Source organism: Dryobates pubescens, chromosome 9, assembly GCF_014839835.1.
Source record: "Dryobates pubescens isolate bDryPub1 chromosome 9, bDryPub1.pri, whole genome shotgun sequence".
Classification (NCBI taxonomy): domain Eukaryota; kingdom Metazoa; phylum Chordata; class Aves; order Piciformes; family Picidae; genus Dryobates; species Dryobates pubescens.
Window position 1 is genome coordinate 19295955 of NC_071620.1, and position 71928 is coordinate 19367882.

At 40.5% G+C, this 71928-nt stretch overlaps 1 protein-coding gene across 2 annotated transcripts; it reads right to left on the bottom strand.

Annotated features, from left to right (window-relative positions):
- Positions 1 to 34880: 34880 nt before the first annotated feature.
- TMX3 (thioredoxin related transmembrane protein 3) lies at positions 34881 to 60669 on the bottom strand. Of its 2 annotated transcripts, XM_054164095.1 has the most exons (16): positions 60552 to 60669; positions 60249 to 60303; positions 55367 to 55406; positions 53877 to 54000; positions 52270 to 52315; positions 52008 to 52088; positions 50463 to 50562; positions 50133 to 50210; positions 47439 to 47505; positions 46988 to 47086; positions 44707 to 44764; positions 43849 to 43902; positions 43510 to 43566; positions 40870 to 40999; positions 39067 to 39135; positions 34881 to 37412 (listed from the first exon to the last, which is right to left on the bottom strand). In XM_054164095.1, exons 1-16 carry the CDS (start codon positions 60601 to 60603, stop codon positions 37146 to 37148), a joined length of 1377 nt encoding a protein of 458 aa, XP_054020070.1. In that variant the 5' UTR covers positions 60604 to 60669; the 3' UTR covers positions 34881 to 37145. The 2 variants fall into 2 exon arrangements, with proteins under 2 accessions (XP_054020070.1, XP_054020069.1); XM_054164094.1 differs by lacking the exon at positions 34881 to 37412 and having other exon boundaries at positions 39112 to 39227; positions 60552 to 60649.
- Positions 60670 to 71928: the final 11259 nt, after the last annotated feature.

The following is a 71928-nucleotide window of genomic DNA, read 5'->3' on the forward strand; positions in this document are numbered from 1 at the left end:
ACTGTAGTTTACATCCATTGCTCCTTGTCCTATCACAGGGCACAAATGAGCAGAGGCTGTCCCTTCCTTCCCAACACCCTCCCTCAGTCTTCTTCTCTCCAGACTAAAAAGACTCAGGTCTCTCAGCCTTTCCTTCTAAGGCAGTGCTCCAGTCCCTTCATTATCCTTGTAGCCCTCCGTTGGACTCTCTCAAGTTGATCCCTATCCCTCTTGAACTGGGGAGCCCAAAACTCAATGCAATATTCCATGTGGGGCCTCACCAGGGCAGAGTAGAGAGGGAGGAGAACCTCCTTCGATCTGCTGGACACACTCTTCTTAATTCAGCTGTCAGTATTTAACACTGCATTCATTTCATCTCTCACCACTGTCAGGAATCCTCCTGAAAACAAAACTATCTCCTGAAAGGAACAATTGATGTTCTTACCTTCCCTTGGACCTAAGGTGACATTCACACTGTCTTTCCAAAACTGATCCATTGGGCAGCCACTGTAGGTGATGATTTGTGCGCACAAATGAAAGTTCAGGGTCTTGTTTTCATTACGCAGATTTTCAAGTTGCCAGTGCAGCTGGACATCTTCACCATACATCGGGCAGTTAGCCATCTTTAACCTCATGTTAACACCAGAGTCACTCAAAAATGGGTTTTTCAGAGATGATAACTCTCTCTCAATATGGCAGTTGGAAGCATTGCAGTAGCCTGGGTGGATTCTTCTGTACGCTCGATAATAGGCTTCTTTGTTTTTCACAGAGCCTGTTGAAGAAGGTGACATGAGAATGAATCAACTGGTGCAAGAAGTCACATCTATCCAAATAACAAAGATAATGAAATATCATCCTCCTTATTCCTGAAACCTAATATAGTCCATTGGTGTAGAACAAATCCACCAGATAGTGACACAAGATATGATGGATCAAATATGTAGAAGAAAATAAATATCTCAATAAACACTCAAAATTATTTGACTTCTATTAGTTACATTTAAAAATGGTCATGTAAATCTCAAAATGTATAATTAGTGCAAAACTCAAGGTATAGCTTTCTATAACAGTTAGGGTGAATAGGAAATGCTACCATGGTTCTCAAAAGGTAAAATCCATCCTTCAAAAAAAACCCCAACTGTCAGTTGATTTCTTTTGTGTTCCCTTTTTACAATCAGTATTCTACAGAGGTCCCATGCCTGTCAGTGACTTAAAAAGAGGCATTTGGACAGTGCACTTAATGTGTTTTGACTTTTAGTCAGATTTGAAGTGGTCAGGCATTTGGACTAGAGGATAATTGTGATCATTCTTCAGTCCTTTAGGCAACTTTGCTGGTTGAACTCTTTCTTACTAGTGGAAGACGAAGGCCAGTAATCAGTATCATAGATTCACAGAATGGTTTGGATTGGAAGGGACCTTAAAGATCATCTAGTTCCAGCATGCTGACATGATCAGGGACACCTTCCACTAGACCAGGTTAGTCAAGACCTCATCCAACCTGTCTCTGAATACCTCCAGGAAGGGGCTATCCATGGCCTCCCTGGGCAACCTGTTTCTGTGTCTCACCACTCACACTGTAAAGAATGTCTTCCTAATCTCCAGTCTAAATCTGCCCTTCTCAAGCTTCAATCCATTCCCTCTCATCCTATCACCACAAGTTCTTGTAAATTTCACTTCCCAGCTTTCTTGTAGCCCCCTTCCAGATCCTGGAAAGCTGCTCTAAGGTCTCCCAGAGCCTTCTGTTCTCCAGGCTGAACAGCCTCAAATTTGGTAGCCTGTCCCCATAGAGGAGGTGGTTCCAGGCCTCTAATCATCTTCATGCCCTCATCTGGACCCACTTCAGCAATTCAGTGTCCTTCTTATGCACAGTACTGGGCTCAGTATTGGAGTATTAATGTGTTTTGACTTTTAGTCAGATCTGAAGTGGTCAGGCAGCTGGACTAGATGATCATTGTAGGTCCTTTCATACTGAAATATCCTATCCTATCCTATCCTATCCTATCCTATCCTATCCTATCCTATCCTATCCTATCCTATCCTATCCTATCCCATCCCATCCCATCCCATCTTATCTGGAAATAATTATTGTGTGTTTTGTTTGCATCATCTAAATATGCATAGAAGTTTAAGAATCAAGATCTGGGAACAGAAGGGTATTTTCTGCTTTCTCATAAAGACAATTCCAAATTATTCTACTCATTTTAACGTGGGACAGATTACATTGATAATTTTCTATCATTAGCATTTAAAATGTTCTTAAATCCAGGTAATGCCTTGTCATCTTACCTAGTTCATACTTGTAAGCCCCAGTGATATCTTCATATTGCTCACTGCCAACACTCTTGGTGATTAGATGTTGTCCACATGGCCAAGCATCACAGAAGAATTTTGTCCTATTGGCGTTGTTTTGGGCAAGCCAGCCAACATAGTTGGAATTCACACGAGAAAACATATGATGACCATCATAGTCCAAGTCCAGTTCCCCTTCTCTGATGCTTCGAACCCATGTAGGGCCACTGCAAGCTAAACCTAAAACAATCGGTTGTGAAATGAGTAGTAGAGAAACTCAACGACAAGCTGAGGAAAACAATTGCAGTTAGAGCAAACAGTTACCTCTGCCTGTTTCCAAAGGTGTTGGATCCAGACTCTGCCAGTCACCACAGCACTGATTTAAGTCTCTGCGAGCCATCCAAGATTCAGTCCAGCAGTGGTATCTCCTGTAGAATTAAAGACATCTCTTGGATCATCAAGTTCAATGTCTTACAATGGAGGAAAAATATGTCAGAGAGAACCTTTCAACCAGTGGAAGGTCTCCTATGAATTAACACTGTTAATGATGTCTGGGGAGAGGAGTTCTTTGTTTTGCTTGATATCACTCAGACTGGACGTTTGTTCTAGAATCCTTCAGACCTAGTTGCAAAACATTCTTCTCATAGCCCTTTATTTTCCAGTTGATAACATGCCAACACAGTTCTTTTGTGTAAGTAGTTTCGTTTCCTAACATTTTCCTCCTGGTTCTTTATAAACATATTAAAAAAAAAGAAAAAAGTCTTTTTTAATGGCTTAACAGAGAATAACCCTTTGTCTTTTGTGCTAAAATAAGATCTTCATTCCCTTAGCACTTCAGTTTCACCACATCTTTTTACATGTGAAAGGGCAGAAAAGATCTCACAGATGAAACTTGGATACAAACACATTTCTGCTGCAGTGAAGCTATGGACATACAAGCCAAGGGTGAAAACACCAGAGTCTGCTGTTATGAGTGATGATATCACAGTTATATGAAGGTGAATTGAAAGGTTTACAAGAATGGAGCAATCCCTGATAAGGAATCTCAGGAAGACAACACAATTATCAACCAAGTGATTATGACGGAAGATAATAGTCCTAATTTGTGATAAATTATCTCTTGTATTTCCCGATCTACCGAATGTTTTTCCAACTGCTAAGATTGATGGCCTTATTCTCACAAGTGTTTAGTTGATATTTTTTCTTTATTTTTATTTAAATATAGGTTGAGTAGACAGCCTCTTCAGTAATTTCAAGTTTTTGAAATGTATTATCAGGAAACTTCATTGTTAGGCCTTGCCACAACAAAGAAAGAGATATACTGGTATTTTGGGGTGCATTAAGAAGAGTACATCCAGCAGATAGAGGGAGGTTCTCCTCCCCCTCTACTCTGCTCTGGTGAGGCCCCACCTGGAATATTGCATCCAGTTTGGGGCTCCCCAGTTCAAGAAGGATGGGGATCAACTTGAGAGAGTTCAATGGAGGGCTACAGGGATGATGAAGGGACTGGAGCACTGCCTTAGGAGGAAAGGCTGAGACACCTGAGTCTTTTTAGTCTGGAGAGGAGAAGAGTGAAAGGGGATCTTACCAATGTCTATAAATATCTGAGGGCTGGGTGTCAGGAAGGAAGGGACAGGGACAGCCTTTGCTCATTTGTGTCCTGTGATAGGACAAGGGGCAATGGATAGAAACTACAACATAGGAAGTTTCACCTCAATATGAAGAAGAACATCTTTACTGTAAGGGTCACAGGGCAGCAGAGCAGGCGCCCCAGAGAGGTGGTGGAGTTTTCTTCTCTGGAGACTTTCATGCCCTGTCTGGACATGTTCCTGTGAGACCTGCACTACATTCCTGTTCTAGGAAAGGTTGGACTCAAAGATCTCCAGAGGTCCTTTCCAACCCCTAACATCCTGTGATACTGGTCTGCAAGATTCACACTATCATTTAATTTTTGACAAAACCAAGAGTTTGTTTGCTTCTTACTTACCATAGCTTGTCTTTACCACACAGGTTTTTCCCAGTAGAGTCAAAAATCTCATTGACACCAAGGGGGTTCTCAATTGAGCTTGGAAAACAGAAGTTTGTGACCACACGGCTTGGAATTCCCAAACACCTCATCACTGTAAGGGAAAAAAGTAAAATTAATGAGTCATTGCAAATGGTAGCTAACCAAGAAAACATTTCACTTCTTTCATAAGTAATTATTCTGTAGTCCACATTGCAGGTAGGTAAACACAATATATAGGAGGCGTCAAGCATCAGGACTGGACTGGTCACTAAACAAATAACAGAAGTCTCTAATATTTGGGATGCAGTGATTCTGTCTTCAAAACTTTCTAGTGGTTGAAAAGTAGTTTAAAAAGAACTTAATAGAAAGGACTGGCCTGTAACTCTTCCAGCTTTAAATACTGCAAACCTGGCTCAGAAACAATGAAACTGATCCTACATTAATAAAACACTGTAATTTTGGGGTTTCTTTTGTAAATGGAGTATAGTACAATCAGATTCATCTATGGAATATCACTTTAATTTTCAGCAGTGTAGAAGCAGGTTAGGAAATTAATGGTATAAAGCTGGAACACAGAATTTTTTGCCTCTAGTATTTAGTTCATTGTTTGCAGTGAAAGAAGGTAGCCTGTTGATTTTGTAGTTTGGAGAAGACATTTCTAGAGGTCTTCTTCCTGTTCATAACAGCATTTTGTCTTCTCCTTCAGACCTCACCCAAAGGATAAACTTTTGGTCCACAATGCTCACCTTGCTCTGTGTTTTGATAAAAGCTGCAGTATTGATAGCTGCAAGGTATAAAGGTCACAGAGAAGACAGTAGTGCCTTTCTTCTTGCTTTTCACACTGCATAGGAAAGCATTAGGCTGATAATAAACACTGTGTTAACAGCCATTCCATATTACAACTAGGGAAAAATATTCCATTTCTTTTCTAGTAAAATGCTTATGAATAATATTCTTCCAGTAGTTTTTACGGTCAGAGGGTTTTGAGCCAAGATTTCTATCTTCGTTTCTTTGGTTTAGTGGAAGGTGTCCCTGCTCACTGCAGGGGGAGTGGACAGGATGATCTTTGAGAGTCCCTTCCAACCCAATGCCATCTGTAAATCTATAACTAGGTAAGGACACACTGAAATATCGTACCTGTGCACATTACTGAAGCAAGAGACCCACAGTACCCATATCTGACTGGTCTGCATCTGCCATTGTACCACTGCTGAAGAATAGGGACACTTCCATTCCAGGAAAACGGTTTTGTTCCTTTCAGATAATCGTTGTTTTCCGGAATCTTCATGATGCTGTTGGTGGTATGGCTGCTTATCTAGAATGAGAAAAGAGAACACCAACATTTTCAAATAGATGATCACATCTTCACATCCTAGGTACATCCCAAGATCACCAGAGATTAGTGCTACAAATTAGTTGTTCCTGTGAATTTGAGCGCAGGATGAATTTTCCCTCTGTTAGATTATAGCATAATTTATTCTTCTATGCTATAATGAAGTGTCACCTGATCTATTCAGAGGTGACACACCACTGGAGATCTTACCATGTGATTTACCACCATGCTGACATGCACAGGATCATTGCGCCAACAACGGTCACGGTCAGAGCCGTGATGGTAATTTGCACCCATGTCTAGGATCTTCAAGCAGATATCCAGAATCCCATCTTCAAACTAAGGAAGGAGAAGTTAACACAGGCATCAGGAATTTCTCACATTAATAAAGTTCCTATCTTGTCAATAATATTTTTTTTTTCACATGTATGAGCTGGCTCTCGTCTCCTCTAACCTTTCTCTGATCTCCTAGCAGTCTGCATGGTTTTGTCTATCTGTCTGAAGAGAAAAATCTAAGGGCAAAAGATGTCATTTTTTCTTATGTTTGACCAATGGAACAATTTTCTTTCAGAACATTCTGCAGTTTCCTTAATTTTACTACAGAAAACTTCCAGTTGGTTGGGCTAGGGTGAGATTTGCACTTTGCTTTTGTTACAGGTTAAGGGACTAGTGTCCTAATTGTAAATAAGTTCTTCCAGAGAATTCCAGTCTAGTGGGATGGACTATCTCAAAGGGGCTGAACAGAATATAAAAGATAAATTTGTTCCATTTCATTGGTTCTGCAAATCTCTATATAGTTTGGGAGCATAGCTTGTTCTTTCTCTTCTCCTGTTTTTCCCTCTTTGCTTCCCTTTTGAACTTTGTTTTCACTTCTCTCCACCAATCGTCGTTTTGGCTATTGGTAAGAGCACTGGCTAGGAGGAGAAGGAGATAACTTAGCTGGTACACAGCCCTCTGGGCTTTGTCCAGTGGTATATGGGCTGCATTTGTGTACAAGGGGGGCTCTGTACAGGGGGATAGCTGAGCTATTGTCTAGTTGTATATGTACATATGTATTTGTATATATTTATTACCTTTTGTATTTAGTGTACTTTTGTATTTAATCTGCTTTATAAATGTTATTTTCATTTATATTCCAAAATTTGGAGTATGTGTGGTTATTTAGCTTTCTGCATGCATAGCCTGAACTGGTCCTAAAAACATTTTACCCTCCATAACATAGCATGCACTACTGAAAAGAAGAAGAAAGGAAAAAACCAACCAAACAATCAAAACCCCATTTCATTTATCCATTTATGGATAACATAAACCCCTGAACAAGTGTCCAAAAAGTACCTGTCCAAAATGCCACGGTCGAGAAGTAATATGCTTGTGAACTCCTTCATAGAGTATCCCATGTTCATTAAGAACATATTCTTCTCTATGAGCCTGGTTGTCCATATAGACAGGATCATCTGGAAAAGAAGCACAGCTATCAGTCAGGTAGTATGTACATTTATAGAAGTTCTGCTATCTTCCGTTTTCCTGGATGCCTTTTTCTAACCATTTTTGATTTAGATTATTAAACATGTAGTTTTTCCATTTGAGGGTGTGGGCTCTTTAAATGTCCACAGACGATTCCTTTCTACTTACAGCTAGATAAGATCTTTAATAAGTCTCTCCCTGACGTAGTACACCTGAATTACAGAGCTTGCAATTTATCCTCACACTAAGCTGTTCTAGGAGTCAAACACTGTGCACTTAAAGGTGCATATCTGATTCTGATGAAATCAAAAGCACAGACAGTGTGAATATTTGCCATGTCATGATTTTGGCAAGGTCCTACAGACTCCAGAATTGCTTGCTACCACAACATGATCTACAGAATTCCATTTGCATTTGCACTATGTTATTTCATGGTGATATCACAGAATGGTTGATGTTGGAAGGAACTTCTGGAGGTTGTCTGTTTCAACACCCCTGGTCTAGCAGAGACATCTGAAGTCAATTGCCCAAGACCATGACAGGATAGCTTTTGAATAACTCCAAGTATGGAGACTCCACAACTTCTTGAGACAACCTGTAGCAGTGCTCTGTCACCCTCGCAGTACAAATGTGCTTCTGACGTTCAGAGGGTGTGTCCTTTATTTAAGTTTTTACCAGCTGCTTCTTGTCCTGTCATGACATTGTAAAACTGAGGGGAAAAAAAAAAAAACAAACTACATCTCTACTACCATTAATAAAGCAAATGGAAACTCTAGCTTGAGTCAGGTTTGAACTTGAAGGAAAAAAACCAAACTAACAAAACATAAGCCCTTCCTGTTTCTCATTATTTCTGTGACTCTATTCCCTACTTACCAGTTAAGTAATATATACATTCAACAGTTTTACTCACCACTAGTATTTTTCTTCAAACTATCTGATTATCACTAGAGTTCTTACCTGCACACCAGGGGTTAAACAGGACATAAAAGTCTCCCAGACATCTCTGATATGTGTGACCACAAGATGTGATTTGCATATTGAGAATGTAACGGCCAATGCAGGCATTGGAGGGAGGAAACACACTGATATTGATGCATTTTGGCTGATGAACTTTGTAGGAAGCACTCCAGCAGGTTTGATCTAGACATCTGCCCATTGGGAAGGTACATTTTGTCTCATTTGATTCACAGGATCGGAGACCTTTTCAGGAAAATAAACACAACTTCCATCAAACTAAGCAAAGCACATGTAAAAGGCAAGTCATTTGCTTAGCTATCATTTGCAAGGCAAAGCCTGCAAGGGTGGATTTCTTTCTCACTTGTCATTTCTGCAGCAGAGTAAGAAAACTTTATGCATCAGCAGAACGCCCTCAGTTAGGGGGAGGTGTTCTCCTCACACAGAAGGTGAATGAGTAGATACTATTTGTCACTGAAGCCTATGGGAAATACTGCTAACCCATAATGGACTGGGAAAGACCACAGAGTCTGGGAGTGACTACCTGTCTCCACGGTGAAAGCAGCCTGGTCCACAGAGTCATCCCAATCCCGATTTTGGAAGTGAGCATAAAAGCTGAAGGCTTGTCCTCTCCTTATTATCTGCCTGTCAGTCCCGAAGAAATGAGTATTATGGATCTGGCAGTTGGAAGGACAGTTCAGGTCAACTTCTCCCAGCTCAACAACTGCAGGATGGAGAAAACAACACAAAGGAGAATTAGGTAATGGAGTTCCCATCATTGGCTGAGGTCAGGATTACATGAAAGAGGAGATAAAAGTGAGAGAGAGAGAAGTGTCTCCAAAAAATCATCCAAGATTTCATTCAAAAATTCAGCAATGATGAGATTGAGACCCACATCAATAAAAATACCTGACAAGTTTCCACTTGCAGGTAGAAAGTTGTATAACACACTGATTTTTATAGCTGTGCTACAAGTTGCACATCTTTATTTATCATTCCTCGCTTTGTAAATACCTGATGCCAAGGGATGATATTAGAGTCTTTACTTAAAAAAAATTATTATGTGTTGTAATAGTCTCTGCATGCTACAAAAATGCTGCCTACAGTTACCTGCCAGCCACAGATGGGAGGTTTTGCACATAGCTATCAGGTGAGATTTGGGTTTTTAAACAGGTAATAAAATAATGAAGAAAATGAAAGAAAAGTAGATGTTGGAAAGCTTAAGTGGCACTCCAAATAAGACACAGAAAAAAAACCAAATAAATATCCCCCCCCCAATTTAATAATATAGGACGAGGGGCAATGGCTTCAAACTAGAAAACAGGAGACTTAGTTTGGATGTTTTGCACCATGAGGGTAGTGGAACACTGGAACAGGTTGCCTAGGGAGGGAGTTGAGTCCCTATCCTGGGAGATATTCAAGGTGAGACTTTACAGGGCTCTGGGCAACCTGATCCAGTGGTCATCCCTGCCCGTGGCGGGGGGAGGGGGGTTGGAACTGGATGATATTTGAGGTCCCTTCCAACCCTGACAATTCTGTGATTCTGTGATCTATTTGAGGATGCCCCTGCTCACTGCAGTGGGGGTTGGATTAGATGCCCTTTGGAGCTCCCTTCCAGACCATTCTATGACTCTGAGATTCTATAATTGCTGCTAAATATGCATGCAAATGCATCAGTCTGCAATTCACAAAGTCATAAAAGATTTGCAGACCTCTTTGAGGAACTTAATGGAGAAGGAAATATTCACAAATTCTGAAGTTTTAAAAAGTTCTGACAATAAATCCCAAGTGCTGTGATTTGCTTGACAAAAATCTTACTTGGTGCTCCCTAAGGCATCCTATCTGGCTGTCAGTCACTTCATAGGGGTAATTGTGATGCTGGTGCCAGAAGGATGGTTTGTACTTCTTTGCATACAACTTTTTTTTTATTTTCCAAAGTGTTTCACTCTAACTGATGACAATGTGAGCCACAGATTCTCAGCAGTTTGGGGAACTGGGCTTACTGAACTACAAAGCCTTGTATGTAATTTGAATTACAAAGGGTTAAGTTTGATCCTGCTGAACCGACAGAACAACCAAAGAACTCAACTTCTCTAACTATATTAGCACTAATACAGAGTTGGTATTTAGAGGAAAGTAATTTTTCCCACCAAAGATGTATCCAATTAAAAGGAGACTCATATATAAACCCATGGGACTGGGACAATTTAACACAAACTAGTGGAATTTCCCAAGATCATATCCTGAAGTAAATCTTAATTAGAATCATAGAATTGTCAGGGTTGGAAGAGACCTCAAGGATCATCTAGTTCCAACCCCCCATGCCATGGGCAGGGACACCTCACACTAGATCTGGTTGCTCAGAGCCACATCTAGACTGGCCTCAAAAATTTCCAGGGATGGGGATTCCACCACCTACCTGGGCAACTTGTTCCAGTGTCTCACCTCCCCCATGGTGAAGAACTTCTTCCTAACATCCAATCCGAATCTACACACTTCTAGTTTTGTCCCATTCCCCTTAGTCCTGTCACTTATCTGACACCCTAAAAATTCCCTCACCAGCTTTCTTGTAGGGCCCCTTAAGATACTAGAAGGCCACAATAAGGTCTCCTCGGTGCCTTCTCTTCTCTAGACTGAAGAGCCCCAACTCTCTCAGTCTACCTCCATAGGATAGGTTCTCCAGTCCTCTGATCTTTCTAATTGACATGAATTGGGAGGGTGAGTATGGAGGGAAAAGAAAACACAAACTAGCTTTTTCTGATTTGTTTCCTTAACCCAAAATAATCTACTTTGACATCTAACCAGTGAAATTTGGTAACGAATTGATCATTGAGCTCTGCAGCAAAGATCAGCAGATAAATGCATGCTTAAGTGTTATCTGTGTTAAAAATATGCAACACTATCAACAGGGACCAAAAATATCTGACAAGGCATTACATCATTATTGCTCAAGAATGCATTACACCTGCTGATAAGAACAAGTAACAGAACTGAACTGAAAATTCCATGTGCTAGTGACAGTTGTCAACCATAAGGCAAAGTGTTCTGGTTGAGCAGAAAGGATTAGAAGTGCTTACAGCACACATGACAAATTCCTGTGGTCAAGAAGGCTGAAAGCAGCTGATAAATCCTCGCCCGTCTTCTGGAGGCGTTTATGAAGCAAGACAACCACGCTTCATCCACTCAATCCAGCTGAACCAGAACATCAGGAAGTTGAGATGTTACATGTTTCCCAGGAAAGTTCTCTAAAGTCAGCCCACAGTTGGCTTATCAGAATTAATTATCACAACTGGATGGCAAAGCTAACAATTGCCTTCTCAAGCAAAGGGAGCTCAGGAAAAAAAACCTAAAAGCGAATCAGTTTCACATCTCTTACTGTTTTTCAGGTGGAAACTCCACCTTCAGTACCACTCATTGGGGTTTATCTATCAGTTCTCAATCAGCCTTCATTCCAGAGAGACTAATTCAGGTATCCATTGTGAAACAATTGCTTTTAGAATGAGAGTACTGACAACTAGTATGTTATAGTTTATACTGGAAATAAAATGTATCCATTTCAATGCATTTTTCTTATTCTCAACACTGGCTGTTGTTTCACCCATTCTTCTCTGGAGCTCTCTTTTTCCTTTATAAAAAGAAAGGTTTTTTTTTCAAAAGTTACATTTTCCTTTCTCACAAAGTCCATAAATAAAATCTAGAAGTAATCCTTAAACTCCATTCCACACAGCAATACCTAAAATTTTATGTAGTTTCTACAACCATTTAACTTCCACTTTCAGTACAGAATAAAGTTTCAAGACACTCACCTTCCATTTTTCTTCTACATGTACTGGTATCTGTAGCACAGTAGTGGTAGAGGTACCTGCTCCTCAGCCAGATGCTCTGCAAGGTCTGGCTGATCTCCTCTGCGATCCAACCTAATTTCCTCTCAGTAACATTTATATTCAGAACTAAAAGGCTGTCACACATATTGCATCAACAAAATACCAGTTTACAAAGAGGCCCCACCCATGTGTCTACTGATGCTCATAAATGATTCATTTGAACTTCCAGCGTTATTAAGGAGAGTCCTGCGGCTGAAGGGAGGGAGAGATCTTGGTACTTCACCTGTAGCATAGTACTCCCAATGTCCCACAACTTGCCATGTCTCAAAATTCTTTTAGGACCAGCATGATTCTAAACACATTTGAGTGTAAGCCATTATTCTCAGCCATTTAAAGCTCCCATAAATCCAAGAACCTACTGTTCCCTTCTGGCTAGACATCTTCAATCACCTACGAGAAAACAATGAGAGGCACCAGACTTAAAGTGAGTTTAGCCTCCTGGAATATGATCAAAAGTGGAAGTTTTATTTGTAATCTAAGGAAGAACCCCAGCTTTTATAAAGTCTTTATACCATTCCCTTCATGTGGAGGTCAGAGCTAAATGAATCATAGAATCACAGAATGCTCTGGGTTGGGAGGGACCACCAAAACTCTTCTAGTTCAACCCCCTCTTGCAGTAAGCAGGGGCACACTCAACTAGATCAGGTTGAATAGTTACAAACCCTCCCAGCTAAACATCAAAATAAACAGAGGACATGCATTAAATGTTTGAGTTGGGTTTTTTTAAACTGACAGCAAAATTTAATCTAAAAATCACACATAATTTATTTATACTTTGTGTATATAGCATACATTCAGTTTTGCAGCTTATGTTCACTTCACATTCCTTTTCATTAAACTAGGAAAATAATATGAGATTTTTCCAGTAAATTATAGGAACATAAGACATTTAAATATTTTAACACAAAACTGTACTATTTTATGTTCCACAAACAAAACAACCACAACAGTATTCTCTCTGTACAGACAGTGACGAGGACATTGGCCCCCAAATAGGAGAGACAGACAAACTTCCTCTGCCAAAAACCAGAATGAACATTTGCAACAGTTGCCTCCTATCCTTTTTACACCTCTGTGCTTTAGTCCATAAAATGTCCTTTGAATCCCTCCAAGTTATTCTATTTTGGATTAAAACCAACAACAAACCAAACAAATAAACCACCACTACAAACTAAAATTTAATCCAACAACAAAAAGGAAACCAATACCAAGAAGAATCATTCACTGACATAGAAAAAACACAATAATTGAAATTAAATAGTTTGCATAACTGCCTGGATTCTAGACAGTTCTTTAAGAAATCATAAAATGAAACAGGTTAACTACTAGTGAAATAACTTAGTAAGCATAACTTAACAGCTCAGGTATTGTGAAATAACTCCCCAGAAATGAAGGCAAAAAAAAATCAGCATGTCAACAACAGGCTGGGAAGAGAGTGGTTCAAATAGTTACATGTGATGCATAAGAAAGTGAACATAATATTCAATCTATTCATAGGTGAAATCTGCAAATATTTGGCTTGTCGGTAGGCAAACATGGAAAAATAAATCTGTGAATCCTACATATTTAATTTATGTCTCAGATATCTGAAAACTCCTTCATTTTTTATACACTTGTCATTTGACTGCTAAACTTCAGCTCCTTGGGGGGAAAAAAAAAAAAGAGAGAGAGAGAAAAATATTATTTTTTCCATAAGAAATAATTTAGCAGCCATAAACACAAAATCAACTTTAAATCAACTTGCAAGAGGGGAATGGTAGAAGTCTAATCACCCATCAGAGCCCTGCCTACAAATGTATGCCCACACTAGTGTCCAGAAAACAGAACAGGAAAGCACCAAAGTTGGTCACAGTGTCCAGGAATTCATCTCAAATACTTCTAGTTCAATCATCTGCCTGAAATATTTGGGTAAATGAAAGCCAGTGACAAATAAAAGAAAAGGAATAAACATCAGTAAGTGGCTGCACCTTGTGGGTTCAAAGAGACTTAATTAAGAGTCTAAAATAATAAAGGCCTGAATCAGGAGCGGAACACTTTCTGCATGGATGTGAGTCACTGACTTTAGTCAGTATGCTTGCTTAGATCCTTGAAACTGCTTTGGTGCCTATCTGTCTCTGCAGGATCACTATACAGATGCCCAGCCCCAAAGCAAAGCCTCCCAGACAGCCAAGTTCCTGCCTATCAGTGTTTGCGAAGCTATCCGATTGCTGCTGCCAGCTCACAGCTATCAGACAGGTTGGTCCTCTCACTCAGGCTGAAGTCCCAACTGCCTAGAGTAAGAATCTGTAAGAAGGTAGAAAATCATAGTGTATGAGCTCCCTAGGTGCACTCACTCTATTCTTACCCCTCTTGCCTTCCAAGCCCTGCATCTTACTCAGGTAGTCCATGCAACAAGGCCACCACCCTGAAGAAAGAGGCAGGAGAAACAGCACAAACAGGAAACAGAGATACATTTCAAAGAAACGTTCTTGCCTCTCAGCTTATGACCTTTCTAAACAATTGATATGTCCAGATGGCTGGCCTCTGAGGCAGGTTGCTGCCCTCTGTCCAGAGAGCCTCCTGGAGAGAAAGAGTTCTCCTCCCTGCCTGACAGCAAGGCACGCCAAGCTAAGGCTGATGGTGCCTTGGTTGCAGTTGAGGCTGCAATTCCCCTCTGCCTCCAGCTTTTTCCTCTCCACATGACCACAGTAATCCAACATTCCCTGAAACCTATAAAGAAGCTGCTATGCCTGATGCAGGTCTGGAAATTCTGCAGGATAACACATTTTGGATGTGGCTCTTGGTGCCATGGTTTAGTAGTCATGAGGTTTTGGGTGACAGGTTGGACTTGATGATCTTTGAGGTCTTTTCCAACCTTGTTGATTCTATCATTTATCAAGATTTATGCACTTCCAAACTTTAGGTTATTGTGTTTCTATAAGGACCTTGGCACTTACTGCACAAGCATCTATGCAATAACAATCAAGAGAGTTGTTTCTTTTGGTTTGCTTTGTTTTTTTTTAATTTCTGGAGTAATTGTTACTTACAATACTTTTTACAATGCTTTAAGAAAAAACATATTGTTTGCCTCACAATAGCCTGCAATATGATGAGCATTGACAAAGTCAAGTGGTGTGCCTGCTAAGGCTCTGAAATCTTCATGGCTTTCAAGTGCCCATTATGCTGCTAGGAAAGGGCAAGGACTGAAGAACAGGGCATTGCAATCACAGAAAGAACACCTGTGGATGGCACTGATGCAGTTCCACAGCATCACTAATATATGCAGGGACAATAGAGAAGTCCCAGTAATCATGTATCTGAGGAATGCTTTCAAAAACAAAATAAAAAGGAACACAAAATGACAGCTCAAAAGGGAATAAAGGAAAGAATCAGAAAATAAGCTACTTGAGATTGACGTGTTTTGGTGAAAGTGTCATCTGGTGGAAAGCTGAAGTAACTACAGTGCTTAAAACCAAGCATGTGTCAATAGGCAGCCCTAAAATTCACTTTTTTGCACTTGGTTGTAGAATGCTGTACCTGGAATTCACCTTCTTAATGAACTCACAGTTTTGTACACATAGCAATGAGGGATGGAGAAAAAGGGACCTATCAGGTTGGGCTATTTGAAGGGGCATCACTATCTGCTCTCAAGTGTTGAGGAATACTCATGTCTAACATGGAAAGGCATGGAAAGGAAGGGAGAAGAAACAAATTGGATGCCATAGGTTATCACTAAAATAAGCACAAATAGTGCTAGGATGAGAGGGAGTGGATTGAAGCTTGTGGAGGGCAGATTTAGACTGGAGATTAGAAAGAAATTCTTTAGAGTGAGGGTGGGGAGACATTGAACAGGTTGCCCAGGGAGGTCATGGATGCCCCCTCCCTGGAGGTGTTCAAGGCCAGGTCAGATGAGGCCTTGAGCAACCTGGGCTAGTGGAAGGTGTCCCTGCCCATGGCAAGAGGGTTGGAACTGGATCATCTTTGTGGTCCCTTCCAACCCAAACCACTCTATGGATCCATGAGTCTATGAATCCACACTTGACATTCGGAAGCTTCATATTACAAGGGCAATAAGTTGTCAAACTAACATGAACTCTGTCACAGAACACACCCAGAAGTTTCTTTAAATTCATAGAATAATTGGCAATGAGGGTGCCTTTCATTAAAGAACCTGAAAGCACTGGCAGCTACTCTGCTGAGGGCAAGCAAGTATTACAACATCTTATTTGCAGGTGAATTAAGACAAAGAAATGCCTCAAATGAAATCCTAAACAAGGGGCCTGTGTGTTTAGAGCAGAAATGGAGGTGGAGGAAATTAGTAGCATTAAATAATTATAGGTGATTTCAGACAAGGAAACCACCAGTCCATACAAAGAAACCAAAAAACTTCTTTCAAGGCAGCTGCCATCCAGGTTGAGTCCACAGGGCTCTCTTTAAAGGTGTCCTGATGCAGCTGCTTGCCCTCCTGTCTCTTAGCCTTTTACTGGGTTTCCATTATCTCTGGAGAACACTTCTTTGCTCCATTTACTAGGTTGGTTTTTTTTCCCAATATCCACAGGGCTAAGGAGACAGGCACACACCTACAATGTTTCAGTACAGGCAGGCTGTAGAAAGGTCAAACAATTACAGGATACGTACCTCATATGAGCCAGCAACAGCATTTGTGCTTAAGGCACCTTGTCATCATATTTAGGAGAGAACCCAACCAAAATGCTAACCTGAGTCATGCTGTAGGCCTTACTTCTGTACTTCACCTTTTGCTAAACAGCACTTCCACAGCATTTTTTAATTGGGTTTTTTTTTCATCTACCTTAATAACAGTAGCAACAGTGACCAGCTTAGAATAAAATAGAACATAATAGAACAAAACTACAAACACTGCATAAATTGCAATTAATAAGTTTCAATAAAATGAAAATGTTTGTTTGTCCACAAAGAACCCAAACCACCACAACCACCAATAACCCAAACCAACTTCTTTTTACAAAGTGAAGCTCGAATTTATAGCTAAGTAATTTGCCAGGTAACCTACTCTGAGCACACTAAGTTCACTTTCAAATGAGCTTGTTTACAACTGCATTAGAAAAAAATGGAAGTGGAGTGAACTGGCAGTACTGTAAATTCAAACCTCAGCTCACTAACCAATGACTTTCCCACACAGAGAAACAGCAGGCCTGTGATTATAACCCACCAGCCTAACTGCCCAAGCAGTGGAGTGGACGCCATGGATCTTTCACTTGGACAGGCAATGCTAATTGGAAAAGGTTCAGTCTGAGCACTGTGAGTTGAAAGACTAAAACAAGGAGGGGCAAAGGAAACTTGGCTCCTATCCTATCCTATCCTATCCTATCCTATCCTATCCTATCCTATCCTATCCTATCCTATCCTATCCTATCCCTTAAGTCAAAGCTTCAAAATTTAATTAACTTTTCTTGACATTAAAAAGAAATAACAGTCTATTTTATCCTCTAATTATTTTTTGTAGGTGTTCATTTAAAATTTCCATTCCATCCTATCCTATCCTATCCTATCCTATCCTATCCTATCCTATCCTATCCTATCCTATCCTATCCTATCCTATCCTATCCTATCCTATCCTATCCCTTAAGTCAAAGCTTCAAAATTTAATTAACTTTTCTTGACATTAAAAAGAAATAACAGTCTATTTTATCCTCTAATTATTTTTTGTAGGTGTTCATTTAAAATTTCCATTCCATCCTATCCTATCCTATCCTATCCTATCCTATCCTATCCTATCCTATCCATTAATTTAAAGCTTCAACTTTTAATGAACCTTTCTTGATGTTTAAAGAAAATAATAATCCATTTTCTCCTCTTATTTTTTTTTTATGTGTGTTCAATTAAAATTTCTTCATAAAAGGGTAGAGCTCAACATCTTGAAGCGCAGGTCTAAAATGCAGATCTCCATCCCAGGAAAAAAGCAAGAGTCTCAAGTACTAGCATTTACAACATAAAGAGCTCTTGCTTTTACCTCGGAATGATCTAATGTTAAAAACAGAAAGGAAGAAATATTCTGTGTCTGATAAACTGAGTTCAACACCTGCCTGAGGTAACCTTTTCAAGATTTCTAAACTTTCCCATGCATTGCTTATTGGAAGGTGAGAAACAAATATATGTAATTATGATCTGGTTTTATTTTAAGGAAGAAAAGACTGGTAAATTAACAGACTCCTGAAAAATTCTTGGCCATTTTAGATCTCTCTAGTGGCTTTCTTGCACATATACAAGAAGGTAGTATTGTGTATGAAGAGTAAGAAAGGTTCCATGCATCAGGAATGCTAACTCAAATTTTTATTCTGTTACATGTCTATATCTGTATATATATAGATATATATCAGAGCATGTTTTCTTCAACAAGAAATAGTACAGTAACTTGTTTGTAGGCTCCAATCTTCTGTTTTGGGGGAGAAGAAATTAATATTTTCCAACTAATTTGCAAACTTTTACTTTTTATTTTTAATTCTCAGGCCTGGAAGTTGGAGATTGCCCTGCTCATTCAGGAATGATTAGGCAAGCAGGTTTGTGCAGGCAACTGAGCACATTTGCTGAAAGCCAAGCAGTGACATTGATCTCTTGGCATTTGCCTCAGATCTCAGAGCCTTCCCAATAGTAAGAGATTAGCAATTGATTTTAGTGAGACAAGGAGCAATACTGTCAGCAGTACAAATACAGTACAAGACATGGAATGAAAAGTGTCAGAGAGGGACAGAGAGCTAGAAGCACTGCTTTAGATGGAGGCAGGCTACTGTTCCCCAATGTTGGAAGTACCTTCATGGGTTGGTTTTAGCTCTATAACAGGCTCCATTCTACTTCCGACTGCTCATCCAACTCAAACTCTGCCCCTTCAAGAGATTTTTACTTCCAGTTCATTACTGTATCATAAGGGACAGGCAGCTCAACTCAAACACTAATGGCAATGTATGAATGGAGATCAAAACTTTAGCCAGGACTTGGCATGAAGGGAGCTGATATCTCTCAGTATGAAGCAGTAAACACTTCCAGTTCCTGTACAAGCATGGTGTACAAACACAACCTTAGGATGACACAGCAAATGCTTGCAACTCTTTTACAAACACAACTGTACAGACACAAGTATATATGTCAACAACTTTCTTTGAGGGCCCTTGTCTCCATTTACTGGAAGTTCCCAAGTCAGTAAGCTTTCTTGACTTCAATGAAGACTCTTGACTCATTTTGCATTCTTAGCTCTGCCTTTTGGCAAGATGATTCTTGGTGTGTCATTTAGCACTTTTAATATATAGTGGCCAGGCTCAGATTTTTAATAAGACCATTTCATACTATTTTATCTTTTCTACAACAGTTTCTGATATACACTTCAGGTTATATATGTTAAGCACTAAGCAAATGAGCCATTAACATATTCAATAAGAGCTATGTAAGTGCTACCACCTTAAAAATGAAAAGGAACTACCTTAGATTCAATGCACAGCTTGTATTCCATAAGCAGTAGACATCATTAAGCTGTAGTATAAATGTTTTGGCAAAAGATTGTGTAATTATCCTTATTCAGCATCAGTTTACACTATCAAGAGATATTAAAGAGTTCAAAAGATGATAGCTGGTTTGGGTGGGTGGGTGGGTTTAATAAGTATGTTGATACAATGTCATTATGCCCACCAAAATGAATTTAAGTTAGTTAATGATCTAAGTTAAGACAATCACAAGGTGCTAGTTTCATCTAGACTTCCCTTGTTTTGTCCTGAAAACTGGCATGAACAACTTTTATTCACAACTCCTAATGGAGAAGGACCTTGGAGTCCTAGTAGACTTTAAGTTGTCCATGGGACAGGAATATATCCTTTTGGCTAAGAGGACCAATGGGCTCCTGGGGTGCATCAGGAAAAGTGTGTCCAGGCTTTTGGTGCGTTGGTGAGACCACACCTGCAATACTGTGTCAAATTATGGGCTCCCCACTTCAAAAGAGACAAGGATCTGCTGGGGAGAGCTGTGAGGACCACGAAGGGACTTGAACATCTTGGCTATGAAGAAAGACTGAGAGACATGGGGCTGCTTAGTCTGGAGAAGGCTGAAAGGGGAACTTATCAATATCTATATATATCTGAGGGGTAGGTGTCAAGATGAAGATGCCAGGCTCTTTGTGGTGGTGCCCAGTGATAGGACAAGGATCAGGTACAAGCTAGAACACAGAAACTTCCACCTCAACATAAAGAAACTTCTTTTCTTTGAGGGTGACAGAGCCCTGGAGCAGGCTGCCCAGAGACATGGAGTCTCCTCTGGAGACTTTCAAAACCCTCCTGGATGTGACCCTGTGTGGCCAGCCCTAAGTGATCCTCCTTTGGCAGGATGATCTCTGGAGGTCTGGTTGGACTGGATGATCTCTGGAGGTCAGTTCCAACCCCTAATAATCTAAGATTCCTTCATATATTTTAGAAGAAGGAGAAAGAAAAAAAAAAAGGAAAAAAAAAAAAAAGGACAGAAGTGAATATGCCTGTTTTAACACCAAGATGACCAGCAATTCAGATGTGATTGGCTAAGTGCTGTTTCCAGTTATACATCAGCAACTTTTTCATGTAACACACCTTAAAAAAAGTTTGTGATGTTCAATTTTTCACCTATTGAATTATTTTCAGTAGAAAATCCAGAATGAGATTCTGCTTTCAGTTACTTCAATGGTAATTCCAGCTGATAGACAATCCAGCTCACACCTTTCATCTTGGTATTTCACTATCACAACTGTGAAAAAGATTTCATTAAGCCTTAAAAAAGTTGGAATGACAACCTAATTGCATCATGAAAATAAGCAAGGAGACATCTACACACCCAGGTGTCATGTATTTCAAGCAGCACCTTCCAGTTTTTCTAGTCAGCTTTTAAATAGGACTGTATTTTAAGGGCATACTAAAATGCTTTGGGCTACTTTACTACATACCAGCATGGATTCTCTGCATGCTGAAGTTCCAGTAGGCACAACCTTGGTTGGCTGCCTTATAAACTAATCCAGCTGTCTTAAGTAATGCCTTTGCCTAATCCTGCTTTCAATTATGTTTTACAACTTTTCTTTTAACAAAGAAACTGAATGCTCACAAGATCTCTTGCAAATAATTTTGCTATCACAGAGTGTTAGGGGTTGGTAGAGCCCTCAAAGTCTAACCCCCCTGCCAGAGCAGGATCACCTTGGGCAGGTCACACAGAAACATGTCCTGGTGGATTTTGAATGTTTCCAGAGAAGGAGATTCCCCAAACTCTCTGGACAGCCTGCTTCAGGGCTCTGGCACCCTTACAGTGAAAAATTTTTTGCTTATGTTCCCATGGAACCTCCTCTGCTCCAGCTTGTACCTATTGCCCCTTGTCCTATCATTGGATATCACTGAGCAGAGCCTGGCTCCATCCTCATGACACTCATCCTTCACATCTTTGTAAACATGAATGAGGTCACCTCTCAGGCTCCTCTTCTCCAAGCTAAAGAGCCCCAGCTTCCTCAGCCTCTCCTCATAAGGGAGATGTTGCACTCCATTAATCATCTTTGTGGCTCTGCACTGGACTCTTTCAAGCAGTTCTCTAAGGTTCTTCTTGAACTGAGGGTCCCAGAACTGGACACAATATTCCAGACGTGGACTCACCAGGGCTTAGAGATGAATAAAAATGTCATATCTATTCTTTGCTGATTTCAAACAGCACACATTAGAGAGTGCCAGCCTAACATCCTGTACAATAAACTGAAATGAGTTCTTTTTCATAAGCACACATCCAGCTGAGCAATAATTACAGTGATCTTTCCATAGAATAGTTATTAAGGATATGAGCCTGGATGTCTTGTATGCTTATGGAAACTTTTTTTTTTTCTTTACAGCTAATGATCATCCAAATAGCAAAACATTAAAAGGGAAACGGCAAAGGGTGTGGATAGTGTCTGTCATCAGTCTTGTGCACCAGCCCTAAACCCTGTCCTCTTCCCTCGGAAGAGAAAGCACGATGATGCAAATGTTACAATTCTTCCTGCTTCTTTGGAGAAGAAAAAAATAATCAACTTTTTATTTATTATTGTCAATAAAAGACAAATCTCCCACATTTTTCTCCCTTTAGGGATCTGGGAAAACACCTTGATTATCCTTAACACATGGGGCAAAAGGGGTCTAAAACCATCGCATACGAAAACTATCTGTGCATCTGTGATTATGACAACAATCTGAATCAACACCTAAGAGCACAGATATGAAAGCTCCTCTCTGTTTGAAACCTAAAATCATCACCACCAGCTTTCCTTTTTCTAATTGTCCCTTCCTTGGAAGTGTTCAATGCCAGGCTGGATGAGGCCTTGAGCAACCTGATCTAGTGGAAGGTGTCTCTGCCCATGGCAGGGGGGCTGCAACCGGATGATATTTAGGGTACCTTCAAACCTAAACAAATCTATGAATCTGTGAATTAAGTTTTAATATTCACACAAGTGGCAACTGATTGCCAAGAGGAATGAAAAGACCTCCAGGGCTCAATCACTGTTCCATTGCACCGGAAAAGAGGAATTATTCCTGCTACCCACATTGGTAACAAGAACCTAACAAACAAGAATCTGCAACTATGTTCTAATGCCTCAATATCAAATCAACAGTTAAGCAAAGCAATTACTGTCATTTCTTGATATTAATTTTATTGGTTTTGAGTGAACACTACAAGGGTAAGTGGCACCTTCTTGGCAGTTTCTTACACACCAAGCTGTTATATGACAAATGCACTAAGAACTTGTGGTTTGGGACTCAGGAGAGCCAGCTTCCAGAGATACAGGAAAAGCTACTTCAAATCAAACAGTGGCAGCGTACCTTTAACTCTTATCTCTTAAATCTTCTGTGATCTAATCCTAAAGCCCTTATAGCAAAGCTTTTCCCTCTCCACCAATGAGGTAGAAAATCGTAGCTTTAATTTATGCAACTACTCTCTTATTTTTTCCCTCTTTTTTATTTTACCTCAAGTAGCAAGTTCCTCCTCTGTTGCTTTTGAACTTGTTCAGCAGAATATCACAGTATCACCATGGTTGGAAGAGACCTCAAAGATCATAAAGTCCAACCTGTCACCACAGACCTCATGACTACACCATGGCACCAAGTGCCACATCCAATCCCCTCTTGAACACCTCCAGGGATGGTGACTCCACCACCTCCCTGGGCAGCCCATTCCAATGGTAAACGACTCTCTCACTGAAGAACTTTCTCCTCACCTCGAGCCTAAACTTCCCCTGGCACAGCTTGAGACTGTGTCCTCTTCTTCTGGTGCTGGTTGCTTGAGAGAAGAGACCAACTCCCTCCAGGATACAACCACCCTTCAGGTAGTTGTAGAGAGCAATGAGGTCTCCCCTGAGCCTCTTCTTCTCCAGGCTAAACAATCTCATCTCCCTCAGCCTTTCCTTGTAGGCCTTGTGCTCAAGGAAATATAATTTTTTAGAACACAGGACAAGTTAGAACTGGAAGAAGGCTTGCTAAAAATTCCAGCAAAACCAGGACTGAGAGACTCTAAATTAAAAAATATTTCCCTCTTTTCCAAATATCATTTCTTCTGTACTTTTTTTTCAGAATGAGCAAATGTCACCAAATCTATTCCTAATTTATTCCCTTTCCAAGAATTTGTTTTCCTACCTTCAACCAACACTACATTTCAGGTTTTGCGTTTGTTAGCCAATATACTGCATACAAACCACAGGCATGTTGAGACACAAAGCAACACATTTCATTCCACAAACCTCACCGTGATCAAGCAGGTTCATAGATAATCCTGAAGCATGTTATTGCCCACTTTGAAAACATTCTAGGACTCATGCTTGGGATAGAAAAAGCTTAAAACTGATAATATTCCACATGAATATAATTTAAATAAATCCCCAGCAATATGAAGACAGGGTGAAAGAGCTGGGGTTGTTCAGCCTGGTGAATAGAAGGCTCCAGGGAGACCTTATAGTGGCCTTCCAATACTTGAAAGGGGCCTAAAAGAAAGCTGGGGAGGGACTGTTTACAAAGGTCTGCAGCATTAGGACAAGAGACAATGGTTTCAAACTATGGAAAAGTAGCTTTGGACTGGATATTAGGAAGAAGTGTTTTTACTATGAGGGTGGTGGAACATTAGAACAGGTTGCCCAGGGAGGTGGCTGAGGCCCTATCCCTGGAGAAATTCAATGTCAGGTTTGATGGGGCTCTGAGCAACTTCATCTAGTTGGGACATCCCTGACTAGTGTAGGGAGGTTGCATTAGGTGACCTCTAGAGGCCTCTTCCAACTCAGTTTATTCTAGGATTATAAAACATAGGACACAAGATTAGAACACTGAAGTGTTAGGGCCTTACGCAAGCTGTACAAACATTTCAGTTGTAACCTGCATTAAGCATGACAAGGAAGCTAATAACGCACAGCTCATGGTTTAATCCCAACAGAATAACCAGAGATCCTTTTCTTTTTACCATGTTTGATGTTTGCCATACCAAACTGTAATTACAGGGATATTCCCATTCAGCTGTGCGTAACTAAGAGCAAACACTTTCAAAAGCCTCCTGCCCAGAGAGAACAGGCCTAGCAGCACCTCAGAGAGTAGGGCTATCTAACTTTTGTCATTTACCAGGGCCAAAACAAATCACTGTTGCAGAACAGGTTACTCATTTCTGCTGAAATTCCAACGCCTTCATTATGGCATCAAAGAGCTTGCAATCTAGCAAAACATCAGGGCTGATCTGGATCACAGAACAGGTCTGTGATTATGACACAGTTTTTCATTAGCCATTTTTACCTTTATGGAAGAAATATTTACCATAATTTACATAGTATATATTCTTCTAGGAGAGGTATGCACTTTACCAGTCTTTTATAATATTAAACGTTATGTCTGACTCTCCTGTCACTCTTTTCCCTCTTCTGTGTAAAAAGAGTTGCAATGTATTTACCACATTGAAACACGGACATTTATTATTTTAATTAAGTTAATCCAAAACACCCTTTAAATTCTGCCTATATCCCTCACCAAAATATATTTTTCCAATTATTTTCTTTATTTTTTTTCTTTTTTTTTTTTTCTCCTGTCACGAAAGACTGAGAGAACTAGGACCCACTGGAGAGTCAAACAGAGAGGGTCTTGAACATCTCTGCAATGAAGAAAGACTGAGAGACCTGGGGCTGTTTAGACTGGAGAAGAGAAAGCTGAGAGAGGATCCCATAGAATGTCTAAATATCTGAGGGGTGGTTGTCAAGATGAAGGTGCCAGGCTCTGTTTGGTGGTGCCCATAAGAACTTGTTCCTAACATCCAATCTAAATCTACTCTTTTCTAATTTCAAACCATTGCCCCTTGTCCTATCACTGCAGGCCTTTGGGAAGAGTCCCTCGGCAGCCTTCTTCTGGCCCCTTTCAGGTACTGGAAGGCTGCTATTAGGTCTCTCCAGAATGTTTTCTTTTCCAGGCTGGGTTTGTGGCCTCTGTCCTAAAGGCAAAGAACTTTTTACAGTGTGGGTGGTGAGACACTGGAACAGGTTACCTAGGGAGGTTGTGGATGCCCCCTCCCTCGAGGTGTTCAAGGCTAGGCTGGATAAGGCCTTGAGCAACCTGGGCTAGTGGAGGGAATCCCTGCCCATGGCAGGGTGGTTGGAACTAGATTCTCTTCAAGGTTCTTTCCAATCCAAGCCATTCTATGAATCTATGAAACAGAGTATCCCACTATGGAGAAAAATAGCATATTCATGTATGGACCACAATAGCAAATACAAATGCAAATGCATGGAGTTACAGTAGTTGAACAGTGCAGAAAAAAAAATAGGAGTGGTTTGGTGTTTCTTTATTTTGGTTTAGAAATTGCATCATCCTCAACATTCTGCAAACCCACTTGGAATAGCACAGCTGAGTAATTTTCACGGAAATTTACCATTTGAGGTGTATGCATTCTTTACCTGTGTACAGAAAGGTACAAAAGACAGCTCAAGATGCTAATCAGAGCATTCACAGATAATGTGCTGTGGAATGGGAACTAATTCATAGATTCACAGAATGGTTTGGGTTGGAAGGGACCTCAAAGGCCTTGGGCAGGGATGCCTTCCACTAGCCCAGGTTGCTCAAGGCCTCATCCAACCTGGCCTTGAACACCTCCAGGGAGGGGGCATACACAACCCCCTTGGGCAACCTGTTCGTCCCAGTGTCTCCCCACCCTCACACTAAAGAATTTCTTCCAAATGTCTAAAATAATTTCAGAAAACATAAAAATCAAACAAATGGTTTGCAGAAGGTAACTTTGCTCTACAACTAACATTACAGCTTTAACTTAAAACACAGGCTGCAAGAAACTATTTCAGAGCTCAGACTAATCATAGAATCACAGAATTGTCAAGGTTGAAAGAGATCTCAAGGATCATCTAGCTCCAGCCCCCCTGCCATGGGCAGGAACACTTTCCACTAGATCAGGTTGCTCAGAGCCACATCCAGCCTGGACTTAGCAACCTGTTCCAGTGTCTCACCACCCTCGTGGTGAAGAATTTCTTCATAACATCCAATCTGAATCTATCCACTTCTAGTTTTGCTTCACACCCCTCAGTCATTTCACTACCTGTGCAGCAATATAGTCAATGTTTTGAGTGGTAATGGTTTATAACCAACAATCTTCCTCTCAAATACGTATGGTAGAATTTTAAACTCTGTTGACCATTTATTTTGCAATATAAAGCATTAAAATCCACTTCTGGCTTTTATTAGTTGGCTGCAACTAATGAGACACAAAGCACTTTCTGAGTGGTAGGGATCATGGGAAGAACATTTGCAAAGAGAAAACATTAAAGGAAAACATTAATTTTTGGAAATGCTGTGGAAAAAAACTCTGCTTTTTTTTTTTTTTTTACCCTTCTCCAGTGAATTGTTTCTAAATATATAATTATATTTCAGAGACTTCCAGAGGCCTTGCACTAGGAGGACTGGATTAGGTTGCTAATTATTACGATCCCTCATTAACACACAGAGTTGGTTAGATTCGGAGACTTGGCATTTACTAAAATTACTATATTAACAGAAAGGCACTGCTGGAAAATTAAGACTTGAAATGCCAATTAAATTCCATGGCCTGTTTTCACAAGCAACTGTCCAGAACTGTGTTACATTTTTTTTTGGTTGAAAAATGCAGTGCTAACAACAGAGACATTCTTTCCATTTTCTGTGCAACAGACCACCCATGGTATTCTAAATCTAATTTTCAGGGAAGACAATCTATATTTTCCTCTATTACCTGCCCCAGTAATTGAGTCACATGCTGGTAAAAAAATTGAATTACATAAATGATTGACAGTTAATCTTTTTTCTCTTTTTATTCATCAGGGTAATATTTTCCCCTGAATCTCAGAAGACTTAAAGAATAGATAATTAAAGAATGCTTCAATATTACCCTCGTGTGGACATATGAAGCTGAAAAGACATAGGTATTAATTTAAATAAGCATATTATCATTGTTGCCTGTTCAGGGATATTGTGCATGCTCTCTCCCTGAGAGAGAGGTGTTCAAGGCCAGGCTGGATAAGGCCTTGAGCAACCTGGGCTAGTGGAAAGTGTCCCTGACCATGGCAGGGGGTTGGAACTAGATGATCTTCAAGGTCCCTTCCAACTCAAACCATTCTATGAATCTATGAATAAAGGTATGAAATTTTATTACTGATAAATTTAGTTTGAAGTTTTATATTTTGTCTCTCATTGACATTGTCAGTTTTAGAGACAGTTCAGTTTTTTCTATACACTGTCCACATTTAAAGACGATTCATAGTGACCATGCAGATACATGGAGAGTCTTTTTTACAAAGGCTTGTAGTAATAGGGCAAGAGAGAATGGATTGAAGCTTAAGGAAGGAAGATTTAGACTGGAGATGAGGAAGAAATCTTTTACAGTGAGGTTGGTGACACACTAGAACAGGTCTAATTTGGACTAATCAGGAATTATTCTCATGATTAATACAGAAGCACTAGGCATGGACATTAGGAAAAAATTCTTTGTTATAAGGGTGATGGAACACTGGAACAGAACGCCCAGCTGGGTGGTGGAGACCCCATCTCTGGAGACACTCGAAGTCAGGCTTGATGGTGCTCTGAGCAAACTGATCTGGTTAAGATGCCTGTGCATACTGCAGGGGAGCTGAACGGGGTGATCCTTCCAACCCAATGCATTCTATGATTCTATGTCTAAACCAAGAAAAACTGAGACATTTTCATTAGGAGTAATACCCACAGAGGTTATCAGTTGCACAGGACCCAGTAGTTTTCCTTCTATGTTGACATTTACTTTAACAAACAAGGGGAAGAAGTAAGATGTCTTCATGAACAAGTCTTGGTTGGATGAGAATCAGAGGGCGATTATGACACTGAAGAAAAACAAGAAGCATTTGTTATGTTCAGTTAAAACAATTTTGCCAAGAGAATAAACATATTGTCTTTGACAGTAAGCATTGTTTCCCATAGGCATTATGCTATTGCATTAAAATGACTCACTTCTAGGTCACATTATTATCTGCTTTCTCTAGATTTCACTCAAAAATTATAAAACCAGAGAGGGGGAGAAAAATATCATTGTTGTTTTTAATTCAATCTGAAAAATATTTGCTTTGCAGCTGTATCTTAATTAACTAGATAAAAATTGCTGATCCAAAGATTTATTCCATGAACAGCAGATAAATTTGTATCTACAGTGTTTTAATCGCATAAATTACTAATTGGCTATAGGGAAAGAAACAATTTGCAAACCCATGTTTAGCATCCGAGGTCAAGACAAAATTAATCAGCAAATGTTTATCTGTAGGGTGTTCATTGAAAGAAAGCCTGAAATTCTTCATTAACTGTAGTGAAAGCTTAGGAGAGGCAAATCTAACATTCTCTTTTCTAAATGGAGCAGTGAAATGCAACAACTCCTAAAAGGAAGGCTCAAAGGTGGTTTTCACTGCATATAAATCTGTGACATCTCAAATCTTTCACTCACCTGTTTCAAGCTTTCCTAAGGAGATGCTCATTAGAACCCTGAATAAAATTTTTCACCATGATAACAATTAGACATTGGAATCATCTCCCAATGGAAGCAGTGGATTCCCCTATACTGGTCAGGATTAAGACAGCTTGACTGGATGCTGAACCAGCTCATTTCAAGTATTGGACAAGATGATTCTTGGTGTCCCTCCCAACCTGGCATTTTGTGATTCCATGGGAAACAAAACAATAATGGGCAAGTAATCAGCTAGTGACTGTCACTAGTCCTCAGCCACTGCTGGTAAAAGGTGCCTTTTGCTGTTCTGTAAAGTTACTAGGAACATAATACACCTAGTATTTGGTAGTGCAACCTCTGTTTCTCCAATGTTAACAACCACAAAGTAATCCACTAACTTGGGAAAAGTGCTTCCAAAACTAAGCATAGTAGACATTTGAGATTTTTATTTGACCTCCTCTTGCAACAGTTCTTACATCTGTCCACCTAATAAAGATCCCTGTTTGTTCTTTACTATTCTCTTGTGAGACCTGAGGACACAGAGCAAGTCCAGAGGAGAGCCACAAAGATGATCCAAGGACTGGGCACCTCTGCTGTGAAGATAGGTTGAGGGAAATGAGGTTGTCTATCCTGAAAAAGAGAAGACTCTGGGGGAACCTTAAGCTGCCTTCCAATACCTGAAGGGAGCCTACAATAAAGCTGGGGAGGGACTTTTCATAAGGGTGTCTGGCAACAGGGCAAGGAGGAATGGTTTGAAGCTGAGGGAGAGCAAGGTTAGACTAGATCTTAGGAAGAAGTTCTTCAGTATGAGGGTGTCAGACTCTAGAATGAGTTGTACACAGAGGTTGTGGATGCCCCCTTCCTGGAGGTGTTCAAGACCAGAATGGATGATGCCTTGAGCAACCAAGTCTAGTTGAGAGGTGTCCCTGCCCATGGCAGTGAGGTTGGAGTAGATGATCTCTGAGGTCCCTTCCAACCTAAGCCATTCTAGGATTCTCATATGGCAAATGTTACTCCAAAACTTGCAATTGCTACATGCTAGACAGATTGGCCTGATATTAATTATCTTTCTCTATATGCGAATCAAATTTCTCTCCTAAAATACAAATCTGAAAACCTTGTCTCTTGTTCTAATGCAGCTCCTGTTTTTCTTAGTTACCTGCACAAATGAAAAGGTTTGCTGAGTGTGGACTCAGACTTCAAGCATTCTGTGGTTTTAAGTGCACACACAGAACAGTAACGTAGAATTTCTCTACAAATGTACAACCCAGTGAGTCACTGTCATAGTGACAGTGGCTGCCCACAGTTACCCTCTGAGAAGTGCATCTTTCCCACTCTTACCTAGTTACATCCTGTGCAAAATGCCTTTTGCCTAACATCACAAGACTTAAGCATTTTCCTCTTCCATTTCAACTGTCTCCTGTCAAGATGAGGTTGATACATAACAATCATTACTGCACTTCTGAAAAAGGGGATAATGAGATAGCAACCTGCAGCTTCTTCACTGTAAGAGCTCAGCCAAACCACCTTTGCTTTCTAGAGAAAGCAAGTAAAAGATTAAATAAATACCCAAGTCCAAGGCCAGGCTGGATGATGCCTTGAGCAGCCTGGTCTAGTGGAAAGTGTCGCTGCCCATGGCAGAAGGGGAGAACTAGATGATCTATAATGTCCCTTCCAACCAAAATCATTATATGATTCTATGATTTTAAGTCAGCCCAGCCATCTGGAGGGATGATCTTTAAGGTTCCTTCTAACCCCAAACCATTCTATGATCCTGAGTCAGCATAGCCATCAGTAGAGTTGGAACTAGATTATCTCTAAGGTCCTTTCCAACCCCAACCACTCTATGATTCTAAGTCAACATAACAATCTTGTCATGAAATGAGCTTTAAAAGTTTCCCACTCTGCTGCTGCCTCCAGACCCTTGTTGTCCTCTCGTCCCCTGGCATGCTGTCCTCTCCAGCTGAATTCTCCTTTATCCACTCTAGAGCACTGCTTTCCAATAGCTTGTTTTCCATAATTTGAAGGCCAGCATACAAAGGCATGAGGACAGAAACTCCTTGAGCCAGCACTGTCATTAAAGTTGCAATGTAATGAAACCATGTCCTAAGTAACTTGCCTAAAACTGCCCTCCACGTCAAAGGAAGATGGCCAGAAACTGAACTTAATGCTCCGTACCGTGCCTACACTCTAATTTAAACATGACAGGGCAAGTTCACTGCTCAAGGACCAACAGGAACAGACCAATTTACATCTATGATCACGAGCTCACTGTCCTCAAAATGCAGTGGCCTTGTCCTAGCTTCAAACCAGTTGCATGAGCAGAGGAAATACCCCACAGGCTGTTGTGTTTGCTCACCTCTGTACCTCATGACTTCTTCCTCACCTTATGATACATCATCATAGTGATGCAACGATGACTTTTTGAAGTGTTTACTGAACCCTTTCCCCTGTGTCTTCAGATGATCATTAAAACCATCCACAGCAGCACATATTCTGCATGTGAAAGCTGCTCAAGTTTTAGTACTTCAAATTTTCAGGGTCATGATCACCAGGGCCAACTTCCAGCTCTTCCTGAAAGCCACCAGGGCTAATCCATGTACGTGCAACAGAGGCTACCATAGCTACTGCTCACAAAGACACTGCCCTGTGCAATTGAGCTTCTGCTTCTGGGAAGCAATGTGAGAAGATAAATTGATGTTAGAGCACAGCCATGCCAGTTCACACTGAGGCTCTGAACTAAGGCTTAAGAACTTCCAGTACTATGGCCATTAAACCACATCCCAAAGTGCCATGTCCACACATTTCTTGGTCACCTTCAAGGATGGTGACTCCACCATCTCTCTAGGCAGCCTGTTCCAATGCCTGATCGCTCTTCAGTCAAGAAATTCCCCTGGAACAATTTCAGGCCATGTCCTCCTGTTCTATCACCTGATGCTAGTGAGAAGAGACTGATCTCCAACTCACTCCAACCTCCTTTCAGGGAGTTGTAGAGGGTAATGAAATCTCTCCTCAGTTTCCTCTTCTCCAGACTAAATAATCCCACTTTCCTCAGCCACTCCTCACCAGACCTGTTCTGTAGACCCTTAACCAGCTTTGTTGCTCTTCTCTGGACATGCTCTAGCACCTCAATGTTTTTCTTGTAATGAGGGGCCCAAAACAGAACCCAGTATTCAAGGTGCAGCCTCATCAGTGCTAAGTACAGGGGTACAATCACTTCCCTACTCCTGCTGGTCACACTGTTCCTGACTCAGGCCGGGATTCTGTTCACCTTCTAGGCCACCTGAGCACATTGCACTCATTCAGCCAGGATTTCTCTCTTTGCCAGTCTAAACTTATGGGGAATGTGAGCTACAAAGCAATACTATTCATCTCCTAAGTAACTGACTGAACAGGTTTCCATGCTGCTCTTCAAAGGACCTTATAGATTTTTCAGAGTTTCTTGTTAAAAGCCACAATACTCAGAAATGTTTTATGGAAAATACTTGCAGCCTATTCATCTTTGCTAAGCAATTGCAAACACTTTGGTCTAGGGACAGAAGAGGTCACACCAACTGCTAAGTGGTTGCATTAGTAAAGTGACACAAAGGATAGCATCAGAAATCATATAAAAAAGGCTAAAATTTCAGAAATCAGAGAAAAAGAACTGTTTTGGGAACAGACTGAAAACCTTGCAGGTGAAAAGGTCAACAAAGCATTGAACAAAATATTGTCACAATTGTCTTCATAGGTTACAGCAACATAATATGCAACAGCACTGTGTGATTCACTCCCTTAGCAAGGTACCCAGTGAGCAGAGCACAACAGCACAAAGCTATTTTGCTCCCTCAGAAGATTTGTGAGCCAGTGCCACTTTGTCACAGCACAATGCAAACTGAAGCATATGTAGTCTCAGGAGATTTTACCAGCTTAAGGGAAGCACGTTCTGATTTTGCAACCTTTTTGCAAACTTGAGCTTCAGGCTGTCACCAGAACAACTCTCCACCCACTCTGCTCCTTCAAGTACAACCACTTCTTCAAATGTGCTGACAAAAGAGGAACAGGGTAAAGTGGTTCTGGCCCATAGCAGAGCAAGGTAAACCTTTTACTTAAATACTCCTGGGCCATCTTCAACACATCAGATATATCAGTGCAACTACTCTCCCTCTCTTCCCTGCCTTGCTGAGACCACACCTGCAAGACTGTATCCAGCTTTGGGCTCTCCAGGAGCACAGAAACAGGGATCTACTTGAAAGAGTGCAACAGAGACCTACAGGGATGAAGAAGGGACTTGAACTTCTCTGCTACAAAGAAAGACTAAGAGAACTGGAGCTGCTTAGTCTTGAGACGAGAAGGCTGAGAGGGGATCTTAGCAACATCTACAAATTTCTGAGGGGTAACTGTCAAGATGAAGGTGCCAGGCTCTTTCTGGTGGTGCCCAATAGTAGGACAAGGAACAAAGGTTATAAACTGGAACACAGGAAGTTACACCTCAACATGAGGAGAAACATCTTTCCTGCAAGGGTGCTGGAGCCCTGTAGCAGGCTGCCCAGATTGTGAAGTCTCCTTCTCCAGAAACTTTCAAAACCCATCTGGAAGCATTCCTGTGTGGCCTGCTCTAGGTGATCCTGCTTTGGCAGGGAGTCTGGACCAGATGATCTCTGGAGGTTACTTTCAACTCCTCCCATTCTATACTATGAAATGGTAAAGCAGGGTTTAAAGTACCCCCCCCACCCCCCACCCCGCCCCCCCCGGGAAACTGTTATTTTTGCAAATACTCAAAAATCCCACAAGGGGGCACTGTGATAAAAGGAACGTAAAAATGTGAGGGTTGAAAAAGAAAACCAAAAACCACTCTCCGACCTACAAAAACCCAACCCCAAGGATCAAATCAAGCTTTTCTAAAAACTAAGGTCAGCCAAATTCTGCTGCCAACATCAACAGTACCAACATCATCAAAATTATGTTGCTAATTCATACTCCATGTTGGACATTGCAGAAACTGGAAGCATTCTAATACCAAGCATGTAAAAACATCCCCAAACATACCAGAGCACAGGCAATTATCTCTTCTAATTACACACTACATTATTGCACTACAAGTTTACCACTACTTTAACTATGATTAATGACAACCTCATTACTGGTTTAGCCCAAGCTGTATCCATAGGAAAGACTTGGGGGGTGCTGGACAGGAGCCAGCGATATGCACTTGAAGCACAGAAGGCCAATGTCATCCTGCACCAAAAGAAGCATGGCCAGCAGGCCATGATGTGATTCTGCTCTGGTGAGACCTCACCTGGAATACTCTGTCCAGCTCTGGGGCCCTCAATACAAGAGAGACAGGTCCAGAGAAGGGCCACAAAGATGATCAGAGGGCTGCAGCACCTCTGCTATGAAGACAGTCTGGGGGAATTGGGGCTGTTCAGCCTGGAGAAGAGGCGGCTCTGGAGAGACTTTATACCTACATTGCAGTATCTGAAGGGGACCTACAGGAAGGCTGGGGAAGGACTGCTTAGAAGGACTTGTAGAGGCAGGATGAGAGGCAAAGGTTTGAAACTGGGGAAAGGGAGATACAGGTTGGACATCAGGGGGAAGTTGTGCACAATGAGAGTGTGAAATCCTGGAACAGGTTGTCCAGGGATGTGATTGAGACCCCATTCCTGGAGGCATTCAAGATCAGACTTTCTGTGGCCATGGTCAGCCTGGTCTAGCTGGAGATGTTCCTGCTGACTGCAGGGGGGTTGGACAAGATGACCTTGAGGGTCCTTTCCAACCCAGTGCAATCTGTGAAGCTGTGAGACTCACCAAGAGACAAACAAATATCAACTTCTGCATCTGGAGATGCAGAAGATGTTGATGAAAAGGTACTGAACAGAATAAATTCACTTTTCTTTTGAAGAGCTACCAGCAAGCAGCCTTTCTGTACATGGTTATTTGGGGCCTGAAGTAGGCTTACAATGACTCTCCCAGGAAATGTGGCCTCCAAAACAAGGTATAACACCCAAGCTTAACACAGTGTAAATTAAGCAAAGGAAACAAACCCTTTTACATGTTTTTATTACAGAAAACAACAAAAACAAAAGCCAAAACCAGAAGGCTAACACTTGACTTAAAAAAAGCAGAATTATTCCATGAATTTAAAACTATTACAGTGAAGTTGCTTTAAGAAACCTTTAGAGACTGAAATAAAAAAAAAATGCCAGAGTTTCTCAGACAACTTTCTAAATTACGTGCATGACCACAGCAAACCCCTTCAATTTCTCATCACTTCTGACACCCACTCTATGACCTGTACACTTTTCCTCTCCCTGTGTCTCACTGAATAAAGCTAGGAGAAGGATTTGGTGAAAATGGCAGTACAGCTCATGTTTAATTTTCAACAGTTCAGTACACACCTGATTGATACTACACCTCAGAAGTGACTAAGACACATGCTCTCCTCCTAAGCCTAACAGTTATGTGTTACAGTTTGAACAGATCACACTGTGATCTGCTTCTTGCACAGTATTTAGCATATTCTGGTCCATAGCTCAGAAGATTTCTTAGCTACTACTGTTTATAAACAAACACTGACAAAAATAACCAAAAAATGAAGGCTCATAATTGAAACAGTTCTCAGCAATGAAGCAAAATTCAGATTTTTTTACTAAATACCATAAGAAGGAACAGAGGTGTTCCATTGACTTCAGTTTTTCTAAGTCAGAAGCTGCTTGTTTCCAGCCTGAGCCAAAATTAAAACTGGAGGAAAAGAGACAAATCAAAAAACATATTACTGCCTTAACAGTCCTACATTTTAACTATCAGCACCAAGTCCAAATTGCTACAGTCCAAATAAATTGACAGGCTTGGCACTGCTTATCCTTGAAGATTTTAACCCTGGACACAAATGAGTCCATTTCTCAGTCACAGGATTATATTAAAAGTGATTCAAATGATTAAAAAGGTAACAAAAATGCGTTTCACTGACCAATCTCTATGAATGTTCATATTCTGCTCCATTAACTCCCTCCTTCAGAGCGGGAAACAGTCTCAAAGAGAAGTCTCACCACCAGCTACCTTGAAGATCCATAACAACCTGAAGACTGTAAAACAAGTTTACCCCATTCAGAGAGCTTATCATTACAGTTAGGCAGAATAGCCAGAGACTGCTTCTAGTCACATCTTTATCAAGTTCTCCTGCAGATTCAGGAAACTGGTCACTTGTCATGGGTTGAATTGAATCTGCTGTTGATATTCAACCCCATGCTGCCATCACACCAGCTTCAAAATGAAAAGTGCTGGCTGGAGCAATGTATTACGGGGCTTGAAGTTCGATTGGAACATGAGATGCCTCCTCTTCCAGGTGCTGCTTCTGGTTCCTGGCTTTGGGGTAGTGGCTTTTTCTGCTGGGTCACAAGGGGTGGGTGGGAGGTCGCTCACTGCTGCTGCTGCTGCTGCTTTCTGCAAGCAGGCTAAGGTCACTGTGCATTTTATCTCATTTAATATTAAACTATTTTTATCTCAACCCAGAGGGGTTTTTGTGTGTGTTACTTTCCCTCACTTCTGTGTTAAACAGAAGGTTAACCCATTACAGCACTGTAAGATTGTTTAAGCACTTGCAAAACAATTTAACAGGCCATTGTGTTCTACAAGGTTTACAATGTAGTCTCCCAATATTTTTAGCTGCTAAAGAAACATTTTAGAATACAACTCCCTCATCTTACATCAAGTAAACTTTCCCAACTGCCACTAATTATATTATCTCATAAAAGAGTTCTCTAATTCATAATAATTTACATTGAACTTGAGAAAATAGAAAAGTTTGGGTGAGTTACTTGCTTTTTGTTTCAAAATAATGTGACTTCTTGGGAAACTAAATTGTCTTTAGCTATCAGGCTGTGAGAGACTTTGTCAGATCTCTTAATCTCTTAGTTTTCAGCCTTACTTTTGTGTGACGGTGTGTTTAGCTGAGCTGTATTAGTAGTAGCTCATCATTTACACTCAGGTCAAGTGACATTACCTTTATCTTGCTGTTCTGGAAATGACCAATTCAAAACTCTTCTGAAAAAAAAAAAAAAAGTGTAGAATTGTACCTGCAAAGGTCTTCAGTTAAAATTGCTCTTAGTTTATCTATTAAAGATAATTAAGAGAACATCCATGGGTTTGTTTTTTTTTCCCCCCTGTCAATTTCTGATAAAATGGGAATTACATGCAAGCCAAAACTACCGTAACGCAAACAAAAAGGTCCTTTTTTATGATGATCATCAACAAATGACTACCTTCAATAAATAAGTGTTTTTGGAAATCCTAGAGAACACTTGTGCTAAACAAGTTAGTCTTTTTTCTTTTCCATGAGGTCTTTCTGTTGAAGCTCATCATCTGAAAGTTCTGTGTCTCTTCCATTCTTTCCTTCTTCTTGTTCCTCCTCAGTGCCCTCGTCTGTGAGCTCCCGATCGCTGCTCTCCTTTTTAGCTGTCTCATTCTCCTCTACCCCTCCATCCGGATCAGCTGTGCAGATTCCATAACACATGATGCTGATCACCCCCAGGGGCAACCCAAAGAGAAAGCATCCCAGAAGTGGTGAACTCTTGAACACAGACTGTGGAAACACAAAATGTGAAGTAACAAAACACTTTGAGTGAATACGTAAAATTACCACAGTACTGCTCTTACTACTCTGTGTATTTATTCAGAAGCATCCTTAGGTTTTTGGAGGGGAAAATGTGGCATTGGAATAGTTAAATGTCAACATGGCAATTAATTTGTTGGATACTAAATGTATCCAATTAATGTTATTTTTTTTTAAGCTTTAGGACTAACTGTTCTAACTGTTAAAATAACACTTTGAAGTAATCAGTTTCATCTTTTATTTGTACCTCAGTGTCAAAACTTAGTCTGACCAAAAAGGGATCTGCGAAACACACTGTTATTAGCTTCCCACTGAAGAGTAGTTTAATGGCATAGGAGGAAGAACTAGGGGTCATCCTGCTGGAAGGCAGCTCCATGGAGAAAGACCTTGGAGTCGTAGCAGACAGTAAGTTATCCATGGGACAGTACTGTGCCCTTGTGGCCAAGAAGGCCAATGGCATCCTGGGGTGCATTAAGAAAAGTGGGAGGTCCTCCTTCCCATCTACTCTCCCTATTGAGACAACACCCCCAATACTGTATCCAGTTTGGGGCTCCCCAGTTCAAGAGACAGAAGAACAGTCCACTGGAAAGGTACAAGGATGATGAAGGGACTTCCAACAACTCTCCTGCAAAAAAACACTGAGAGACCTGGGGCTGTTTAGTCTGGAGAAGAGAAGGCTGAGAGGGGATCTTATGAATGTCTCTAAATGTCTGAGGGTGGGTGTCAAGATGGAGGTGCCAGGCTCTTTTTGGTGATGCCCAGTAATAGGACAAGGAACAGTGGGTATAAGGTTGAACACAGGGGGTTCCACCTCAACGTGAGGAGAAACTTTTTTACTATGAGGGTGACAGAGACCTGGAACAGGCTGCCCAGAGAGGTTGTGGAGTCTCCTATAGAGACTTTCAAGACCCATATGAATGCATTCCTGCATGACCAGCCCTAGGTGATCCTGCTTTGTCAGGGCAGTTGGACAAGATGATCTCTAAAGGTCCCTTAAATCTGTAACATTTTATGATTCTATGACTTTTGTTTTCAGAAACTGAAGGCTAAATGTTGCACTCTCATACAGAAATATTTGAGTTTCAATTTAAATTCACAGCAGAGTTTTTGCTTTGCTTGTGTAGAAGAAGGGAAGAAATGAATTTGTGTACCTCTTCCCAACAAAATTCTGTTAAGCACAATTAACCTGTAAGAAAGATGATAAAAGTATTTGCTTGAAAACAACACTAATTGTAATATTTAATCCTCTTTTGCTGCAGTTAGACTGAAGCCATAACATTGCTCAGAACATGAAAGAACGTGGGAAATGATGGCAAGAAGAGTCAAGGATGAGATGTTGAATTTGCATTATTCTACCCCTTAAAATATGTCAAATACAGAAAAAGAGTTTAAAAAAAAAAGAGATAAATTTATGTATGTTGAATAATTAGCACTATGGAATATATTATTGAATATTTTAATCAAGAAGTTCATTTAGCTTAAACCTAATCATATAGAGTTATAACACGTACACTCTATGCATAATATAAACAAACTTGCATCAATATATTTCTTAAAGCCTTTGCAAGTGAATACACCTTGATTGACAAGAGTATCATCTAATTGAATAAAAAATAAACTTTACCATTACAGTAGACTTTGCATCATAGATTACTCTCTTGATTCGTTGCAGGAGTCCATCACCACCCTGTGCCTGCAATTTCAAATGGAACCATGTCAAAACTGCTGACACTTTTCACTTATGATTCCAACAGTTCATTCTTCAGACCTTGCAACCTTAAGTCCCTTTAGAAGGAAATGAAAAGCAATTATTCTTGCATTTCATGCTGCCCAGACACTCCCAATTTCTCAAGTAAGGATAAGCATTTCAACAGTCTCATGCAAAATTATCTCACAATTGTTTGAAACCATCAGAGAAAACTAAACAGCAAACTGGCTAAATGGCTCTCCACTCTCAGACCACAGGACTAGTTGACAAAATCTACCAACTGTCCTGACTTAAGAACTATAAAACAGCATAGACCTTCTAAAATCCCCTGCAGCTGATGCACATCTATTTATGGACTATGACAGAAGCAACCAGGACAATCTAAGAACCAAGAAAGAAGAAGATATGAAAGTGTAACAAAGAAATCTTGTGACAAGCAATGACAGCCTAGACCTACATTGCCACCTAATGTAGCAGTCCTCAAAATAAACACTTGTCTCAAGTTGCCAGAGAAACAAATCTACATTTTGGAACTGAAATGATCAGCATTTGACCCTGACCAAATCTCCTCAAATTACACACACACAAAAAAGGTTACAAAGATGAAATAGACTCACGAAGAGCTACCTGTATTTACCTTACAGAAAATACCAAGAATGTCATGGTGAATAATCCAACACTTGCCAAGGAGGGTGGGGGACAGCGTTTCCTATCTCAGAAATTTCACTGTGGTCTAGAAAGTCTGCATCCTATTACTTGGCTACCAGCACATTTGAAGGCTGTCACTCCTGATTCATAATCACTTCCCCCATCCACACAACATAGTCTCCTGTCAAACTTAGAGCACACTGAGGAAATAAGGAAGCCTGAGTTTGTTTTGCCAACATTATAAAACACCTATCCGAGTGAACAATTCCAGGTGGATTTACTGACTTTGTTGGTTAAACAGAAGCCAGCTCCTTTTTAGTTTTACAGCAGAGACAGTGGTAAGCCTATGTCTGTCTGAAAAGCAAGTCTACCACTGGTTTTTAAATCATCAAGCTACCAGATTCATCAATTTATTACTCTATTAATTAAATTACCCAAAGAAAGGGTACTGTTCAATTATGTACTAGAAAGACAATTTTAAACAATGCATTTAAAGCAAACCAGGCCTCTGGCCAACCTGATCTAGTTGAGGATATCCCTGCTTACTGCAGAAGGGGCTGGACTAGATGACTTTTAGAAGTCTCTTCCAACCTAGACTATTCTAGAATTCTATAAATAAGAAGCTTTGTTTACCAGTGACACCAGTAAAAGGAAGATCAAGAAGTCAGCTAACATGCTTTAAACAACAACAACAAAAAGAACTTGGCTTTCTACAGGTTTCCCAGGGAGGTAGTTGAGGCCCCATCCCTGGACATATTCAAGGTCAGGCTTGACAAGGCTCTGAGAACCTGATCTAGTTGAGGATGTTCCTGCTCACTGCAGCGGGGTTGGACTAGATGACCTCTGGGGGTCCCTTCCAACCAAACCCATTTGATAATTGAGGTTTCACAGTCAGAACAGCAAGGAATGGCAAGAATTCATCATGACATATTCACTGACAGCACACAACACAGGCAGACAGGCAAGGCAGGAAGATAAATCACATGGCATACCAGTAACCACATCTAAGAAAAAAACAACAACAAACACAACCCATCAACCAACATACTTCAAGCCACAACAAAGACTTACTTCAGCAGTACCATCCAAGATATTGTTAATGAACTTAACCATGTCTTTTGTGTTCTCGATGTGTCTGTCTGGTAGAAAATACTGCTGATTGGAGGTATTCAAGACAACAATAGTAGGGATTGTCACCTCACTGGAAACAGAAAGCAGATGCATTACACATTTGAAGGACTATGGTGTAAAACATTGCAAAGACCTCCTACATAATTTTAAAAGGCATTCATTAAGCTTCACTCTTGTGTGTTTCTTATAGTACTTCCTTAAAGGCAAGAGGGAAGGGGAAAAGAATCACTTGAATGATACAAAAATGTTTCTCATTAATATTTTTTTCCTTCACCTCTGTGCCCGTGACACTATTGAAGCTTACTGCATTTCACATACCCACTGGTACCTTATGACTTCCCCATTAGTAAGAGATCACAGACAGTAACCTTGCATATGAAATGTACAAATGTGCATATGAAATATCTTTATCTTAATAAAGATAACACATGAAGTGTTTTAGTATGCAAAGGCAAAAATCATAATCAAAAAACTCAATCCCACACAGCCACAGTCTAACTGAAGGATCTGGAACTGTTGAAACCAGCCCAGAGGAGGACCATGAGGGTGATGCAAGGGCTGGAACACCTCTGCTATGAGGACAGGCTGAGGGAGCCAAGGTTATTCAGCCTGAAGAGAAGGCACCAGGGAGACCTTATAGCTACCTCTCAATACCTGAAGGGAACCTGCAGGAAGGCTGCAGAGGGATTTTTCATAATGGTGTCTAGTGACAGGTCAGGGGGAAACGGTTTGAAAGTAGGGTTAGGGAAAGTAGGGTTAGACTGGATCTTAGGAAGAAGTTCATCAGCACAAGGGTACTTTGCCTTGTAGAAACAGATAATTGTCATGTCTACTACAGGAATTAGAGTCAAGATCACAAGTGTACTTCTATCAGGAATTACTACTTCTATGTCCACAAATCCTACAATATTTTGTCCTTTGTGAAGAAACAGAATTCATTGCTATGTGCATCTAAGGAAAAAAGTCTTCAGCGACAGATTTCTCCCGATTCAGATGGCTTTTTCTATTTGCTCTTGCTGCCATCTAATGGACAACTTGAAGCACTTGCGGTGGGACTAGGCAAGGAGCCACGTGAAGGGAAACTACTTAGAACACTGAACATACCTAGCTGCTTTCCCCTTCTGCTGGAAATGTACACCGTTTAGAAAAGAATTTTGTGAATACTTCCACAACAATTTTCCATATATTACAAATTCTAAAATCAGGCATTTTTCAGATTAAGTTAAACAATCCAATTGAACAGATTTTGAGACTAGTGGCAGTTCTGTCTTCTTCCCCTTATTTTTTTGCCTCACAGGGACCCCTATCTCCCTCCTCTCCTTTGCACATCAGTTCTGGTACTCAGTAAAATAAACTAGAAGACATTTGAGGGTTTTGTAGCACCAGTAACATAAATTTCCTACTTGCCTAGCCAAAAAAGCAAACACTTTTCTACCATATAAACAGGCAGAAACATCTCAGCAGACAATCGGACATAAGAATTTGCACAGGAGAAGCAATTAACAAAGTGAAGAAGGTCTCACTTTTGGCAGCTATAATGCACTAGATCAATCACATCACTTAACTTCAACTGAGACACAGCTGGTTTTAGATTAATTGTATTCACGTGTTAATCGACAGACATGCCACAGAAATTCAGATCTTGTGCCTCTTGAGTCCCTGTGAAGCTCCTAGAATCTTCAAGAGCACAAATGTGATTTGTGCATGCCTTGATCGCCAAGAGAGGGGCTTGGAAAACTTACAGAGCTGGCATATTGACCTCTGCCTTTCCCTTCCTTCACTCAAAAGGCCAGAGAACAAGAAGTCAACTGTACATGCCAAGCAAATTAACACTCTAATTACACAGTTTTAGACAATGACCATTAAGGGCAAATGCCTTCTACTTCAAAATGTACGTATCAAGAGCAGCCAGCATCCTTCATTCATTTTATGCTGCTTCTCTGCATCAAGAATGAAATGTGCCTCTCCAGAAATAAGGATCATAAATAATGCATAACCATCACAGGATCACAGGATGTTAGGGGTTGGAAGGGACCTCCAGAGATCGAGTCCAACCCCCCTGCCAGAGCAGGACCATAGAATCTAGTGCAGGTCACACAGGGACACATCCAGATGGGTCTTCGAAGTCTCCAGAGAAGGAGACTCCACAACCTCTTTGGGAAGCCTGCTCCAATGCTCTGTGACCCTCACAGTGAAGAAGTTCCTCCTCATGTTGAGGTGGAACCTCCTGGGATGTAGTTTATATCTATTGCCCCTTGCCCTTGCCTTATTTACATACTTGTAATTTGCCTAATGCCCTGTAGATTTAACAAAGGAAAACACAAGACACAGTTCGAACAGAGCAGCTAATTTAACAAAGTAACCTAAAAGATAAGCTTTGTCAATCAGCATTATCACTAATCCAAACTTCTAAAATTCAATTATGCAGTTTAAATTAACAAACTTTCGCTATATTACATACTGGGAAGCTATTTTTTTAACCCATGAAAGACAGGAGTTCTTCATAATATTGTTTTCAATTAAATATAATTAACACCAAATACAACAGAAGAAAGAATATTCAAACAAGGATTTACTTACTCCATTAGTAAACTATTAATGTAATCATTTCCATCCATATGGCCAAACTGGAAATCCCTGTAAGAGAAGCAATGGATAAGAAAATTGAATACTGGTTTTCAGTAAAAGCTCTTCTTAAATACTTTTCCTGTAACTAAGCACATATTCAGCAATATAATTAAAACCCAGGCAGTCTACAAGACAGTCAGCATCCCAAAACACACTCCAGTTAATGGAATGGTCAGCATATGAATCAACAGGCACTGTAACATTTTTCATGAGGGGAAAAAACAAAAATTAGTGCTGTTTTAGGAAGGTTAATGCAGAAGTTAATTTATCATGGTACCATGCTGTGCCTACCTGTGAAAATTATCCCGATAATCTCTAGCAACTTCCTGAATAATAGATTTTAGTCTGGAGGGAAAAAACAGTTACACTGATAAACTGGGATAGTCTCTCTCAAAACACAAACAATAAACATTGGTATTTCCCCAGTAAGCAGCACACAGTAAATCATCAGCAACAAGCATTCCCTATTGCTTTAACAAAAACCACCTTGTTCATCTTGCTTGGTTTCTAAGGGTTGAAAGGCTATCTACTGGAGTCTCAATATGAGAAAAACACAGACACTCAGGCTGCTTCACTCCATCTACTGCCTCCAGAAAATGCAGCACTGTGACTCTGAAGAAAATCCAAAGTAGTTTGGGAAAAGAGCATACACAACACTTTAAATCCTTTCTTAGTCTATGTGTGCAGTCAGCAAGGGACAGGGGAAGATCTTCCTCTCAGTCTCTTCCACAAACTCCAACCCAACTGAAATGCCCCTCCTTAAGTTCCACAGACAACTAATATATAACCATCACTAAATTTGGTTTTTTTTAATGCAACTGAACTGAAGGACAGTCATTTATTTAAGCTTACTAAGCTTGCCTCAAAGTCATCAGAACTCCATTGCTCATCTGTGTTTCAAAGGTGACACAGCAGCTTTAGAAAGCTATGCAATCACTGCTTGCTCCTGGGACCTCATTACCAAATGGCAGAGGAGCAATACAGGAGCTCCCACCACCTTGTTGAACTTGCAGTGTGCTACAACAGAGCCACAGGCTGAACTCAAAAGTTAGAGAACACCCATAAGTTAAAGCTATTCATTTAACTTCAAGTTCTCTATGTCATACCAGCAAACTTCTCCCACAGTGTGACCAATACTCAATTCTGTACCTGGTATGCTCCACTGAAGAGTTTTTATCATCAATGACTGCAATAGCCACAAGTTTTCCTAAAATAAGGAATAAAATACTTGAAACCATTTAAAAAGAAACATGCGTTTTCAGATGGAAAATATTCCAACCTAGAAGATGAGATCACCTCCAGAGACAGGACTTGGTTTTCAGCATAAACCAACCTCAATGCCAAATAGTCTCTTCTAGATGAAATTTTGTTTTTTTAAAGCTAGTGAGGTTCACTGCCACACCATGAACATTCTGTGAAAAGTCTATGTTTAGAAAGAAGTTAAAAGGAAAAAAAAACATGTTAATTCTCTACTCAAGCAGCACGGGTTGGAATGGACCTTAGCTAATTCCAGCCTCTCTGCCATGGGCAGGGACATCTTCAACTAGACCAGGTTGCTTGAAGCCCCAGCTACCTGGTCAACTTGCATATACATAAAAATGAAGCTGTGGAAACCTTTATTACAGAATAGCAATTAGAGTCTGATTCTAAAATATTGAATCAGTACTGTACGGATTCAGTTACCGTTATTTTTCACACTATTGGTAATTTGTAGTATTATGCTTATGGGGAAAAAAACAACAAGGAAAATATACTGGCAGAGCCCAGAATTTATTCCATCAGAAAAAACTTCTTTCACAAATCTTTGTCAGAGTTGCTTAAAGAGCAACTACCAGAACACATTGATCTTTTCAGAATTCACTTTGTGAGGTTTTTCTAATGAAAAGGAAAAAAAAACAAAACAAAGCCTCCTAAGGTGAGCCAAATGTTTAGAAAGCTGGTCAAAGATTCTCCAGAGGAAGCAGTTCTTGTTAGGAAAGCAGATCTGTTAAGAGTGTAGTCACCAGCTGGACAAGTTAAAGCCCCCAGAATGCCAAGGAGTTTTAAGTCTCTCCAGATGCCATGATTTCGCTCAAAACCCTCCCCACCAAGCCACTCTATTGCTCAATGCCTACCCATCACCACACTACAGGAAGCACTTCCCTCCAAAAGAGAACCTCACTTTTGTTCAAGTAACACTGAAGAGTTTTGAGGCCAAGAATATTCCCAGGCTTTCTTATGAACAGCAATAGCCTCCCTGTCCTGCTCCTTCCATACCTCATTTCCCACTTTTTCCCTATTTCCTTCCATACTCTAAGACACTACCTAGTGAATACATTAAAAGACAGCTACCTTTAAGACTGGATGAGAACATGCAGATAAATTACAGATACTGTGTATTTATACATAAAGCTCTCAGAAATAAGTGTTGACTTTTGTTTACTAAAGTCACAAAGGTAACCTGAGTAATTGTTAAGACAAAAACCTATCAGGAAGAGATATGCTATATTTACACAATTTGTAACAGCACTTCTATTTTTGAAATGTAGGGAGTAACAAAATTAGTTTCACAAACATGTTAAGTACCTAGATGCTTCAGAACCTTTAAAATTGAAAACTTAATGCTGCATTAAATACAAACTTCTTTCTTTTGAAATGGAATGCAGAGTGCAGAGTGCAGACAGTGATTGCCCATTGGAATGGGCTGCCCAGGGAGGTGGTGGAGTCACCATCACTGGAGGTATTCAGGAGGAGACTTGATAGGGTGCTTGGTTGCATGGTTTAGTTGATTAGGTGGGCTGGATGATAGGTTGGACGTGATGATCTTAAAGGTCTCTTCCAACCTGGTCTATTCTATTCTATTCTATTCTATTCTATTCTATTCTATTCTATTCTATTCTATTCTATTCTATTCTATAAGCTACCCTGGCCTGGAAAAATCAACACTTAGAGCATTTCTTTGCCTTGGCTGCAAAGTTCTCATTTGCCTTGCAAAAACCTTTTACTAGAGAAAAGCTGAAGTATTTCAGAGCAGGTCCCCTTTGGTATATACTCTTCTGTCTTCCTTACCAGATCTACTTTAAAGATACCTGAATCCATTAGATACAAGACATAAACCCATCCGTACTTGATACTTCCCAATTCCCTATAGCACTCCAAGAGTTAATATGTAATTTATGCTCTTAAATTAAAAGCCTACTATTTTGTTTGTGTGTGAGTATTGCAGGTTTAGACATACTAATTTTTTTGTTGAGGAAAGGACTAATGTAGGCTTTGGATGAAGCCTCTACTCAATACAGCAGGTCTCACCAACATAAAAAAGAGATTTGCACTATCGATTTTAACTCTAAAAAATTTTTGAGGTTTAAATAATTCATTCTTAGTGCTCTTCAATTTTCACTACCACTAAGAACAAGAGATGCCAAAGACTTTAGTGGTAGCAGCATCTCACCTGTATCTCCAAGTTCATAAAGTGTAAAGCCATCCACGTTAAGATAACCTTGAAATCTTTCTCTGTTTATCCAGGATGACAAATCACCATCTTCATACTCTGAAAAAAAAAAAAAGGAAAATGTATTAATTTTTTTTGTTGTTCTTGTAAAGTGGGAAATTAAATTTATTTCAGTACTATAAAGGTGCATTTTTTCCCACCACACACAGAGAAAATACCATCACTTTTACTTCAGTATTGCTAAAAACAAACCCTTCTCAAATGCATTTTGTTTCTGAAGAACTAATTAGTTCTTTTTCTTCTCCTTTATGAAAAAGCTGTTATTGATCATAAAATTGGGAAATTTCCCAGCAGCCCAAAATAACCTTCATAAAAAAAAAAGATCCTACAACTGCTCCAGTTTTTCCACACATACTTCAAACCTCTTCAACCAATATTCACTTTTACTTACCATCATAAACAAAGTAAGTTCCATCTTTGAAGACCACAACAGCAGGCAATTCAGGCAATGTCACATACTAAAGAGGTGGTTTCAATTAGTCCATGGAAGATTAAAAGGTTTTTAAAGAAACAAACAATATTAAAATGTGGAAATGTAGTCCATGAGGAAAATCAAAGTACATTTAAATTTTTTGTTTCTTTCCTGTTGTTATTTTTATTTATTTTCTGTTATTTACTAAAATAAATTTAGCAGCCTCCACATATAAAAATGTAACACAACATAAATGTATTTGGAGATCTTATCACTGCTTATAAGTATCTAAAAGGTGGATGTCATTATGTACAGCTTCAGTGAACCTGTTTTAGCTAGGGAGTTGGAGTAGGTGATATTCAGTGGTCCCTTCTACCCCTGCTATTCTGTGATTCTGTATTTTTCAGAGAGAGGTGTCACAAGGTGTTAACAGAGCAGGACTTTTACTGGTATCTTCAGTGGCATGAAGAGTATTTTATTGTTTGGACAAGAACTTTAGATAGGAGACCATAACTTGAGGTTTTTATCAATCATGCTCTCTGCTTCCAATTTGTGCTGTTGTCAGCCTACCTGTCATACTCTTACTTCTACTTAATAGGCAGTCAATATTGTAGAGTAAAATAGCGACATTGTCAATATGTCCCACTAAATATGGGCTATTTTCTGTGGTTCAGACTGATGGCAATATAAAGACACAGATTCAGCAGAGGGTTGGAAATGGCTCTAACTGAAGCAGACAGAACAATGAATGACTGTATTACCACCCTAAGCATGGTATTCAGGATGGTCAGCAACATACTCAAAAAAACCCCAATACAAGGTGTAGAGTCCACTGGAAAGCTACAAGGATGATGAGAGGACTTGAACAACTCTCCTGTGAAAAAAGACCTGAGGCCCCTGGGCCTGTTTAGCCTGGAGAAGGCTGAGAGGGGATCTTATGAATGTCTCTAAATACCTGACAGATAGGTGTCAAGATGAAGGTGTCAAGCTCTTTTCAATGATGCTCACTAATAGGACAAGGAACAATGGGTATAAGCTGGAACACAGGAGGTTCCACCTCAACATGAGCAGAAACTTCTTTACTGTGAAGGTGACAAACACTTAGAACAGGCTGCCCAGAATGGTTGTGGAGTCTCCTTCTCTGGAGACTTCCCAAACCTGTCTGGATGCTTTCCTGTGTGACCTGCCCTAGGTGATCCTGAGGGTTGGATTCAATCTCTGGAGGTCCCATCCCACCCCTAACATTCTGTGATTTTATGTTTTCAGTAAACTTCTACAGAAGAAATATTGCATCTGCTCCTAACTGCTTGCTACCATTCTAAGATAAAATTCTAACAGCATTTATGGCTAAGAAAGGACTGTATCATGAGCACTTTTCCAAATGGCATGCCTTCTGCAATCATTCTGCATTACCCCCCTTGGAAACAAATGTAAAAGCAGTAGACTTGTAATCAAACAATGAACTCTCTCACTTACCCAAAACACAGTTTTGTATCTTTGAAGGGCAAATTGTCTACATACAGCTTATGCTCTACAAAGCTTATGACTGACAAAAGATGCCTGAAACTTGGAACAAGATTACCTAAGGTGACAAAACAAAGTCTAACAGTGGCTACTGTTTCCAAAGCCTGGTTACAACTAGCAACCGGTGATTCCATAACATTTTTGCTTCTCTCCATAGAATATTGCGTATCATCAGTATTTCAATTTAAGTGGTATTAGAGGGAAAATTTATCTGGTGTGAAAAACTGCTTGCTGCTTACATTAGTGTGATCGAAGAATCTCAGAGGGTTCTAGCCTCCTTGCATTGCACCAGTGAACAGTACTTTTGCTCAGCTGGGGCTCAAGTGCAAAAGGCAATACTTGAATTGAGGTAGCTTTTGATACAAGGTTTCTGGAAATCTAACAATGCACTACTTATAATGAAGCCACTTCCAGTTAATGAGATTGGAGAATGTAGGTGCCTAAAAAAAATATTATGCTAGTTCTCACCTAAACTAATTTCAAAGTCATGCATTATCAGGCTTGGAGTAGACTTTTATCTGCCCCACTTGGAGATAACAATAAATGAAAACAAATGAAAAAAACACCAACCTCACTTGATTTTGCTTCAACATGTCAGCAACAACTCCTGGGCTAATAATAGCAGTAGCAACTTTTTTCATCCTTGTGACTAACTGTAAATAATTTCCTTGTTACCAATAAGATACACATGGGGATTCTGCAGCCAGTAAATTGGATCATTTGATCCCTGAGCAGACTAATGTTTTGATCAGCTGTACTGCATGCGGTAAAAACAACTTATTCTCTGATCATCCCTGTAACAGTGGTAGTCCATGTCACAGACCCCCAAACTAATTAGTGAAAGGGCTGTCAGGATCAACAAGAGCTCTTGTACTTTTGTCCAAGTATCTGCCTTTGTGAGCAGGTTAACACTGAGTTCTGCTCAATGTTATTTACATGACTGAACAAGTAATTTGGACAAAGGAAAGCAACGCCAGACTAAAGCTTAGTTTACATTCTCCCCATACAAACAAAAAATCAAATGTTTCTTAGTCTGAAATTTGTCTGAAATTTATCAAAGCCATCTCTCTGCCATCAAACCAGCAAAACTACAGGCATGAGGAGAACTATTGCTTCTCTGTGGAAATAGTAGGAACTGATGCAGCTTACCTCAGGCAGCACGTTTTCTGAGGCAGAAAAAAAGTATGTATAAACTATTAGTTCTGAAGCAACATCAATGTATTTTTCCTGCAAAAACAAACATAATGTTTTTTAATTTCTGAACTTTTTCTGTGCTTCAAAAGGAAGTTCTGTGCCATATCCTATCTTTAAAGAGCAATTACGAAATATGGTTATGACACAAGATTGCAAAATCACTTAAATAAACATTTAAAAGGATGAGAATTTATTACAAGCATGCACTTCAGTCTTTTAGAAGATGCTTTAAACTACATCTGTGAATAGGCACAAGAAGTCATTTTATTTAATTAAGCTTCCAACCTTTAAAGGAGATTCACCACCAACGTACACAAAAAGTACACGATGTCTCTTCTGCACGTGCTCAAATATATGCTGGCTAGGAAGTGGCCTGATAAGAGGTCTGGGGGGAGGGAAAAAAAACCAGAAATAATCTTACTTTCTGCAAGCTGCAAAGCCCAACCAAATAAAAATCCCCAAGACCATGTCCTATGGCTTGTTTTGTTCTGTTTTCAAAAGCTAAATTCTCCAATCCAAATTTATTTATAATGCTTTATTTTATTATTTCAGTTTCAACTAAAACCAAAATCCCTAAAAATCCTTCCAAAATAATGTTCCTCAAATAGCACATTTACAGTTGAAAATAGTGTTTTAGTACAAAATGTTGCTGTGAGGCAAACATGCATGGCATTTACTGGTCACAGAATCAAAGACTGAGTTGAGCTGGAAGGGACCTTAAAGATCATCTAGTCCAACGCTCCTGCCATAAGCAGGGACACCTTTCATTACATCAGGCTGCTGTGGTGGTTTTAGGCTATGCCTTTAAAATTTAGTTACAGATTCTGAACAGAAAAGTAGAAAAATATAAATAAATCACTATCAGGTGTAAAAAGGAAAATAAAAGATTATTCTAAACAAATTCATTGGGTAAATATCTGGAATAAGAGGAGCTGTCCCATAACAATTCTTCCTATTTTCCCTTCTCTTCTGATCTGGGCTGTTTTTGCTTTGCTCAGAGAGATAAGGTGCTTTGGCTGACCTTGGCTAAGTCTAATTCACTGCTTCTCTCTCAGCTCTTCTTTCTCTTGGGACAGGGGGTAGGGAAGCAGTGGAATGGCTTTCCTGGTCTCTTTGACCAGGGGGGTTTTCGTGTTGTTTGCTAATTGTAAATATCTGTATAACATTGTAAATCCTGTATATTTTGTACATATTCATTGCATTCCATTGTAGAGTGCAGATTTTGCTTGTAAATACAGCTTTGTTTGCTTCTGAGTTGGTCTGTTCTTGTTAATGCTGAGGGGAAACTTCAACCCACCACAGCCGCTCAAAGCATAAAGTCAAAGATTCATAGATTCATAGTATGGTTAGGGTTAGAAGGGACCTTGAGATCATCTAGTTCCAACCCTGCTGCCATGGACAGGGACACCTTCCAGTAGATCAGGTTGCTCAAGGCCTCATCTAACCTGGCCTTGAACATCTCCAGGGAGGGAGCATCCACCCTCACTGCCAAGACTATTTTCCAGGCTAAATCTGCCCTCCTCAAGCTTCAATCCATTCCCTCTTATCCAATCACTACAAGCCCTTGTAAAAATTCCCTTCACAGCTTTCTTGTAAACCCCCTTCAGTACTGGAAGGCTGCTCTATGGTCTCCCCAGAGACCTCCCTTCTCCATGCTGAACAACCCCAACTCTCTCAGAGCCTGTCCCAATAGGAAAGGTTCAAGTCAGCTTTGAGCACTTCCAGCAATGGGGTATCTACAACATCTTTTTTAAATAGGTTGAATTTATGGCCCAAAATCCTAACAGAAGTTTCAAGTCACCAGAACCAGTCTCTCAGCAGCATACTCACCCTGCCACTCTATTAGCAAATTCAATTATATCATCTTTGGTTCTAGGTCCTCTATAGTTGTATGCCAAGTCACCTTTTAAGCTAGAGAAGACAAAAAAAAAAAAAAGAGAGTAGGATTGAAATCAGCCTTCACATGTCTTAAAGTTACCTTTCAGCACATGATAAGCAAGGTAATTTTTTTTAATACTCAGATAAAATAAATGGTCAACAAAATAGAAAAGTCAGTAATGCAATACAATGCAGTTACAGAGTGAAAACTTACAGTTTAATTGTTGGATAGCCTCGCACTCCAAATTCAGATGCAATACCTGAAAGAAATGTGCAAATGCCAAAGTGAACCAAAACTTTTGTTGCTCTCCTACCTTCATCTTTAAGCATAGTTTACTATTCAAACCATACAAATAAATCAAAAACCTACCACTTAGGTCTGTATGAATTATTTCACTTGCTTTCAAGAAGCTGCTGTTTATGAAGCTGTAACACTAAATTTTAGACTTCTTTCAGATGCACTGCAGAGTCCCAGCACAGACTCTCAAGTCATTAAATGGTGTGAGAATCCTCTAAGTAGACATCTTTGGCCAGTCTTCACCAAAAGTTATTATATATTTAATATGCACATACAACTGTCTGAAAACATCAGAGGCAGGAATTAAGCATCATGGATGTAGAGTTGTAAATACTCATGTTTAAAAGAAGTGACTGGAATGGCAGAGATCCTCCAAATCTATTCCAAATTTTGAAGTTACCTTGTTGCATGATCTTATTTTTACTTACCTTTAATAAGTAGTACCAATAAACACCTTTAAGATGAAACATGAGGCCGAATTCATGTGGTTTTACAGAAAAAGCTGCATACAGTAAACTGGTGTTTGAGACAAGATCATTTTGATCTCAAAAGACAAAACTCTTGATATATTTTTTTAATATATTTTTTTTTTTATATATATCCACACACATATATTTATATGTGTATATATGTAAATAAAGAAAAGTGCAGAAAATTGGAATATCACTTGAAAAAATACCCTAATATTTTATGCAATTATAACAACCCTGGATAATCAAATTTAATGGACGTTAACTAAAAACACTACATGTGTCAACAGAGTTTTATTACATATCTCGCTTGAACCCCACTGCTCCCTATGTCTTCCCCTTTAAATATTCTCCTGGTTCAATGTAGATTTAAGTGAAATGACAACAAGCAAGCTGCTAAAACTAAGAAAATATTGCTAAGCAGACAACAAGCCTCTCATGTCTATCCAAATCACTGCTCTTATCTAAAGTTTTGGAGCTTCTCTGAAAAGGTCAGTACATATGAAAGGCATAATCAAAAAAGGAAAGTGTTAAAATAGCTGACATTGGTTCTTCAAGAAGAGATTTACAGAGAGAAATTTCCTCAACACCAATGTAATGACTTCCAGTTATTTCAGCAGGCTTTTGGTGCAACATCTCAAGAACTGACTACCTGAAAAGAACAGCAAGAGTACAAAAGAGTACAAGCACTTGTCCAAGAGTAATACAAGGAACCAAAAATTGGATGCTGTCAAGAGATGCACCACATAGAGATGTTTGTATAATGGCACTCTAAGAAGCAGATCAAAAGCCAATCTTTGAAAAGCTTTTACCTTCCATTTGTCAGGAAGAATTCCTTACACAAGCAGACACAAGTGTGATTAAAAACCCCACATATTACAGCATGTTGTCACTTGCAAAAGAAAAATATCAGGAAATTGTTCTCCAGTGACAATCACTGTTTGCTTTCACTTGCTATGATACAGAACAGAAGATGATTTAATGGAAACAAAAAAGAGAACAGTTTCAAAATAGAGGCTATCACAAAATTACCGCTAAACAAATCACACTTACTAGAAAAAGAAGTTGCATCCATCTTCCCAACTTTTACTGGAGAGCCCATGCGTTCCATTTCCACACCCACTTCATTCCACACAGGCTCTAGTTTCTTGCAGTGGCCACACCAAGGTGCATAAAACTGAGAAGTGAATGTATTTGATTAAAAAAGTAAATAAATAAACAAAACACAAGAAAAGAGAAGCTAATGAAGAGAAATAATTCAGAGAATTTGATTCTATGATTAGTCCACAAACAGGTTAACAAAGCCTATTTCCCACTTGTAGTGCTCCTTAAGTCTGAATAAAACTGCAAGTTAATTACAATGCTGGAGTGACAAAGACCTTTTGTAATTTGGTGTTATTTTAAACAAGAAAGCACAAACCTGGAAAGAATTCATTCAGCTTCTGCATTAGAATACAATTTCTTATTTTAAAAAGCCCACACAAACAAAAAACCCCAAACCAACCAAACCCAAACAAATAAACACAAAAAAACCACAAACAATCCCCCCCAAAATAATGTATTTTTAAAATAATAAAAAAAAATATTAAAAAAATTAAAATAAAACTTCAAAAAACCCCACACTTTGGGAGTCTTTCTTTCTTTTTTTGGAAGTGGAAAGATCAGGTAGTCAACCTACCCAGAAGTATGAATTTATCAGCAAATAGGGAAGCACTACTCTTTTGAATAAAGGAGAATCTAGACACATGTATACTTTCCCTAGATGCCCTATAGGAGTTCAGTTCTTCAGCAACTACATTCATACAAGCACACTCTAAAACTGATCTCCTCTTCTCAGGGCCAAGCAGAACTGAGAGATTTCATTTCAGCTTTCTGCCTATGTCTTGCTAAAACACCTCAGTGACACAATATGGAAGGTACCAATATTTTAGTATAACAAACTCAGGTCACAACTGGACAAAGGTGGATTTTCTTTTCCTATGCATTACTGATCAATTCTGAATCTGATGATATAGTTTTCCTCACCCAAAAATCTTAAATCTGAATTACACAATTTAAGAATTACAGTTCATATTTGGGTGGGCATTCCCAAATATGTTCAATCTGTTTAATAATTCCTTGCCTCTGAAATAAGGAGCACTGAATATTTACAAGTATGTTAGAAAAGCAAGAGAAGCCTCTCACACATTTCATGTTGTAGTGCTAAATGTGTAGTACACAAATTAGCTGGGGTAACTAGAGAATGGAGCTACCAAAATTGTGAACAGAGGTTATCACCTCCTGGCTGGGTTAGGTAATCTGCTATTCTTGTTTAAGGACTGTAAAATATAGGATGAAGTCTGTCTGGATCCAACAGTCTAATTCCTGGTCCATCCTGAACAATACAGACTTATCCATCCTGTCAGAACAATTACTGTCAAGTAATTTTGCTGCACCACATACAAACAATTTTCCAAATGATGAGGCAACCTTACTGCAGAGCGTAGCCCTGCTAACACTTTGTGTCTGGAATTCCACTACCAGGTCTTTCCTTATATACTCACATCTACGAGCCAAATATCATCTTTACGGTTTTCTTTAAACCTAGGAGAGGGGAGAAAACATTAAATCAGTGTAATGCATCTGAAAATAAATACAGGAAGTGCACGTGTGAAACAAGCAAAGTCTGCAGTTAAGCTGGTATAAAACTACTGATACAAGAAATGTTTGCCTCAAGAGCAGGAGACAAAGGAAATCATTATTTCTCAGTATTAAGATTTCAGTATTAAGATTACACAGTTGTACCAATTGGGTTTCATTAACTGTTTACCAACACAAAATAAAACCAATAATAAAAAAAAAAATAGGAGGAAAATAGTTAGGATTTGTAATCCAAAGGGAAGAAGTATTTTGCAGCAGTTTTAGTCATACAAAATTCTTTTTTGTTCACTGTTTAGAAAATGTTTCATTTTGATAGGTTTACATACAGAGACATTATTAGAGCACAGGTTTACGCTGTTCACTTGAACACAGGCTAACCAAATGATCTTTAATGTTAACATGCAAAGCAAATTTAGTTCAACCCTTTTCAGCATTCTCTACTAAAGGCGTTATTAATTTGTGTTTTACCAAAGGTGCATCCATGAGAGCAACTTATTGAAATAAAAATGTGTAAGTTAGTAATAAAAACCAGAGACACAGACATACTACCAAATATGCAATGCTAGACAAATGACATCTTAATGAACTGACTATTAATATATTAATTATGTCACTAAATGCGAAGTTGTGATAGTTTGAGGCTGTGCCTTTAAGGACAAACACTGCTGGAACACACTGGCTAATGTTTTCGGTACTAGAACCAAAACATTCTGATATTCTAAACGAATTTCATTGGTGGATAAACAAAAATTCAGCTTTAGATTGTGAAGCAGTTGGAAATTTTTTTTTTGTCAGTTCAGTTCGGTTTGGGAGTTGGGGGAGTTGGAGGTTTCAGCCTGTTCTCCCTGCCTGCTGCTTCTGCGAACTGCTGGAGTTGGCCTTCGGATAAGCAAAAACTAATCCTGCATGGGCTTTTGAAGCTTACTAACAACTCTTTTCCTTAGTAACTTGCCTTTCTCTCTCTCTAACCCCTTTTTGGGGAAAAAGGGAGGTAGGGGGGGGGAGAGAAGTCCTCTAACCCTAATATAGAACATGATTAATCCAAGTTCCTTAGTACATCTTGAAATGTTCATACATTTCAGTGAACTGTTGTCACTACAAGACCATAGAAATAATTGCACTATTTAACTATTTCTCTGATGAGAAAGAAATAAGCCAGAATTTTAATGTAAGGTTTGGGTTTGTACTAGATGGGCTTCATAATAGTGACTACACTGGGAGTAATGCCACATGATGTAATACATCTACATTCATGATGTAATACATCTAAAATACATTCTACAACATTCTTACTTTAACATTTTTATGTTGATAAGAGATTAATACATATAAATATTACAGTGTGTGAGGTACACTCTAAATTAAGATACAATTAATAGAAGTTATAGCCCAAGTCCATGGGACCAGATGGGATCCATCCTAGGGTGCTGAGAGAGCTGGCAGATGAGCTGGCCAAGCCACTCTCCATCATTTCTCAACAGTCCTGGCACACTGGAGAGGTCCCAGATGACTGGAAGCTGGCCAATGTGATGCCCATCCACAAGAAGAGCCAGAAGGAGGAACCAGGGAATTACAGACCTGTCAGCCTGACCTCAGTGCCAGGCAAGATTATGAAACAGGTCATCTTGAGTGCATCCTGCACTTACAGGATGGCCAAGGGATCACAAACTGCTGACCAAACTGTCAGCTCGTGGCTTGGACAGCAGCACTCTGTGTTGGGTTAGGAACTGGCTGGAGGGCCGAGCCCAGAGAGTGGTGGTGAATGGTGCCACATCCAGCTGGCAGCCGGTCACTAGTGGCATCCCCAGGGGATCAGTGCTGGGCCCCATCCTGTTCAGTATCTTTACTGATGATCTGGATAAGGGGATTGAGTCCATAATCAGAAAATTTGCAGATGACACCAAGCTGGGGGCAGGTGTTGATCTGTTACGAGGGTAGGAGAGCTCTGCACAGGGACTTTGACAGGCTGGACAGATGGACAAAGTCTAATGGCAGGAGATTTAACACATCTAAGTGCCGGGTTCTACACATTGGCCACACCTTGAGTACTGTGTCCAGTTCTGGACCCCTCAGTTTAGGAAAGATGTTGACTTGCTGGAACGTGTCCCAATCATGCTTTGATTCTATGATTTTATTTAAAGTTGAACAGATGTGTAATAGTCCATAATGGTCTTGTAGAAACACTAATAATGGTTTAGTATTTGAAAGAAACAAATAGAATCACAGAATCATAGAAACATAGAAAGTTATGGGTTGAAAAGGACCCCTAGAGTTCATCCAGTCCAACCACCCTGCCCAAGAAGTATCAACTAAGGCAGTGCACAAAGGAATACATGTAGGCAGGTTTGGAAAGCCTCCAGAGGAGACTCCACAACTTCTCTGGGCAGCCTGCTCCAGGGCCCTGTTACCTTCACAGTAAAGAAGTTTTTCATCATGTTGAGATGGAGCTTCCTGTGTTACAGCTTATATCCGTTGTTCCTTCTCCTGTTACTGGGCACCATCAAAAAGAGCCTGGCACCTTCATCTTGACACCTACCCCTCAGATATTTACAGCCATGAATAAGATCCTTTGTGAGCCTTCTTCTGACTAAACAGCCCCAGTTTTCTCAGTCCTCCTTCATAGAAGAGATGTTCAAGCATCTCTTGAGAGCTCTAATGAAGCTCCAGCTAACTTCCAATTAAAATGTCACATAATTAGTTATGACGCAAGAGGCAGAAAGCAGCTACTGAATCAGAAGATCAGAAGATCCCAGTCCATGATGCAGTTTAAGAGTATATCACTTTTGGTGTGTAAAAGAACTCACAATGAAACATTCTCCTCCCCCAGCCACTGAGAAGCACTGAGAAAGGTAGACTGAAATCTTAAAAACCCAGCAGACATCAAAGAAAAGTGGAAAAGAAACACCTGGAGGCAGAACATTCCAGTGGGAATTAATAACTCTGGCCTGAAATGTTTTAAGGAACACTGTAGTTCTTACAATGATAAATTGCGAGTTGTACCAGTTGTTTAAAAGCAACTATTTAATCAGTTTCCACAGAAACCAAAATCTGAAGTGTGACAAGAGGAACAACTATCTCAACTCATTCTGGTTTAGGTAATGCCAATGATTAAATTAGACAATATTAAGGAAGCTCAACATACTGTTGAAGAAAAACAGAAGTCTTTGTACAAATGGGTATTTAAATATTTAGGAAGAAGTTCTTCACAGAACGAGTGATTTGCCATTGGAATGGGCTGCCCAGGGAGGTGGTGGAGTCACCATCACTGGAGGTGTTTAAGAGGGGACTGGATAAGGCACTTGGTGCCATGGTTTAGTTGATTAGTTGATTAGATGGTGTTGGGTGATAGGTTGGACTTGATGATCTCAAAGGTCTTTTCCAACCTGGTGAATTCTATTTGATTCGATTCGATTGGATTCTATATGGTGGAAAGATGATAAAGGTGTTACAAATCCTTGGATGAGATTTGTTTCCAACACATGACCTCTCAACATTTGGCACTACATGATCAAATGTTGGCTCAACCTCCACTTAATCCATGCACCCCACAATCATTAACAGTTAAAGGAAACCAGCATGAAAACTATGGCAACTAAGGTTACAATTCCAAGGGCCTTAAAACAATTCCGCTGCTGTTTCTATTTCTCCATGTCTCCCATCTCATCCACCTCCCACTGGGTCCATTCATTTTATTCACTTCAGACCTTGAAAGGATGAGGCACGCTTCCAAAACAAGGTCTGAAAAACAAGTTCAGGCAGTTCCTGTGCTTGTTGCTTTTTCACAATGCTTTAAACAGCAGTCATAGATGCTGATGTACGTCTTTTGTAGCCCTTCCACACATTCCCATTCTCACCCCCATAATTCCAGTGCACCTCATTCAACCCTATGATTATTTGTTCCAGATAAATAAGCGGTATGGTTAAAAAAGTGAGTGGTTTTCTGACTTTACCTCTGTGGTACAATCTGTCATGATTTGAACCATCATGAAAATACCACTTTTCACTTTTAAACCAGGCAACCATCTAAAGCCACCTTCTCCTCCACTACCAGCTAGTATTTTCTAAACCTTCTATTTAAATTCTAATAACCATGTTGCTTTGTAGTACCGTAGATCAACCTGCTGAACTGAAAAAAAAAGTCATTTCAAGAAAGCTATTTTTTTCTCTTGGGAACAGTAAGTACGTAACCATCAAACTGGTACAGCAAGGAACCACACAAGCAAAGACACAACCAAGTTAAGGGCAGGACTACCTATTTCGACATCTTCAGTCTGCAGGCCAAATCTGTCATAAGAGCAGATTTGTACACGGGAATGTAACTGGCACTTCAAGCAGCCATGAACTAGTCATGCAGGCCTCCTCTTTCTTGTTTCTGGCCATGCATGAATGAATTTATTCTCCAAGCACCTTGTGGCAGCTACGCAGCAAACTCTAATGAAGAATTTGGTTAAATGCAACCAGCTTTCCTTTGGGGAAGGCATTAGACCAGCAATATACTTACCAAAAAGAAAGAGCAAAGAAGCCTGAGCACGCTTTAGCAACAGCAGCCATAATAAGAGTGAAAGAAAAACTTTTTTAAAAAATGGCAAAATTGAAGTGTTCCTCAGCTTCATTAATTGCACCTACTTAATGCAGGCCACAACCTTTCTGCCATTCCCGTTACGGCAAATGTATCCTTGACAGCCACATGCTGCACGAAGCTGTCAGTCTGGGGTCAGACACATTCCCCCCAACCCCGCAAAAAGACAATATTCAATCAATAAAGCAGAACATCTCAATACTTACGACTCATCTAGATCGACCACAAAACCCGCACCTGATGCCACCACATGTGCAAGCACTGGGAGGTAAGGAAAAGTGTACCGTGAGCGACGTCCACACCACGCCGGGGCCGCTCACCCACGCCAGCTGACAGCCTCACGGCCTGCGCGCCCCCTCCCCTCACCCTTCAATGGTCTCCCGCAGCCACCAGCCTCCCCCGCTGCCCCGCAGCTCTCCCGGCCGCGCAGCGGCCCTTCTCCCGCCTCCAAAGCCCCGCGATCTTTCCTGATCGCCCACAGCCCCTAGCCTGGCAGGGCTAGCAGTTACCTGCCGCCCAGAGGAACCACCGCTGTGGCTGCCGCCCGCCCGCCGCTGCCATGTTGACAGAAGCCCCGGCGCGTCCGGAAGGGGAAGCGCCGCGCCGCGGTGCCGACCTTTCCGCAGTGCGCAGGCGCGGTGCCTCGGGGCTCCGGGAGGTGTTAGCGGTGGCTGGGAGGTACGCTAGAGTACGAGGAGGCTGCGGTTCTGCTTGGGGGGTCTAAAGGCAGCTATGCTTCCTCCGTCCCACTCACCGAGTCCCGAGTCTCCGCGCCGTCGAAAGGAGTCTTTAGAGCTGGGGAGCGGTTGTGACACCCTGCCTTTGTGATGGGACCCCAGTGGTTTATAGAGTTTGGGCTGGCCAAACTCCCTCAGTAAAGTCGATGCTCTGATTTCTAGGACAGTGAATTTCAGCAGAAGAACGTGTGCCACCTGACATGTTGCCAGTTCTGGATAGTGCCCATCCCATACCACAGTGATGGTGCTGAAGGAGCAACCCTCCTTCAGCACCGTTATGAAAAGCGTTGGTTTGCTCCTTGCTGCTGCATGTCTCTGTCATAGAATGATAGAATGGTAGGGGTTGGAAGGGACCTCCAGAGATCATCCAGTCCAGCCTACCTGCCAAAACAGGATCACCTAGGGCAGGTCACACAGGAACACATCCAGGTGGGTTTAGAAAGTCTCCAGAGAAGGAGACTCCACAACCTCTCTGGGCAGCCTGTTCCATGTTTCTCCCACCGTCATAGTAAAGTTTCTCTTCATGTTGAGGTGGAACTTCTACATTCCAGCATATCCCTGTTCCTTGTCCTATTACTGGTCACCACCAGAAAGAGCCTTCATCTTGACACCCACCCCTCAGATATTTAGAGATGTTAATAAATCCCCTCACAGTCTTTTCCAGACTAAACAGCCCCAGGTCTATCAGTCTTCATAGGAGATATGTTCATGTCCCTTCATCATCCTCATAGCTCTCTATTGCACTCTCTCCAACAGGTCCCTGTCTCCTTTGAATTGGCGAGCCCAAAACTGGACACAGTATTGCAGGTGTGAACTTGGCAGGGCAGAAAGGAGGGGGAGAAGAACCTCTCTGCTGGACAGCTTCTGGGCGTGTACTGGACAGCTCCTGTAGCTTTCTTCCTTTCACACCTGTGACATTTTTCAGCTACCTTGTCTTTCAGCACAGATCTGCAGGTCCTGGTAGGTCAGGTAATCCAGCTGAGAAACCTTTTTGGAAAAACTTCAGTTAAAGTGGGGTCTGGGACTGTTTAGCCTGGAGAAGAGAAGGCTCAGGGTCATCTTATAAATGTGTACAAGTACCCAAAGGGAGGGTACAAAAAGGACAGAGCCTGCCTCTTTCCAGTGATGCCCAGTGACAGGGTCAGAGTTAATGGGCACACACTGGAGTAGGAGGTTCCTTCCAAACGTGAGGAAGCATTTTCTCACTGAGTTTGAGCAAGCATTACTTACCAATCTCCTACCGTGGAGATACTCAAAACATGTCTGGACATGGTCCTGAGCAATTGGCTTGAGCTGGCAGGAAAATTGGACCAGATGACCTCCAGAAGTCCATTCCAACCTCAACCATTCTGTGATTCAATGATCTGCTCCTTTCCAGTTTTGACTTCTCTGTAAAGTTCTTACATAGACCTTTCTCCTCTGTACTAGAATTTGTTTCCTCAGCCGTACATGCAAATGTTTGAGGTTTAATTGGAGACTTTCCAGTTACAATTCCATTCATTTGACTTCAGTGTGCAACTCTTCTAATGACAGTGTCTACCAGCAGCAAACATTTCAGTTGCCTTGCTGGGCTGCTCTGAGTGTGTGCACATGTGTCTATATACACCTATGTAGATACATGTTCTCTTCCAGCAATAAAAATGACTCTTCATTAACTTCTTCACTGGGCCATACCTGGCCTGGTGACAACCTCCCCTTCTTTTAATTCTTTATAGCTAGAGCATGTTGGAATTCATGAAACAATCCCCAGAGTTGTCCAGCACTTTGGAAAAGGCAACTACCATGTTGCAAGTTTATTGGCTGAGAAAAAGGCCAAGGCCTCACATAACTGTGGACATGGCACTATTTGAGACATAGTTTAATGGCCATGGTGGTGTTAGGTTGATGGCTGGACTTGATCATAGAGGTTTGTTACAGCCGAAACAATTCCATGATTCTATGGCTTTAATTCAAAAGTACCTAACTCTAGCCCATGGTAGACAAATCTTTTTCTTACCTGCATTCCTCTAAAAGATTACGCAGCCTTACACATTGTTATATAACTATTTAGCTTGTTTGTTTATTGTTGGTTTTTTCCCTGCTCCTCCTGCCCCCATCAATAGGAGGAGGACTAAATCGCTGATGTCTCTTTCAGGTAAACTATGAGAATTATTCACTGAATACAGAGAATTTCTGTTCCACAGCATTTCACAGTTAGCTGAGTGATGTCTGTAAGCCTGACCAAATGAGAGCTGGCATCTGCTTTGATCCTAATCTGCCTGCTGTCTAGACAGACACAATGAAAACAATTTACCCCATCAATCCCTTAGTGGAAAATCCATATGGGAGAAGATGAAAATATCCAAGTAACTGTTAAATTAGTGTAATCCTCTTCTCTTAGTCAGTTCACAGTGGGCTTTAAATAACTTTTAAAGTGGAAGAAACTATATATAGTTTTGCATAGATTTGAATAAAGGTATTTGCACATCCTTTAAGTCCTGTGTGTCAGTTTTGATGTTTATTGTGTCTGCAAATAATGGAATCTGATTGCTCTAATGGTTGCATTTTGCAATCCAAAGTCATCTTCTGCAAGCCTGTCCACTGCTGTTGAGCTACATTACTTTGAAATTGATGGAGTTGCTGTGTATTTACAGCTTGGTGACTGAATTTCTGTGCACTCACACACACAACACTACGCAATATTCATTGATATAATTTATAGTGCAGCTTTACTGTCTAAAATGATGTTGCTTATAAAAGACAATTCTTGCATGGAAGCTGATTGACAAAGTACAGTGAGAAGGGCATGTGGTGTGCTAAAGAAATAAGGACTATAACAAAAGATGAGGTCTAGAGAAATCTTAAGGTGTTTTTAAGTTTCTGTTCTTTCTACCATGAGCATTTGATCAGGGAGAGGGAAAAAAATAAATAAATTAGAAGATCACTCACAGATTACTAACAGTGCCCTGGTAGCCGAGAAGGCCAAGGGCATCCTGGGATGGATTAGAAAGGATGTGTTCAGTAGGTTCTCTACTGAGGCCACATCTGGAATATTGTGTCCAGTTCTGGGCTGCTCAGTCCAAGAAGGACCTCAGGGAACTGCTTGGAAGAGTCCAGCACAGAGACACAAATATGCTGAAGGCAGTGGAACATCTCCCTTGTGAGGAAAGACTGAGGGAGCTGGAGAAAAAGAGCCTGAGGGGCGACCTCAGTCATGTTTATAAAGATGTGAAGGGCAGTGCTAGGAGGACAGAGCCAGGCTCTGCTCAGTGATGTCCAGTGACAGGACAAGGGGCAAAAGGTGGAGCAGACAAGGTTCCACATGAACACAATGAAAAACATTTTTCACTGTGGGGGTGCTGGAGACCTAGAGCAGGCTGCCCAGAGATGTGGAGTCTCCTTCTCTGGAGACATTCAAAACCTGCCTAGATGCATTCCTGTGTGGCCTACCTTAGGTGGTCCTGATCTGGCAGGGGGGTTGAACTAGATGATCTCCAGAGGTTCCTTCCAACTCCTCATGTTCTGTGATTCTGTGATTACTTAGCATACTGGAGTATAGAGTAAGAAAGATAATAGAGAAGAAAAAGGATAACTTTGGTCAGGAGGTGTGCAAAAGGTAGACAGAAGGATAATAAGCAAAAAGCACAGTGAATACTGTTGAAATCTTGGGAGGTACTGCGGGGAAAAAATGGGAATGGAAGGGAGATCATTTCTACTGCTCTTATACAGCTTTTACCTTAGTGCAATAAAATTGGCACTGATTATTTTTACTGGAACTTATCTTTCTGACTTGGTTTTGTTTTTTTCATTTGGCAGTTGTCAGACCTGTGCCCATGACATCATTTGACAGTCTTTATGGGGCTAATTAATGCAGTGCTTTGGTTTGTGTTGCTTTCCTTTAAGAAAGGTTTACAGATTCTGTTATGCTTACAGCAGTGATTTTTCTACATGATGCTGATTTGATCTAGTTTGAAACTCCAAGAGAATAATTCATGCAAAAGCAATGCATGAAACTCCAGGGAGCTGTCCTGTGTAAGATTTGTATTTAGCTTTATTATACCTTAATTTTCACTCTTCTGCTGGCTGCCAGAAAACTTGACTGTTGCTCTGACTATAGGAACCAGAGGATATTCAATGTTATTTTTGGGAGAGCCAGAGGAAATGTAGAGACATATCCAACAGTGTTTTCTCTCCAACTTAGCCACATCATTTCCTAGCAAAAATATCGAGCATATAGAAGAAAAGAACAAGAAAAAAGGAGGGAAAATATGCTTTAAATTGCTGTTATTTAACATAGTCAGTGGTGTAATTTAAGTCAAAACACTTTAGGAATAGTGTGGTCAGATAAATTTAGAGGTTTTCTTGGTGTGCAGCAGATTCTGCCAGGCAAAGAGGAACCTTCTAATTTGAGTCAGTAGACAGACAATGAATTGAAATGACACACAAAGTTATTAGTGGATTCTGAAGGACCCGATCACAGTAATTAAAATGAACATTACTTGTACATCTTGATGATTTTTAGACCTGCCACAGAAAAGTGAATGCCTATTTTAATTTGACAGAGAAAGACAGTTGCCAGCCAAAGAAATAATGCTTTTGGAATTTACATCAGCTTGTTTGGCAAGAAGTTTGTCTTTAACTTGATGGAGCTGTGCGGAACACAGGATCTGAGGGCAAGCTTCACTTATTATCACTAATTATTGTTCACTAATGAATAAGGAAATAGCTTCCAGAGGTATGGAGTGAGTGGCTTACATGTCTGATAGGCTCTGAACCCACAGCAGATGTAAAGTTCAACAGGAATACACTTTACCATTAGGTTTTCTCAGTTCTGTTTTTAAAAGTGTCATGGTTCTTAGCACTAATAATTAGAATTATCTTTCATATTTCAGGATTTTCAGCTTTGTCAGTAGCTGACACATTACAGTTGCTAAAGCAATGACTCCTTGGTAGTGAACAATGTCCCACAGCCTTTACCTGTTATCCTGGTGACCTACCTGATAGGGTAGTGTCCTGTAAGCAATGACACTTCATAGAATCATAGAATGGTCTGGGTTGGAAGGGACCTTCAAAAGTCATCTAGTCCAACCCCCTCTGCAGTAAGCAGGGACATCCTCAACTAGATCAGGGTTGCTGCAGGGATTGTAATGAACTTGAATAAAAATAAAAATAATTCCATTTTTCTTTAATAAGAAAAAAATGTATATTGTTTTAGATGGACCTGAAAACAAACTTCTGTTTCTTTGTAGTGTTTCTGACATTTTTGCTTCTTTAAGAGCCCTTTGACAAAGAGGGTACATAATTCCCAGGGTGTTTTTTTTCTTTGCTGAAATAGTTTCTAAATTGTGAATAATAGCAAACATCTGCAGAGCTCTGTTAGCATAGCCAACAGGATACAAGTAGATTGTGGGGTGCTAATGTAATAGCTCTGATAAAAAACAGACAGTATTAAAGAAACCCAAACTCTCTGGCTGGAAGCTATTATGAGTTTTGTATTGCATCTCTCTCTATGCTCTCTGCATAAGCAAAGTTGTCCTCTTTTGAAAGTGATCTGCTGCAGTATGTTATGCAGAACTTAAACCATATTACATTCACAATCTTCCACACAGGATATCTTTCCATTGTGACACATGGGCAGAAGATCTGAAGAGTTTGCCACTGGAATGTTCACCAACACCCCAAGCCTCTGAGACTGAGTAACGTGAAGGGAGAAATCCTCAGGCCAGTGGTCTCAGTGCCTCCCCCCAAGAGGGCAGAGGGGTCTCTCCATGGAGGTCTGTGACAATCAGGCTTGACAGCGAGGGCCCATCTCACCATCTCACCCAGGAGCAGGGCAGCTGGGTGGGCACTGGAGACTGGCACAAGTTAGCAACTGCAGAGTGCGAGTGGGATTGTTCTGTTTGAATAGAAGGATGCAGCAGCAGAACACACATAGATTGTTCCTGGTATTTTAAACATGCAAATGAACAGAACAGAACTTAGAATTTTCTTTTAGATCCAGACAGTTTCCGTCGCTAGACATCCAGCACTGTGCTGGGATAGCCTTTGCTCTGTGCTAGCTTTGAAATCATAGCATTGTAGAATGCTTTGGGTTGGAAGGGACCTTTAAAGGTCATTTAGTCCAACCCTCCTGCAGAGAGCAGGGAGCAGGTTGCTCAGAACCCTGTCCAACCTGACCTTGAATGTTTCTAGGGATGAGGCATCTACCAACTCTCTGGGCAACCTGTACCGGTGTTTCACCACCCTCAGGGTAAAAAACTTTTTCCTTCTCTCTAGTCTAAATCTCCCCTCCTTTCATTTTAAACCTCTTGTCCTGTCACAACAGGCTCTGCTGAAAAGATTGTCCCCATCTTTCTTAAAGGCTCCCTTTAAGTATTGAAGAGCTGCAATAAGGCCTCCCAGGAGCCTTCTCTTCTCCAGGCTGACCAGCCTCAACTCTCTCAGCCAGCCCTTGTAGGAGAGGTGCTCCAGCCCTCAGATCATTTTTGTGGCCCTCCTCTGGGCCTTTTCCAACAATAATCACCCATTGTCCTTAGGTTAGAGGCTTAGAATGAAGGTTAATGTGTTCCCATGGCTCAGAACTAAGACCTATTTCTTTAAAGCAATCAGAAATCATTAATACATTATCCATTCTTTTTGGGTTTTGAGGCACATGAAAAAAAAACATGGCGTTTTCCAGACTAGGGTTCCCATAGCAATTAGAGACATTTTAAGATTCCAACTTCATGCAATTACCAGAAATACATTTACACAAGAATTTTCTAAATCCTGCCCTGAAATACCAACATTTCAAAGTGATACACTTCTCTTGTAAGGAAAATACCTGCCCAAGGCACAGAAGTAGATACATGATACAATATACGTGAATAAAATGTTACTGTTCTACCAAACTGGTAGTGCACAAAAATGACACAGAGCTGGGCACCAGGCTGAGTGCCCTAAAACTTTCTCAGCCTATTTTTCACAGCTTGTGTGGAAAACCACCCTGTTGCCAGCTGCTTTGTCGAAGTTAAATTTGTGATATTCCCTCCTGAATGATGGCCAGCAGCTTTGTAACCAGCAGTTTAGCTTATGCCTTAGCTTTCCAGCATCCCACTGACTTGCACAGAACTCTATGTCCTCCTTTCAGGCTTTGAAGCTAGAAAAGAAAGTAATGTTTTGTTGGCTTGTGAAATGGTCTGTCAACATCTTGGGACTGTAAATTATAGCATGCTTACTACAGTTTGCTTGGATTGGCAAACTCTGTTTATATACATGTCAGCATCCTGTGATTACTAGCAGCAGCAGAAACTGCAAGAGCTAACATAGTAAGGGACTAAATGAGATACCTGAGTGTTGCTGTTATTCTGTCCTGATTCTTGCATTCATGTGAAAAATTATTCCACTTTTACTGAACACAACCAGAGAAGGTCCATGAGGGTAATCTCCTATGAGAGAGTGGGGGTTGTTCAGTATGGAGAAGAGAAAGCTCCCAGGACACGTCATTGGCCTTCCAGTGATCTGAAGGGGGCTACAAGAAAGCTGGGGAGGGACTTTTTTAGAGTGTCAGGTAGTGATAGGACTGGGAAGTATGGATCCAAGCTAGAGGAGGGGAAATTTAGATTAGACATTAGGAAGAAGTTCTTCACCATGAGGGTGGTGACACACTGGAACAAGTTGTCCAGGGAGGTGGTGGAGGCCCTATCCTTGGAAGTTTTTAACACCAGGCTGGATGTGGCTCTGGGCAACCTGATCTAGTGTGAGGTGTCCCTGCCCATGGCAGGGGGCTTGGAACTAGATGATCTTTGAGGTCCCTTCCAACCCTGACGATTCTATGCTTCTATGATCTGAAACCATTATGTTTTGGTAGACAATCATATAATCTTGTTTGAATTTAAAAAAACAACAGCAATAACAGAAACCAGCAAACCAACTCCCAGCATTTTTATTTGTGCTCTTTCAAGTTTATTTGCTTATTTTGGCACTCTCTTTTCCTTCCAGAATTGAGTTTCTGCACCTTTTTTTTTTTTTTTTTTATTTAAGATTTTAATCTGACAGAGTCCAGGAGTCTGAGTTCCAAATCATCTGTCACTTACTTCCTGCCTGGCATGTATTGTATGAATTTACTTATCTGCAAAGACACAGAAAGATCTTATCATAAGGATGTTGTGGGATATGATGTTTGTAGAGCACACTCCAATCTTTCCATTGAGAAGTCTCATGAGATGAAAGTAATGCTGTTCACAACAGAATATGAGCATATAAACTACAGACTTAATTAAAAGAAAAAATCTTACCCTGGAAAGATTTACTTTGGCTTTGAGTTAAAAATAGTCCCATAGATATCCTCTGCATTATTCCATTATGAAGACAGGATTAAGGAGTTTTAAGTTCTCATACAGTAAAAAGGGAATGTGGAAGAACTGACACATTACATGAAATAGAGGTTTTGTAATTTCTGTCATTCCTTTATCCCAAATACTGAATTTCCCCTGCTACTATGTTATATATATATATATGTATATAAACTTTTCTCTTTCATTTGTAATAAAATATGTCTGTATAAGAATAGGTTTTCATTAAGCCTCATAATACAATGTGGATGACTTGGAAATATCAGTGAATATCAAGGAAAATGTGAAAGGCAGGAATCCCAGAGAAGTCTGGAGTGGGATTTAAAGGACAGCATTCAATAACCTGGACAGAATCTGATTTAATTTCTGGGGAAACCTTATAGCAGACTTCCAGTATTTAAAGGGGGCCTAAAGGAAGGATGGGGAGGGACTCTTTATCAGGGAGTGTAGTGATTGAGCAAGGAGTAATAGTTTTATGCTGAAAGAAGGTAGATTTGGATTAGATGTAAGCAAGAGGTTCTTCACTGTAAGAGTAGTGAGGCTGTGGAACAGGTTGCCCAGAGAGGTTATGGATATCCCTTCCACGAAAGTGCTCAAGGGCAGGTTGGACAGGACTTTGAGCAACCTGATCTAGTGGAAGGTGTCTCTTCCAACCCATACCATTCTATGATCCTATGTCAGAGACTTTTTCACTGCAAAGTCACGGTCACTGTGCCTTAAAGTCTTAGTTTCAAGAAAGGGAAATTGAGGGTTGACATCAACAAGAAAGGGAAATTGTGGGCTAACATCGATTTCTAAGAGTTTAGACATTTCCAGATACCTGCAGGAATTTAACAGGATTTTATCACAATGATTTGTGTCACTCCATACTGATTTAGATGTAGCTTTATTAGTTGCTTACACTGAGAATCTGGGGGCCAGTAAATAAAAATGAGTTTCTGTGTGAAATTTTGCCTTAGTGCTGGATGGTTTCTAAGGACTTCAGTTTTCTAGAGCCATCATGGCTTAGCCCATGTCATTTTCACAGCAAATCTTTTTCAGTAAAATGCCTTTTTTTTTTCCCTGAAAATGCATATCAGCAACAAAACTGGGGATGCAAAAATGTTAACATTTTGTGGGTGCAGAGAAAAGAGGGCTTACATTATAAAAATTATGTTACTTTGAAAATTAAGGAAGTACCTTTACTTTTTTAGTCACTAATGGTGAATCTTGAGATGCCACCATGAAGACATTAAATGCTCTCATTGGTGTAAGCTGGAGCGTAGAAGGTTCCATGTGAACATAAAGAAAACCTTTTTTGCTGTGAGGGTGGCAAAACCCTGGAGCAGGCTGCCCAGAGACATGGAGTCTCCTCTGGAGACATTCAAAACCCTCCTGGATGTGTTCCTGCGTGACCTGCCCTAGGTGATTCTGCCCTGGCAGGGGAGTTGGGCTAGATAATCTTTCAAGGTCCCTTACAAACCCTAACATTTTGTGATTCTGTGATTTTTACAGCTTATTGTTAGAAGTTTCTTGTAGTCTAATTGTAAGTGGTTTTTAGTCTAATTTCTCAAAGGACAGGAAATGTTCTGCTAGCTTTACAAACAACAGAGCATCCTTTCATAGAAGCTACAAACCCTTCTTCACTTTGTTTAGGCAGCTTTCACTATGAGCAGAGACTCTATAGCAAAATATGACTGAGGGGTACAGAGGGATTGTTTGTTGAGTAATGCAGTTGATGACAGACTAGCTCCTACCTTAGGTAGGTATTATTAAGGGCCTCAACCCCTTTACCCCTTTTAGAGCAGCTGAGTTCTCGCTGGCCAGACAAGCTGCTGGTCTGCTGGGGAAGGGCCAGACTCCTCTGAAGGGGCTGACCTGCCCTGCTGCTGCTGCTGCTGAGTGACTGTCTTCCAGTTCCCTGGAGCTGGCATGAGGGAAAGGTCTTACAGTTTTACGTCAGTACTTTTCCCTTTGAGTCCTGGAGCTGTTAACTGTTAAGCTGCAGTGGTTGTACTTCCATCTGTTTTTGCTTTCCCTATCTTGCCTAATTTTAGCTTGCCTGCTTTCTCACACCTAAACAAGTATTTTCTCAGTGAACTGGAGCCAAGGTCGAGCAGAGGGGTTGTACAAACTGGGGCTGTGGATCTCAGACAGCTGAACCCCACAGCAGAGGGTCACGCAGCAATTAACAGAAGTTCCTGTGAGAAAAGTACAGAAGCCAAGAAGGAAGTGAAACAGCAAGTCAGGGATGGGGAAAATGGACAAAAGAGTGTAGCATAAATGGTGTAAGACACTGGATTCATCATGTGAATGTGATCTATTCTAGCTTTGATCTCACATCCCTGAAAGCAGGTATGAAGTCATAGCCAAGAATCCATGTATGATGAAGGAAAATATCAAAGTATCAACAAAAAAAGGATATCAAAGACAATTACAACTCTTTTAAAATGTATCTATATAGTTAAGTTGATTTCTGTAATACATTTTTTTACATTGTTTTATTTTAAAATATATGATCTTGACTGAATTGGAAAAAAAAAAGGCATCATCAGATGCCTTGTGTCACTGAAGCACTGCCAGCCCTGCTTCTCCCTGCCCACGCCCAGGGCTCCACACATCCCATCCACTACCCCATACCCCATTGTGGCCCTTGCCTTAGTGATGCCCCAGCCAGGACAGTCTCCCATTCCCCACAGCCCTGCCATGCCTGGCCATGGGCCCCTACACCAGGCCCATGTCCCAGCCTCAATCTATCCTCACCATCATCCCCAAGTAGCCATCCCATACCAAGGACTGGGGCTGCCCTGATGCCTTCCAGCTTCCAGGCCCTGCCCTGGGGTGCACCCTGTGGGGTG

Coding starts and splice junctions, on each gene's coding strand:
- TMX3 (XM_054164095.1), bottom strand. CDS start 60,603: ATGGCAGCGGCGGGCGGGCGGCAGCCACAGCGGTGGTTCCTCTGGGCG. Junction 55,407..60,248: donor GTGGTCGATCTAGATGAGTC/GTAAGTATTGAG, acceptor CCCCTCTCCTAG/GTTTAAAGAAAACCGTAAAG. Junction 43,903..44,706: donor TCTTCAGTGGAGCATACCAG/GTACAGAATTGA, acceptor TTTTCCCTCCAG/ACTAAAATCTATTATTCAGG.